This window comes from Dasypus novemcinctus (assembly GCF_030445035.2).
Source record: "Dasypus novemcinctus isolate mDasNov1 chromosome Y unlocalized genomic scaffold, mDasNov1.1.hap2 SUPER_Y_unloc_1, whole genome shotgun sequence".
NCBI classification, from domain to species: Eukaryota; Metazoa; Chordata; class Mammalia; order Cingulata; family Dasypodidae; genus Dasypus; species Dasypus novemcinctus.
Window position 1 is genome coordinate 4,515,155 of NW_027261977.1, and position 72,089 is coordinate 4,587,243.

Sequence of the window (72,089 nt, forward strand, 5' to 3'; positions counted from 1 at the left end):
TTATATTTCCCACTTGAGGCCAAGTCCAAGTTCCCTTAAGCTTTGGCATCACCACCATCAGTTTCCCTGGACTGATTGGTATGTATAGAGTTTGCATTGCTAAATTGCCTCCTGGGACTGGACTCATTGCCATGGTCACCAAGAGCAGGACTGCAGCCTCTTACCTTCCACACCCACGAGTCAGGACAGACAGTTTAGGTTAAAGTTATCTCTGAAGAGACAAAGAGCCTCCCACCCATAGCCCACATCAAACGTGGCAGGGCCGAGGATTAGCAGTCTCAAGGTAAAGGGCTGGTACAAAATTAGGCCCCTTCCCATTGGTGCCCACTGGAAAACAAAAACAAAAACTCCCATTTTAACTGGCAGTTTGTGACCTCTCAGGCCCAAGCAATTACCTGGGACCCAGGCCTCCATGCCAGGCATGCACAGTGACCTTGGATTATAAATCCTTTAAATTGATCCCTGGTCAACTCCGATCTTGCACTTCAGGAGATACATTTTAAATGGGTGCAGGGGAGAGATCTATTTTCCAACCAGCTAAGAAAATAATTGCAATTCTAAGCCTGAGAAATATACCACTCTTTTTATTCCAATTTAATCACTTTAGTTTTCGAAGGATATTAAAATCAAACTGTCATGGGGTAGTGTAATTTTTAATCTCTTTTGTTGTGAGCATTATAGTTTACTAAAAAGCTAACTAAATGGGAAAGGAGTTTACAATTATGGATTAAAATAACAATTCATAAATTCTAAAATATTTTAGTGAAAACATAACCTGTTTTAGAGAGATTGCTCTGCATTACTCCTAGGTCATTAATAATAAAGCTGCTTTTTATCAGAAAAGCTCTCCATTTGGAGGAACTCCATCTAAAATCCAATACCAATAATATCAAGGAAACAAAGCACTTAAGCAAAAATAGACTGAAGAGTTTTGTTGATGCAACATAAAGTAAGCACGCAAAATTTCAATAATCTAACTTTCCCTAAAAATAAAATATCTACTTCATTTTTGGACTGTTTTACTTCACAAAACTACACAAACTGTTCAGATGCTTTATTCCTTATATTAAGTATGTTTGTCTTCAAATGCTCCTATAGCATCAGTATTGTTTTTTAAAAAAGGTTTAAACATGGTAAAATCAAAACTATATTAAGTACTATTTTAATTTCCTGATATAATTACCCACTGCAAATTAATTTACTGGATAATCTCACCAGTTTAGTTTATTTACAGCATGTGTTCTTGTGCTGCTTATTTTTAAACTTTCCATTAAAGATGTTGTTCTGAATAACAAAGTAAATGGAAAAGGGAGAAATGTGAAAGGATTTGCAATTGTCATAACTATGTATTTTTCCTGCTTTGTTATTCTTAAGGCACTTGTCAGAAATTATTTTTAAGCAAGTTGTGCCTTGTGTTTGAGTGTGCTCCATTTGCTGTGCAGTGCTTTTTAGCATGCTCACAACATAAAACTCAAGTTGGTCAAAACAAGAGTGCCTGGCATATACATTCCAAACACAGAACTTCAGCTTTTGGGGTTAGGGAACAACTTCCCATCAGATAAAGTTGTGCATCTCAATCTGAGAGATCAATTAGCCATTGAAGACAGCCCAGAAGTCTGACAACTGAATTTGTCAGGCAAGATTTGTCTTGACAGGGCAAGTTTAAGGATTGGCAGGCAAGATTTGGAGTCTTCTTTTAAAAACTATCCCCCCCACCCCCAGTTATTTCCACTCAATTCATCTACTAGGCCTGGTCATTACTTGAGCATGATATGCAGGTCTCAGGGCTTATTTTGACATGTAGGTGTGAGCTAAGGAAGTCTCCTTGTCCTTTTCTGTCGCAGTGTGGGCTCACCCAGAGGGCCGCTGCAGGGGCGGTGAGGGCTCGGGCGGAGGGCTGCAACACACGGAGGGGCCTTCCAAGAAGGCGCTCCGGGGCCAGCAAGGTGCGGAGGACATGCGGTAGGAAGAAGACTACCGAGGAGACCAGGATCTGTGTGCAAGTCTGATTTATTCAGGAAGTACAGCGGTTAATATAGGGCAAAGATGGGGGTGGGGCAGGGGGCATGGCCTGGGGCGGCAGACGGCTGATAGGTTCATGCAGGGGTGCATCACTGGTTGCGGGCAGAAGACGGGGTAGCCAGGGTTCTCGGCGGCAGCGAGGCGGGGCTGTCATGGCACGGCGGTGGCCCTCGGGGGAGAGGCGGGGTTAGGCCACCGAGGGGGAAGCGGGTGCAGCTGGGCAGAGGGGCGGGCAGTACGCCCGAACCCCAAGCGGAGGGCCTTAAAGCCCGTTCCGCCACCCGGGTCCGACTCGCACCGGCGCCTGGAGACGAGCCGACCCTTGCTGTCGCCGCACTCCCACACAGTGCCACCCTACACTTTTCAATCCTTAGAGCCCAGCCCTCTGAGTTCTTGAAGATATGCTTTGTATTGCTTTCTTTGGTCTTCAGCAGTGAAGCACTAGGGTGTGGGGAGAATATGTAATAATTGACTGACTTTACACCCAGCGACCCCATATTTTTCTTTTACATATTTCATTCTTTTAAAAAATAAACATATTTTGCAGTTAAAAAATAACAAATGGGCTATATCAAAATTAAATATTCCTTTTCTTCATTAGACATCAGTAAGGTGGAAAGCGGTAATCCAAAATGTGGAAGAGTGTATAAAATCTCCTACCAAAAAAATGAGAACATGATAGGTGACCAAAATAAAAATTATTCAAAAGCTTGAATACATAATTCACAAAAGAGGATATACATGAGGCTAATAAACATACAAAAGTATGCTCTACATATCCAGGCATCGGAGAAATGCAAACAAGTTCACAATGAGACATTGTTAACCACTTACAAAACTGGCTAATGTTTACATGACATATAGCATCAATTGTTCCTTAAGATGTAAAGCAACAACAAATAAATACCTTGACAAGCAAAGTGTTTGGATGCATTATTGCAAGCACCTTGGAAATTTGGGGGTAATTCCAACAAAGACTGAACTTATTCTCAGTTTGCAAAAACCTGGCAATCCCCCCACATCAAGTTTATATTCCACAAGTTTACATATGCATTACCAAAAGATACATACTCATACTCATTTATATTTGCACAATTTAAAAGAAACAAACAAAAAACCAAACTATGCAAGCATCACCAAACCTAACATTGACAAATGCATTTTGAAATGTTCACACAATGAAATAAAATACAGGAAGTAGCATAAGTTAAATAGTTATGATAAAAGAGATAAATAGCACCAACATAACACTCTGTGATAGAAGGAGAGAAAAAAAGAAGTAACAGTGAAAATAATATGTTCTGATGGGCATGGGGAAAATGGTTATCATTTGATATAGTATTAACTAGAGTGGGGCATGAGAGGATCTCTGTGATTCTAGTACAATTCTTGATCTGGGTGCCAGTACACAAGTGTTCTTGATTTGCAAAAAATCATGATGTTGTAAAATTTGGGAGAGGTTCAATTATTTGAGTATAGAGAGGCCAGGACTCAGGAATGATTTTGAGAAGGAAAAATGGTTTATTGATGGCTGGCCAGACTCGGGAGTTTTCTGTTTCAATCCTGAGCCCCGAACAAGATTTTTTAGTCCCTTTTATACAGAGAGGAAAGGCCAAATGGTCCTTTTGTTTCAGTTCTCAATAGGCTTGAATTAGCATATATTTCCACATCTTAGGTAAACTTTTAGCATGGAGATCAGGCATTCGATAAGTCTTTAGCATATTTTGTTTGCATTTCCCCTGAATACCTAAAGTTTATAGACCTTGCATTGTTAAACTGTTTCCTGCTCACCAAGGGCAGGACTGCAGCCTTTTATCATCCCACACCCACAAGTCACAGATAGTTTAGGTTATCTCTGAAGAGACAAAGAGCCTCCCACCCATAGCCCACATCATTTCCCCCCTTTGCCAAAGATTAGATGCTTAGCTTTGGCATAATTATTGTTGGAGCTATGAGGTGGATGGCTGTTTGTTGTTTTGATGGATTATTTATCAATCTTTAGTGTAGCATCCAGGGCTGTTTTTAAAAGTTTAGATGTTTTCATTCTGGACAGCAGAATCCTGGGGTGGGGCCTCCTGCAGTCATCCTGTGGCCACCGGCACTCACGTGGATTTCCAGTCAGGTTCCAGATGCATCTATTAATTTTATTTTACCCTTGAAGAGTTTACACCTTTAATTTAAAAGGGGTGCTGAAGGGAGATGATCTCTTTTCTGTAACTGCTTCCTGCTGGCCATGAGTTGTAGTCATTGCCTAGTAAGGTGTAAAACTCTTAATTTATTTTAACTGGAGGAATATGGATCTGGCATTCTGTACGAAGTTGAAGTTTTCATATGGTTAATAAGATGTTCACTCTGAAAGAAACAAACTTAATTAAAAATTTGGAATACCCATTTTTAAAAGAGGACATTGGATTACAGAGGTAGACAAGGTTAGGTGCCTATAAAGATGGCACACCTTCTTAAAAGCTGGTGGGAACAGCATATATATTCTTTTTTAAGTTATTCATCTTTGAGAGAAATTGCAATAGACACTTAGCTTTGTCTGAAGACACTCCAAGCTGTTCAATGATTGGCACTCATTCGCTCTGTCAGATGCTCCTGGTCAACTGGCACTCCTTGGGCAACTGGCTTCATTCAGGATTAGAACACTAAGTTGGAAATTCTCTTAGTTTTCACCTGTGGGAGTGATCAGAACTACAGAATAAAAGTTTTTTCACACCTTGATTTTAATTGTACAATTTCTAGCAATTTTGACTTGTTCAATAGGTGACTCACCATCAGCAAGCAAGTCTCACCTTTGCTACACAGCAGAGCACAGTAGAATATAGTAAAGTTGACTGAGACTGGCTGAGACTGCCACCTTATTCTATAGACATGTTTATTAACTGTTTAGAAAATGATTTTACCAGGAATTTAACATGTCTAATATACTTCTGCACTTGATCCAAAATAGAAAAGATAACATTATAATTATTAGGTATATATTTAGTACAGGATAAAAGTACAGCACTTAATATTAACTAATGTATTACTTAATGCATAAGGATTCAGAGTTGCAATTATTAGTTTTAAGTTTCAGGTTTGTAATACTTTACATGTTATCTCTCCATGAGAGCAGGCCATAATGCCAATTGTGTTTAACTTTCACTACAGTATCCTGGTATCATGGCTCCACTCTGCATGTTCTTCAATGCAGTGAGCAAGTCACAGCATCCTTGATCTTAGAGAGATTTTCCAGTATTCTACTAGCCTGGTGCATAGTGCTTTCTGGCACTATGGAACAGTGCCAGTCTGGAGGCAATATCCATTGTACACTTGGCTGTAATGAGTCATTATTGGCTGCTGCAGGAGCTTGAAACTGCAACGTAGTTTCCATTGACTTCAGGAGCAGAACCAGAGGCTGATATAGCACATATTTTAATTGAGGGGTCAGTGACCAGCCTAGCCAATAACTCACATGGAGAGGCCACCTGTAATGTATTCAAGGCCTGGTTTGAATGCACAAGAGTTTGACAATGCTAAAGTTTATTCCTTGTTTTTATATATATTTTAAACAATTTAATGCAACACATATATCAAATGACTGTTTACTTACACAATTTTACTATGAAGATAACAGTAGGTACTTTACTTTAGTAATAGAGGAAAATATTATTTTTCTTTGTTAAAATGAAAACAGAAGATTTCCAATAGAATCAAGATAACTTTTTATTACCATTTACTTAAATATGTACTTTGCAGCGGGCTTCAGACAGGTTTTATTATCATGAAGTTATTTCTGCTACTGATACCAATCTAAGTTTTTAGTTAACAATGACTTCTAGAACTAGAACTATTTAAACATTTTCAGTTTGGCAGATGTTTTATAAACTCCTTATAATTGACTATAACCACATTGACTAGCCACCTCATGTTTAAATAAACTTATTAAATTACAATTACCAACCAAAGAAATTTTCTCTATTTATTTAAGAGAGCATATCTACAATCTTTTTCCTTTAGCCTAATTTCACCAATGTGAACTTACAATTTTCATTACTCAAAAGATTTCATACATATAATATTAATTTAGTTTATAAATTAACTATGGGAGATTACACTCAAGTAAAATAAAATTGAAACCATTATAGTTTGTGCAAGGAATGTTCTCTTTTTTCCTTACAGGAAGCTAAAAACTTCTTTTCTTTGTTTAAGTTATGAAAATGAATAATTTAAAAGCATACTGACTACCAGTTTTTAAAACACATTACACAATTACTTAGTTTGTTTAATCATAACCCAGGAAAGATATCCCCATAGTTTTTAATGGACTTTTCTTTACTTACTGAAATTTGTTAATAGAGCCACTAATTACCTTTATTTTGTTGGAAAGAAATCTTCTGGAAGTAAATAAGGCTCACCAGATTGTGGAGAAGAAAATAATTTATTCTCAATCTTGCAAGCAGCGGTGCAGACCCAGATATGGCTGGTGGCCCGAACAAAGAAAAATGACACAACTTATACCCCTAAGCCTAGCACACAAGCTCTTCCTCTGTTTTTCCATAGATTGGATACTTCAGAAGTTACAGCTTATCTGAAATCTAACTTTCCCATGCAAAAATTTGTGATTTAACTGCTTCCTCTATCACATTCCAACCATTTTAGTTTTTACCTGCTCCCCTTCATCAAATAAGGAATAGAATTTAGTGCTGAAATGGTACCAACTTAGCTCCTTCTTGGGCATCCTTCCACTGCCCATAGGACTGGCCTAAGCTGGTCTCCTCCACTACAGTCCAACCTGGGAGTGGGAGACTGAGGCAGCAGGTTACACCAATCAACATTTTCTTTTCCTTTTATGTGAAAACTAACCTAATCTTTGTGTTTTTTTGTTTGTTTGTTTGTTTTTTGTTTTACATTTTATGGCTGACAAAAGATTTAAACTGGGAAATTACCAGGCAAACTGATTCTTAATTCCCTAGCCTAGTAGGAAGGTTTAATCTCCCACACCTAGTCTTGCCTTTAAGTTCTTGCAAAGAGAAGGCCCTTTCCCAATTGTTTCTATAATCAGATTTTTATGTGACCTTTTCATCCTGCTTAGTTTAATTTCGGCTTTAAGAATATTTATTTACATATATAACTGCATATTTAATTTTTAACAATTTGAATAGAGCTCTTGAAAATTTTCATTTGTTAATTTGATATTATTCTGATGTATGAAGACATACACTGAGCAAATGGGCAGACACAAAGAATTAGACACAGAAACACAACTCATTGATGTTACTTATAATTTGCATTATTTTATATACTTTAGCTTAATTTGGGGTCCAGAAATATATATTACTTATATAACTGCATATTTAGCCTCAACAATTTGAGCAAATAGGCAGACATGAATAGTTTGACACAAAAACATACCTTTAGTTAAACTTCTAATTTTTACAAAACAAGTGTGACCGCAAAACATTTCAAAGACTCCTGAAACTTTTCTTAATTTGCACTATGACTGTGCAGTTTTACACTATGATCATGCAGTTTTACACAAGACTTTTCTTTCTTAATTAATGGATTGTAACCAAAATGTTCTCAATGCTTTAGCACCATTTTTTTCCAGAACTTTATATTTTGCTTTGAAATTAGCAGAATTTTGGATAAGCAACAAGTTAAACCTTATATATATTTACTGAGGCTATTTGAAGCCTCAGGGAGACAGACTGGTTTCTCTCATAAATTGCCACTCTTAGGAACACTGACCTTCAAGGCAGGAGACTTCTCCCCCTCCACCCCCCTTTTTGATTTTGGAGATAATAAAACTCCACTGGTTGTTTAACCTTATTCCATCAGGCAGCAATTTATTTAGTTTACACTTGAATTCATGAGAGAAAGGGTTAGTAATACCAGGACAGGAGACAGTGATGTCCCTGCTCTTTTCTGGCCTGTAGGGGCAGAAGCTATTATGAAATAACCATAGGAAAAGGGAAGGGGTGAGGTTAGGCTTGAAGAAACCATAAACAAAGGAAAGGTTGGTTTAGAATTTACACTTAAATAATAGTTTCAGTCTAAATTCACTCAGCTATAATTTCAGATATTATCTTTCCACTATTGTATAATATAAATGCATTTATAAATTATTTTAACTTAGTTACAGTTTATTAATTTTTAAAACCTGTTAATTTTATAACACCTTTATACACTTTTTATTCAATTTACAACATACTAAATGAACTTAACTATTACTTAAATTTTTCTTGTAAGGTAAAAGAATAAATCTCTTGCAGTTAGTTTGAAATAAAAAGCTACTTTTCAGGATTTGATTTCTAGAACATAATGTTCTTTTAAAAGAGGTAAGACTCTTCTTCAGACACTGAGGAATGATGACTTTAAAGCACAAGAAGCTATTTTGATGAAACGGATTTTCTTTGTATACTGATCTTACTCAATTTTAATCATAAAAATTTTCCTTCCACAAACCTACACTTTCAGTATTCCCTCAGGTTTTGTCCCACACTCTACTCTTTCCAATAATCAGTCATTTTATCTTAGGACAAAATCATCTTCTGTTTCCTTAATAAAAACACATTTCATATATCCCTCATACTAAGTTACCAGGCAAACTTCTTACAATATATAATTGCCATTAACACTAAACAAGCTTGTTAAAATAATGAACTTTTCTTCACTTTAAATACTTAGTAGCATGTAATACCAGAAACAGTTATTTTTGGAAGCAAGTTGGCAGGGGAGGCTGGCTACTGAGGAAAAGCTTTCTTGTTATAAAATTACCTTTTATTATTATTATTATCTATTCAGTTTTTGTTTAATAATACTTTCTGCAATTAGCCATTTAAATACCTTAATTTAAACAATGCTTTGTTAAACTTTTATAATTATTTATACCCTTAAGACAAATTTTACTTTCACAGAACACATTCTCTTACTTAAAGTTACTACAATACCTTCTAAGAACCTGGGCAGAATGCAAACATATTTTGGCTTTGACACCCTAGGGAGGGAACTTTACTGCCATTTATTTTGATTCTGCTTTTCACCCCCTTCACTCCCCCCCCCTTCCAGGCAGTTGGGGTGCACAACAACCCAACAGGAATGTGGCTTATGAATAGAAGGTGTGGACTCATTGGAAAGGGGCAAGCTGCTCCCCCCTTTCCAGCTTTCAGCCAAAATGGGCAGACAGAATCTATTCAAATTCGGCAACTCTCCCAGAGACCCAGCCACCCTGACTGGGGCAGCCCCAACAAACTCAGGTGAAGTGGTGCAGACACAGATGGCCTTCCAAGCCCTGGCAAAGGGACAGCAGAGCATGCACAAACATCTAGACTCCACAAACATCCAGACTCCTCAGTTTTGCCCCATAATCATTTCATCCCCTTGCCAATGGCAAGGGAGGGCTCCAGCTCAGCTCTAATTCTACTTTACATAAGGACACAACTCCAACACTAGCATTGAGCTGGTACAGACAGAAGCACAAAGGTCACTAATCTGACCCACAATGTTATATATATATTTCCACCATGGCTGCCGCCACAGCCATCACAAACCTCAGAACATTTAACATTTGGTATAAAGTGAATTCATTCACAATTTAGCACCATAATAAAAGATTTCAGCTAGACTTTTTCCACTGTTTAACTTTACACCCAGACCAAGCTCCACTAGAAAAGCTGATCCATTTTCCTGTAACCAAGTTTTTTTTTTTTTAATCTAGACCAATCTCCAGGATGTTAGGACTTGAACCTATAAACAGTCCTTTTTATTAAAATCAAGCCTCCACTCCTTTAGTGGATATAAGACTAGTACCAGATTCTAACATGCAGTTAGACAAACCCAAAACACCAGGGCTTTTTTCCCGGTTTTCCTCCAGGACATTAGGACTCGAACCTATAAACAACCCTTCCTATTAAAATCAAGACTCCACTCCTTCAGTGGATGTGAGACCAGTACCAGATTCTAACATGCAGTTAGACAAACCTAAAGCACCAGGGGCTTTTCCCTGGTTTTTCTCCTTTTTCCATGCCTAGAGAGAACAGCTTCCCCCCAATTTTCTGGGGCTACTAGGGTTCTCTCAGGAGGTGATCAGCCTCCCCTTCCTAGCAATTAAAGCTATGGCTTTCCAGACTGTACTCACCCAGGGAGTCTTACCTTTTTCCATGTTCAGAGTTCTTTTTTGTTCCCAGAATCTTTCTCTTCAGACCTTCCATTGCCCTCGATTTTTGTCGGGAAGATTCTGGTGGAGCCCACATCTTTTCTGGATTAAATTTATTCCAGGGGCACCCAGATTTGGGGTTCACCTGAGTCCTCCCAGCTTCTTCGGGGATTTGGAAGGGGCAGCAAAATGCTACCATCTCTGACTTTCATTTGTTTTCCCTTCGTGGTCACCAAAAATGTTGTAGAATTTGAGAGAGGTTCAATTATTTGAGTATAGAGAGGCCAGGACTTAGGAATGATTTTGAGAAGGAAAAATGGTTTATTGACAGCTGGCCTCGGGAGCTTTCTGTTTCAATCCTGAGCCCTGAACAAGATTTTTGAGTCCCTTTTATACAGAGAGGAAAGGCCAAATGGTCCTATTGTTTCAGTTCTCAATAGGCTTGAATTAGCATATATTTCCACATTTTAGGTAAGCTTTTAGCATGGAGATCAGGCATTCGATAAGCCTTTAGCATATTTGGTTTGCATTTCCCCTGAATACCTAAAGTTTGTAGGCCTTGCATTGTTAAATTGTTTCCTGCTCACCAAGGGCAGGACTGCAGCCTTTTATCACCCCACACCCACAAGTCACAGATAGTTTAGGTTATCTCTGAAGAGACAAAGAGCCTCCCACCCATAGCCCACATCAATGAAGCTATCATTTTAATGAGAACATATTTTAGAATTTTAATAAACTCAATACAAGTGACATGAAGAATTTTACTACTATGTCAGTAATATCCAAAAGAAAAGCCCAGTTATAATGGTGAGAGGATTAATCATGAACTATCTGATCTCTTCCCTGCCAATTTAGCAGGAAAATTGTTGACAGCATCTGAGAAGACCTCCCAAAACACAATAATGGGATGGGTGGGTGGAGGTGAGCAAAACGTGGCCCAAATAAGATCTTCACCCTCTTTCCTCAATCCCAGCTTTTTGTTTACTCTTCTCACAGGACAGGATGCTGGGAAATGGCTTTTAAAAAAGAAAATTAGCTTGAAACCAAAGCTAATTTAGACTTGGTCAGTTTGGGGGCACTTCTGAAAAGAAAAAGCTTATGAGAAGGAGAAGGTGGCATAAAAATGGAACTTAGTCTCGAAAGAGTTTCAGTATAAAATTTTTCAGAAAGTCTCTCACATTATCATTTCAGTGGAAGCTAGCCTTGCCACCTGAGCCAACCAAATGTGCTGAATGTCATCTTTTCCTTAAAGAATGTGCACAAAAAAGCAGGCCCTTCTTGGTTGGATAGCAGATACAACCTTTCCAGAATCATAGAAAAGAATAAATAAAGTTTCCCAGCTTAAATATGGCAGAGCCAGGGCATAAAAATGATTTCTAATTTTGGAGATTTGATAACAAATAAATTGTTTCTTAATATAACCATTTCATGACATAATCATGCTCCCAGGTCATCCTCATAGAGATCTACTGAATTGAGTGGATGGATGCAGGCTCTGAATTGATATGGTCTAAGTTTTGGCAAGGTAGTCTGACATTACATTAAAAGATTATTTTAATAGTTTGGGTTTTTTACTTATTCACCAGAAAATATATTTACCTAATTCAATCTCCACGCCTTCTCTACAATTGTGGGAATTGGGGAAGTCTGAACAATTTTTTAAAAACATTTTAGTAGAGATGTGAACTTTCAGAACACTCATGCACATGTGTGGAATTGCTATACAATATCCTTCCACCAATGCATTACATTGTTGCAGAACACTTGTTACAGATTATGAGATAATATCATCAGGCTATTACCACTAACTATGGTCTAGAGCATGCTTTTGGCATATTTTCCTGCACATCCCTATTATTATCAGTACATCTTTACATTGATGCAAGAATATTACAGTATTGCTGTTAACTACAGTCCATAGGTTACATTCTCATGCTTCTCCACATTCTTACCACCTTGCAATTGGGAGGTACATCTGTTCTAGTTCATAGAAGGACATTCTTATATTTGTACTGTTAACCACAATTCTCATCCCCCTCTGGGTTCACTATGTTACTGATTCCCTAGATTATTCTCTAGCTTTCTTTCAATTGACATTTACATCCCTAGACTCCTTTTCAGCCACAATCCCACTTATGAACTAGCTGCATTAGTTCCACTCGCTATAATGTGTTACCCTTAACTTTACCCATTTCCACACTTTTATATTCAATTAAAACTTCTACATGTTTTAAGTATCAGTACCCCTTCTCAGCCCTCTTCTTGCAAAGTTTTTTTTTGTCTATTTGTTTTTTTAATGTTACATTGAAAAAAATGAAGTCCCCATATACCCTCCACCCACCTCATCCCACTTCTCCCCCCATAACAACAACCTCCTCCATTATCCTGAGGCATTCATTGCATTTGGTGAATACATCTCTGAGCACCGCTGCACCTCATGGTCAGTGGTTCACACCACAGACCACACTCTCCCACAGTCCACCCAGTGGGCCATGGGAGGATGTACAATGCAAAATTTAATTAACAGATTAGTATGAAACATAACATCTGGAATGCAAATTATACATTTTATTTAATTTCTCTTATTATTTTGAGTTACTGAATTTTTATCACTACTAGATATTTGAGTCAAATTGGGGTTCAAGATTCAATAGTTTAACTTTCACAATATTGATTCTACAAAGAAGTTTACAGAGGAAAACATTTTCTTAGAAGTCAGAAACCTAATTCTAGATTGTCATGTATCTTCTATTGGCATGACTTATTTATGAAGTTGCATGGACTGTGAGAAAGTAAGCTAACTGCATAGAGGGAATAGTCCATATGATACCTCATTTAAAAAAAAAAATTGAAAGTTTGAGAGTCCCCAAGAGCACCATCAATGTTTCATGACTTGCTAGAAGGACTCCATGAACTCACTGAGAGCTGTTATATTCAGTTATAAGTTATATTCTATTAACTGGGATAAGATACAGATTAAAGTCAGTCAAGGGAAGCGACACATAGGGCAGAGTTCAGGAAAAGAACCAAATACGGAGCTTCCTGTTATCCTCTCTGCAAGGAGACAAGAGAGTGTTATTTCCATGCATTCATGTGTGACAACACATATTGCAGACAAATGGAAGTTCATGTGAGCCTTGGGGTCCATAGTTTATGGGGTTCCATCATATAAGCATGGCTGATCTCAACCTACATCCACCAGCCCCTTCAGAGGCTGACTAATACTATATAACCCAATGCCACTAACCTAAGTCACATTTTTATCCCCTCTCTGTATCAAGGTCCACAGGTCAACAAGGACACTTTTATCTGCCAAGATCCTAGGGCCTAGATAATACCTTGCAGAAGTCAAGAGCAAAACTCAGGCTTCTCTTTGGGTAAGGTTTAATTGTTTACTAACAGATGGCATGATATACAAAATCCTTTTTTGGTTAATTTCTTTTTTCATTGATATCCATTAGATAATATTAAGCACTGTGAACCTTACAACGTTTATATAAAGAATTAAAGGGTAACTATATATCAGTTCAACCATAAATAAAATATTTTTTCCTTATGTTTTGATGATGTGCAGAAATTTCAACAGGGCATAGTTGAAAATTGTTGGCAATATGGTGCTTATACATTTTAGATGTACCCCAAATTAGGGACAGACATACTAGTACATTTAGATCATATTTTGTTTATATTCACTTAGATTTAAAATGAGAAACATGTTGAATAGGAGGTAACATTCAAGAGAAGAAATTTCCCAGGAGAAGGTAGAAGGAAATAATGTCACAAAGATATTTTCAAATTAAACAAAAAGGAATTTAGAATACGTTCAGGAATAAAAGAACTAATATAATAAATATTGAGTTTTAAGAAATTTTCATTATGTTCTGAGACTCAGAATCTTACTTCACAATTTGGTCTGCAATGTTGAAAGGTACAAACGTTCATTTTGACTCCAGTTTTTATATCTCTTCCAAACATAATTGTACACAAACAACAAATAGAAACACATGCACAAAGTCACAAATACAGTACACAAGCTTGCCCTCTTTTTAAGTTGAAGAGCAACAACATAGTGGGCTTATAACTCATTTAGTTTATTTAATCAGTTAAACCATCTCAGACTGAAACGGTGTTTAAAGTCTAAGTCTAATGTTTAATGTTTAAACCTCTAAAAATTTTGTCTTATTATTAAGTGTGAGAATGTGACGATCTCTTTACATTTGGGAAGATTATCTTGTCATTACATGAGCTGAAAGTTTTTCACGATTAATCCTTAGGGAAATTAGCTTTCCTTCACTTTGTCTCCCCCTAACTACATTTCCATGGATATTTACATCTTGCCTATAGTAATAGATTTGTTTGCAGAATTGTTTAAATTAATATTTCCATGTATTGTCAACAACCAAACACAAATTTATTTTGAGAATTGCAACTAAACAGTTATAAAACTATAAGTTAGAATGTTTTAATTAGATGTTTACCTGATTGTGTTGCAAATTTTTCTCAGAATCAAGTTAGTTTCCAAAAGATTTTTAGCAGAGACTACACTAAACCTAATTCATAATTATGAATTCATCTCTGTTAACTCCATTACTGCTTTGGAAGTTGTGAAAGTAATACATTAGTGGCAATATATAAATACATTATTTGGGAAGAATTCTATGCAGTTTTTTAAGAGAGAAATTGTGGGTTTACAGACCAATTATACATAAAATACAGGATTCTCATACACCAGCCCACCACCAACACTAGCATTGGTATAGAACATTTGTTAGAATTGATGATAATATTCTTTAGTAATCATACTCTGTTTTTAAAAGATTTATTTATTTATGTAATTGCCCCCCCCCCCCCGAGCTGGGCCCTGGTTGTCTGTTCTCTGTGTCTATTTGCTACGTCATCTTCTTTGTCCGCTTCTATTGTTGTCAGCGGCACAGGAATCTGTGTTTCTTTTTGTTGCGTCATCTTGTGTCAGCTCTCCATGTGGGTGGCGCCATTCCTGGGCAGGCTGCACTTTGTTTCATGCTGGGCAGCTCTCCTTATGGGGTGCACTCTTTGCATGTGGGGCTCCGCTATGCGGGGACACCCCTGCGTGGCAGGGCACTCCCTGCGTGCATCAGCACTGCACATGGGCCAGCTCCATATGGGTCAAGGAGGCCCCGGGTTTGAACCGCAGACCTCCCATGTGGTAGACGGATGCCCTAACCACTGGGCCAAGTCCGCTTAATTACCTCTGTTACAATTGATAAAACCTTATTAAAATAGTACTATTAGCTATGATCTATAGTTTATATTCAATAAATGTTTTTCCACATTCCACTTAATTTTAACATATTGTATTAGCATAATATCTTTGTTATAATTCATGAAAGAACAGTCTTTCAAACTTCTACTATTTACTATAATCCATCTCTACAAAAGGGTTCACTGTTACAAAGTCTTATGGTTTATCTTCAAATTATGATTCTAGAAATATATGTGACCTAAAGTTTTCCCTTTTTAAACTACATTCACCTATATAATTTGGTGGTTAATTACATTCAAGATAATGGGCTACCATTACCACCATCCATTTCCAAATTCTTTTAATAATCCTAAATACAATTTTCTTACAGATTAAGCATCAAGTCCCCATTCTCTAACCAAAATCTAACCCCTTATAGCCTATATTCTACATTCTAACTCTATGAGTTTGCTTATTATAATTGATTCATAACAAGAGAGATAATACAATATTTGTCCTTTTCTTTCTGGCTTTTTTTCAGTCAGCGTAATGTCCTCAAGGTTAATTCATGTTTAGCATGCTTTAGGATGTCATTCCTTGACTTGGCTGAATAATAATCCATTGTATATACATATTCCATATTTTGTTTATCCATTCATCTGTTGATGGACATGGAGTTTGTTTCCAACTTTTGGTAATTCTGCAATTATGAATAACCTCTCTATGAACATCAGTATGCAAATATCTGTTTGAGTTCCTAATTTCAATTCTTCTGAGTATATTCCTAGTAGTACAATTATCAGATCATGTGGTAATTCTCTATTTACCATCCTGAGGAATTATCAAACCCTGTTCCACAGCAGCCACACCATTTTATATTGCCACCAACAATGAATGAGTGTTCCTATTTCTCCACAACTTCTCTAAAACTTGTAGTTTCCCTTTTTATTCTACTAATTGCCATTCTAGTAGGTGTGAAATGATATCTCATTGTCACTTTTAATTTCATTTCCCTAGTAGCTAGTGATGTTGTGCATTTTTTCATGTGCTTTTTAGGGAAATATATATCCTCTTTGGAAAGATGTCTGTTGAATTCTCTACCCTTTTTCTCTTTTTATTGTAGAGTTGTAGGATTTCTTTATGTATTCTGGATATTAAAACATTAATGGATAAGTGGTTTCCAAATATTCTCTCCCATTGAGTTTGTTTTTTCAATTTCATGACAAAGTCTTTTGATGCACAAAATTTTTAATTAAATTTCAGGAGGTTCCCCACTTTCTTTTTTTAATTTCTTTTCTTGCTTATGGTTTGGCTTTAAAGTTCAAGAAACCATTGCTCAATGCAAGATCCCAAAGATGCTCTACTGTATTTTCTTCTAGGAGATTTATTTTATAGTCCTGGATTTTACATTTATTTGTTTATATATTACTTTTTTATGTGGTATGAGATAGGGGTCCTCTTTCATATGTGATGGATCTTATGTGCTTTCAGAATTCTGTTTGAGCTTTTGCAATCTGATAAGTATGTGTCTCAGAATAGGTCTGCTAGGATTCATTGGGTTTTGAGTATATTGTGCTTTCTGGGCATGTATATCCATGTCCCTAATAAATTTCAGTGATTGTTAGGATACAATTACTGAATAATTTTCAATGGTTATTTCCTGATACACTCCTGCTGCCCCACTTTCCCTTCTCTTCTCCCTCTGGATTGCCCATAATAGATGTTTGTGGTTTCATTTTGTCAGTCAATTTCCTGAGTCCCTGCTGAAATTTTTCCAATATTTGTCTGTCTTTTCTATCAACACAATTCCAGGTGTCCCACTTTCGAAGTCACTATTTCTTTCCTTTTCCTGTTCAAATCTGCTGTTACATGCTTCTAGTGTATTTTTAATTTCTTGCATTATGTCTTTCATCACTGTGAGCTCTGTTATCTTTTTACATATGTTTACAAGTTCTTCTGTATGTTCCCCAAGGATTTTCTTGTTATCCTTTATCTCTTCCTTTATTTTACTGAGTTAATTAAGGACGTTTCTTTGAACATCCTTGATTAGTTGTTTCTACATTGTGTATTTCCTCCTGCTTTTTTTGAGAGAATTTATCAACAAGAATGATGTCCTTCAAGAAATACTAAAGTGGGGGAGCAGTTGTGGCTCAAACAGTTGAGTTCCTGCCTCCCACATCCTGGGTTAAGTTCCCAGGTCCTCCAAAAGAAAAAAAAAAACAGACAATGGGCAGACAATGAGCAAGAACAACAAGCAAAACTAATGAATAAACAGATGAGAGAGTCATCTTGGGGGGAGGGGAGAAGAAATACTAAAGGCACTTCTACAGGTTGAAAGGAAGAAAAAAGAGATAGAGGGTTGCAGTAGAGTGTAGAAAGGAAGATGATTGGTTAGAGTAACTAAAAGGATAAAAAAATAAAGTAAAATATGACACATATAAGGCTAAAGAAAAAAATGACTAAATTAAGTACTACGTTTACAATAAAAACATTGTTAATGGATTAAGCTCTCCAATCAAATGAGACACAATTGCAGAATGGATAAGGAAATATGATCCATGTATATTCCATTGAGAATAAACTCAAGTTAGACCCAGGGACACAAACAGGTTGCAGGTCAGTGGCTGGGAAATTAATTTACATGCAAACAGTAATCAAAATGGGCAGGTTGAGCTATGTAAGTACCAGACAAAATAGACTTTAAATGCAAAACTGTTGTAAGAGACAAAGAAAGACTCGAACTCAATGGGAGGCACTGCAGAATTTAAGAAAGAGACAGGAATAAAGATAAGATGGGAACAGGGGACTCAGCATAACAAGGACTAAGAGCTTTGACCCAAGCTTCTACATTGTATTTATTGAATATCTCAGGGGTGGGAGGATAGTTTCTTTTAGTATTCTTTTGGTAAAACATCATAGGTACAGTAATCCATTTAATCTATTATTTATGATTGGAAATAAAGTAAGTACATAGTATAGTAATCTCAAATTTACATTATCAAATTGTGGACTGTAAGCCTTAGTAGGACTGAGATTTCCCATGGTTGCAATGATTCTCAGACATTCCATTACTTGGATCTCATTCTCTTAAAGAATTCCTGGTACTTGGACAAGGTGTCCTTCAGTGCATTTTTCATGGATTCATTCTGTAGACTGAAGATGAAGGGATTCAGGAGAGGTGTGATGACACTGGAGAGGATAAAGAGGATCTTGTTCAGATGGAGGCTGCTCTTCTGTGAGGGACACATAAATGAAGATGGGATTCCATAGCCCATGGAGACCATGGTGAAATGAGAGGTCTGTGTGGCAAAGGCTTTGCATTGTCCTTGTCCTGAGGGAATCTTCAGAATGGTAGAGATGACATGAACTTTAGGAGACCACTGTGAGTGAGAGGGAGCTGATGAGCAGGACAAGGGAACTGAGGAAATCCATTAGCTCAATGGCACATATGTCAGCACAGGCCAAATGGAGGAGGGGAGCACTGTGGTCACAGAAAAAGTGATCAACCACATTGGGGCCACAATATGGCAGTGTTGCTTTAAGGATGGTGGGTGGGAAGATGAGGAAAAAACCACCAACCCAGGAAAAGATGACAAGATGGACAAAGAGTGAGCTGGTTGTAATCATAGGGTACTGAAGGGGACTGCAGATTGCCACATAGCAGTCATAGGACATGACAGCAAAAAGGATAAACTCACCGCATCCAGACAGGAAGTAGAAATAGGACTGGATGAAGCATTCACTAAATGAGATTCTATTCCTTTCTGAAAGGAATCCTGCCAGTATCTTGGGAACAGCACAGGTTGTGGTTAATATTTCACTGAAAGAGACATTGTTGAGGAAGAAATACATGAGTGAGTGGAGACTGTGATCCATAAAGATCAGTGTAATGAGGAGAGATTTTCCAAGGACAGTCACCAAATAAGCCAATAAAAAAAATCAAGAATAAGATGCCCCTTAGTGCTCTGGTGGTATGTATCCCAAAAAGAATAGCTTCTGTCACCATGGTCTAATTCCCTCTCTCCATGCTAGGTAGGGAATCCCTTTTCTTAAGAGAACCAAGAAAGAGAAAGAAGCATGACATGTCATTCATTTTAGCAGAATTTTCTAAGATAGAGGGAGTTGGGCAATTTTATTCCTTCTATCTCTAAGAAGTGACATGAATGAAAAATATAGTTATGTTTAATTTTCTTATCTCTTCCGGGTAAGAATATATGAAAATCAATGTTCTCAATAATGATATGTAAAAATCAATATACCTAACAGTTATTTTAAACCCCCACATCCTCATTTTTATCCCAAATGTAAAAAGTCAGTAAGTACAATGCACTTATTTTCAAGCACTCACACGCAGATATAGATACACTCACATGTAAATGTAAGACTTATTTTTTAAAGAATTTTTTAAAAAATTCTCTCCCCTTTCCCCCAGTTGTCTGCTTTCTGTGTCCATTCACTGTGTGTTCTTCTGTGATCTCTTCTATCCTTATCAGCAGCACAGGAATCTGTGTTTCTTTTTGTTGCATCATCTTGTTGTGTCAGCTCTCTGTGTGTGCGGCACCATCCCTGGGCAGGTTGCACTTTCATGCTGGGTGGCTCTCCTTATGGGCCCACTCTTTGTGCATGGGGCTTCCCTATGCAGGGTACACCCCTGCATGGCAGGGCACTTCTCGCGCACATCAGCACTGCACATGGGCCAGCACCACACAGGTCAAGGAGGCCCGGGGTTTGAATCATGGACCTCCCATGTGTTAGGCAGATACCCTATCCATTGGGCCAAGTACCCTACCCCTGTAAGACTTTTTGTTAAGTTGGAATGAAAGCAAAAAATATATTATTACTTAATTTTGTAGTTGATAATGCTTTCAAATGAACTGACTTGCACTAAATATTTCAGATATTATCCAGTTAAAACAAGGTGTCATTAAATCTACAAGGCACAGATTACTTGTGTGCTGCAGCTATTCCTCTATGTTTAATTATTTAGAGTGATCACTACATTGCAAAAAATGCTGGTTGCTGGAACATAGAAATCAAATTAATTCAGTTTTCATCATTCAGATACTGTAAGTGGACCCCAATATAAAATTTAATCTTGGGTAGTAGACTTGGCTCAGTGGTTAGGGCGTCTGTCTACCACATGGGAGGTCCCTGGTTCAAACCCTGGATCTCCTTGACCCGTGTGGAGCTGGCCCATGTGCAGTACTGATGTGCGCAAGGAGTGCTGTGACACGCTGGGGCGTCCCTGCGTAGGGGAGCCCTACGCGCAAGAGGTGTGCCCTGTAAGGAGAGCCACCCAGCATGAAAGAAAGTGCAGCCTGCCCAGGAATGATGCCGCACACACAGAGAGCTGACACAAGATGACGCAACAAAAAGAAACACAGATTCCCGTGCTGCTGACAACAACAGAAGTGGACAAAGAAGAACACACAGCAAATGGACACAGAGAACAGACAACTGGGGCAGGGGGTAGGGGGCGGGAAGGGGAGAGAAATAAATAAATAAACCTTTAAAACAAAGAATTTAATCTTCACTGTTTTAATTTTTATTGTAGTCAATGGAGGTTACTTTTTTAATCATAGAACTTTTAAATGACAAGTTAACAAATAGCAAAAAGGAACAGATATGAAGTGTATTAATCTTTAAATAATTAGAGGACTTCCAGAACAAATTATAAGAACCTAGCATTTTATTGATGCTTTGGAAGGTCTCTATAAATGTGTCCATGTGTATCAGGCATTAATCTCTAGCCTTAGCCAGAAATGTCTATGACGGCACTTCTCTACATACAGGTTAATGCAAAAATTGTTCTCACTTTATGTAATTAAAATAATTTGGTAGCATACACAGAGAAAATTCCAAATTTGAAGTTGACAATAACAGATTTGTCATTTTAAATGAAAATTTTAATAGAACGTGATTTTAACAGGCAGGAAAACATCAAAAGTGACCTCAAACCAAAAACAATAGAGGAAAATCAATAAGAAAGTTTCTGAAAAATAAGTAAACAAAAGTAAGAGCAAATAATTTTTGGAATAATGAATCACACAATTAAAAGCCAATATAGCAACACTATTTGCAAAAGTACTAACAGCTAGCTATACTTTTCAGAATGAAATATAAACAAAATTTTACTGTAGCAATTTGCATGAAACATGTAAATATCATCTATCAAAAAGTAAAAAAAGCATTGTATATGTCAGTGGACTTTAAAAAACATATAAGAAAAAAGTAAATGTTGCAATCTGGATAATAGGCACATTAGATATTGAGGCAAGAAAGAAGATAAAGAGGTTAAATGTATATTATGGTATAATAAATATCAGAAGGCAGAGATAAAGTGTATATTATTGAATATTAAATTTCAAAAGACAAAGAGGTCAAGCATATATTATTGAATAATAAATTTTCAGTAAACATACATGTATCTGTGAATTTATGAGGTAAGTGGGAGTATGTCACGCTTGTTGAGGAAGATAATAAAATGCAGGGAATAATAGAAAATAGTGAAATGAAATAATTTGACATACTCCATTTTTATTGATCAATAGAGCAGGAAGTGGACGATATTAAGAATGAAATTAATATAAATGAACTGAAGCATTTCTGATTAAATTATGGAAATATATGGAATGCTAAAGGTGAACATATAGAGAGAAGCAGTGTGGCTCAACTGATAGAGCATTGGTCTACTATATGGAGGGTCCAGGGTTCGGTCCCCAGGGCCTCCTGCCCTGTGTGGTGAGCTGGCCCATGCACAGAGCTGCCACAAGCAAGGAGTGCCATGCTACACAGGGCCACCCCTGCATAGGGGCACCCCACACCCAAAGTGTGTGCCCCACAAGGAGAGCTGCCCCATGTGAAAAAAGTGCAGCCCACCCAGGAGTGGTGCGGCACACATGGAGAGCTGACACATCAATGATGCAACAAAAATAGACTCAGTTTCCCAATGCTGCCTGATAATGCAAGTGGAAGCAGAAGAACACATAGCAAATGGACACAGAGGGCAGAAATGGTGGGGGGGGGGGAAGGGGAGGGAAATAAATAAAATAAATCTTTAAAAAAAACAAACAGTGAACATACATACAGAAAGATTCTATTCCTGGATTTGAAATCAATATCTCAAAATTCACATTGATGCAAAATATATTGGTATATAAAATTCAATTACAATCAAGTATCAGTACAATTTTTATTTTTGAAATAGGTCAAAATATAGAAAACAAAATACTATAAAATAATACTGTTTTAAAATCTATCAGCTTTGATAACATACTATTCAACTACAGCAACTTAGGACAAATTTCCAAAAAATTATAAGGACACTTTTAATATTTTATTTTTATAGAAACTGAAAGAAATAAAAATTTAACTTATAGAAAATGAGGTTCCAGTGGAGCCTACCCTCCGTAAAGAAGCTGGATTAGGAGTCTGTGACATGGAGGTAATGTAAGAATATGTAAAATGGAAAGAAAAGATCAGGTCCTCAAATGGTAATATGCTCTCAAAAGTGTCATAACTATAATACTTCATTGTGTTACTCAGGAGTTTAGCAAGGGGGATGAAGAGAGATGAGATAGAGATAGGTAGAGCTGGTGGGGAGAGAGAGTCAGGGAGAGAGAGAGAAAGAGGGAGAGAGAGAGTGATCATTTAGGAAAGAGAATAAAAGCTGTAGTCATAATGTCTGAATGATGGTTAAAGAAAGAAGTGGTAAGAACTAGTGATTACTATAGAAACCAAAGTGTTAATGTTATAAAGCAAAATTTTCTGTCTGTTATTAAATCACTCATATAATTCCTTAAGACTTATTTACATTAAATATTTAAATAAATCTATTAGATTTGACAAGACTCTCCCTAGTATCTATTCTTCAAGTAATTCTCAGACATTTAATATGGATCAAGGCCATCTTTCATTCAGGCCTAACATCTAGGAGTAATTTGGTAAATATGCCCTGTAGGTTTTCAGTCTCATTTTCTAGGACATTTAATTTTTTCCTTAACAATCCCAAACCTTGCTTGACAACTTGTCACCCATGCCCAGTGTAAGGTCCTTTACTGAGGAAAAACGAAGAGGACGTCATGACTTTGATCCATTTTTCTTTCCTTGGAATCCGGCTTCAGAGCTAGAAGATGGGGTTTGTGCTGGAACTGTGGAGCCCAGATCCCTTTTTAGGTTGGACTACCATCAAACTACCACAGGGAATTTCCACAGCACAAACCTAGAAGAAAGTCTCACTGAGACTAGCAAGACTTTAAAATCAGGCTAGACCATCACAGGAGCAACTTTACTCCTGGAATAAATGCAAATTTATTTCTTCTCACTCTTAAAATTTTCTTTGTAAGCTCATTAATAACTCTATTTTCTAGAGATAAAAATATGTGTTTAAAAAAACCACCCAATTTCCCAGGAGACTTTTTAAAAACACTTGACCAAGGAATTTCAAATAATGTAAAGATTTTTCTGACCTGTCTATACAGCCACAAAGAATATTCATGAACATTCAAATCTGTATTTATGTATTTGTATGTATGATCTATAATCACACAGGACTTCAGAGCTTCAGCTTGTTGCCCTTCCATGTTGGAGAGACTTGAACTCAGTTGCTGCTCATTTTCAGAGGGTGACTTTAATGAATGTAAAGGAGTAGTTCATACAAAGAAATGCATAAATATGAAGTCAGAAAATGCCAAATAGGTATAAAAATAGCAGAACTACATAAAATAAAACTTCAAGAACAAATTACTCATGATATTTAATTTTTAATTGTTTTGATTCCATACCAGTTAGCATTAAATTTTATATGTATACACATTTTATTTAGTAGTAATAATCGTGTACATTTGTATTCCCTGCTTTAAACCTTGATATTATGTCACATTTTCCATATGCATAACTATCTTATTGTAATTTACTCATTCATCTACTGACAACCACATAGAAGATGACAGAGATATTTTTAATCTTCAAGAACTTGTGTTATTATGCAAATCACTAAATAAAATATTGTCACATAAAGGAATACAAGACATCACTAGTAGATGTATAACCTAGTAGAAGTAGGGTCAAGTAATAAATATGGTGTTAGTGGCAATTCACGAGGATGTTGAAATATGTTTGCATTTTATCATGTGAAGATGGTGGGAGGGAAAGTTGTTTTGGCTGGAAAAAATAAGTAATTAAAATCCTGAGGTGATCAAAATATACTTAGAAAAAGAAACATATGTAAATAATGAAATGAGACAAAAATTAGTAAAAATTAATTATTTAGAGCTCTTTAAGGATAAACATGATATACACTTAAATATAATCAATATTGTGAATAAAAAATTAGTTTTATGTTCAATTGAAATCTGAGAAATTATAACTACTGTGCCTTAAAAGAGAATGCCTGTACAAATTTGTTGAACATGTGGCCTGGCTTGAGAAATGGACTTCTGACTTATTCCTCATTTATTCCCCTTATTATTCCACCACCAAATCCTCATTAGAAGTTTTCAAATACTATGCTAGAACCTTATTTCTCATAGGATGTTTCCAAATATACCAGTACCCACAAACTTCACTGTAAGTTCCAGATATTAGCAGTTTTGATGAGACTCAGTTTTCATCAAGTTTCCCAATATTATTCTATGGTCCACATAATTCATCAGAAGTTCCTCAATATTATTACCTACAGCCACCACTCCTCACAGGAAATTTACCAGTACTACACAGTGCTACCACTCCTCATAAGAAGATTGTTTTATTAATCCAGAGTCCCCGTTCCTTATCAGAACCATCCCATATTATATGTGACCCCAATCCTCATTTCCCAATGTAATACTAGGGGCTCAATTCCCCCAGGACGTTCTTAATATTTAACCAGCCCCATTCCTCATAAGAATCTTCCTAATAGTATATCAGTGCTCTGATTCCATTTTAGAAATTTCCCAGTATCATAGTACTGCTTCCAATCCCATTGCAACTTCATTAATATCATAACAGTGCCCCACATCCTATCAGTTCCCATGACTATCATCCCTCTCAGAATTGTTCCCATTCTTCACCAAAACTTCCTAACATGACTGTCGTGCTTCTATTACTCTATAGGACATTACTAACATTACTAATATTATGCCGAAAACCCCATTCCTCAACATATGCACCCCAATGCTGCCATTCCTCATAAAAAAATTCACAATGATATACTAGTTTCTCCATTCCTCTTTGAGATGTTGTGGGGATTAGTTCCACCACCTCGGCAGGGGCATGGTTAAATGATTTATTAAAGCTCATCTGTTCTTGCTTCAGAGCAAAAATAGCTCTGTCCTTGCTTTTCTCTGCACAAGCTATCTCCTTTCAGTTGAAGTTTGAAAATGGCTTCCTCTTGCCCTTTCTGCCACTGGATAGGATGTGAGTCTAGAGACAAGGTTTCTTGTTCCAAGACAAAACATCCTTGGGAAATTTAACTTTAACCACAGCCCTTGACCAAATCCAAAAATACGTGATATATAAGCAGGAGAGATAAATCAGATGGAGCCCTCCCTGCATATGAATTTTGGTACGAGTCTATCACTACCATGGCAAGATATTTTAATATTATATCAGTGTTTCTTTTCCTCTTTATAAATGTCTATATGTGATTACAGTTACTCCAAGTTTCATCAGCTGTTTCCCCATATTATTTCACTGCAGTCATTTTCATAAGATATTTCTGAATATGCTTTCAGTTCAGTTTCCCACTAAAGCTGTAGTGCTCCCATTCATCTTCAGAGTTCCTCATATCATACCTCTGCTCCCTGTCCTTGTCTACCATCCCCTCAACTTATACTATTATGTTTTCATCCATCCCCAGTAGTTCTGGATATAACTGCAGTGCTCTCATTCCTCACTGGAATTTTTACAATGTGATATTTCAGTATCAGAAATTTCTCTTTATAATACAGTTACATGGATTCCTCATTGGAGCTTCTTCTTATTTTATGTATATGGCCTCATTCTTCATCATGTTTTCCAGTATTTTACCATTACCTCCTTGATCAACTGAAGTGCTCCATATGATACCAGTACCCATATTCCTCTTCAGATATTTCTTAATATTATACCCCTTTCTCATCAAATCTTTCCTGTAATACTCTAATGCCTCCATTCCTCTTCAGAAGATTGCCAATGTTATACCAAGACTCCCATTCCTCATCAAACTTTCTGCATATTATACCAGTTCTTAGTCTGCATCAAAAGTGTCTTGTCTTCTGAACTCCCAATCCCAGGCAGAATTATACAGTCAGCACAACTTTACATCCATTTCTCATTAGAAGTTTTTTCATATTTACCATTTCCCAGATACTACTTAGATGTTTCTCCACATTAAGGCAGTCCACCATTTCCTTGATAGAAGATTCCAAATATTATACTGGTGTGCCCATTTCCTTAAGATTTTTGTCCATATGATACCAGTGTTCTTATTCATCTTCAGGAGCTTTCCAATGTATCATCTTTTCCCCATGACCATCAGAATTTTCTCATATTTTACCAGTATCCCCATTTCTTTGAGAAACTTCTTATTGAAAATTTCCCTGTACTATATGAATACCCCCATTCCTCATCAGGAGTTTCTCTATTTGTTAACAGTTCCATACTCCTCTTCAAAACTTGTCAAATATTGCAATATTTCCCCTTCCTCCATCAGAAGTTAACCCACATGCTATCAGTGCTGCCATTCCACTTCAAGTTTTCCTGGTATTATACCCATTCATCAATGTATTTATCCATATGATACCAGTGAATACATTCTCACTGAAATGTTTTGCAAGTGATATCAGAAATAACATTCCTAATGAAACTTTTCTGTTTTAAAAGGAAGCCTGTGTTCATCAGAATTTTCCCAATATTACTCCAGGTTGACCATTCCTCATATGAATTTTTCTCATCATATAATTGCCATATTTTCATCAGATGTTTTTAAATGTTGTGAGAATGTCTCCATCCTTAGTAAGTTTTTCATAGGGTTACAAGAATACAGTGATCTTATTTATTTTCAGAATATCCCTGATATTATAACAGTACAACCATTATTTTCAGATGTTTTGCCATATTATACCAGTGTCTCATATGGAAGTTCTTAATATTGTTTCAGTGTCCTGATTCATTATTAGGAGTTTCCCTGTGTTACAGCAGAATCTCAATTCTTCACTGGAAATTTACCATTTTATAAGTTTTTCTTCTTTATTAGGCATTTCAGAAATTTCTCCATATGTTACCAATATCACCATTCTTCAGAAGTTTCCTATGTTTTATTAGTGCCTGTATACCTCATAAAATTTTCCCAAAGTTACCATCCCCATTTGATTCCTTATATCCCATTTCCCATCAGATGTTTCCCATGAGAAGTTTCCCAATATTCATCATGAATTACCAAATATTAAAATGCCCCTCCTATCTTCATGGAATCTGTTCTATTATTATACCAGTGTCCCACAGTTTTCACAAGATGTTACCCAACATTATGCAAGAACTCCTATGTCTTATTAAATTTGTCCAAGATTGTATCAATTCTGGCCATTTATTTTGTGAGGATTCACTATATTATATCAGTACTCTAAACCCTCACTATAAATTTCCCAATATATTGATGCCTTCCTTCCTCATAATCAATATTATGCCATTACCTCCATTCCTTAGTAGTAGGTTCTCCTTTAGATACTAATGTTCCGTTCTTTTTCAAAAGCCCCAGTATTTGTATCAAGGCTTCAAATTCTTTTTTTCCTTTTCCTTTTGTGAATTTGAAGTAAACTTGTTTATTAAACAAATGAAGTTCCTATATTTTTATGCAATATGTGTGTAATCTAAAGCATCTTTAAAAGTAAAAAAAAATAATAATAAAACCATAAAAATACTGACTTAAAGATTCACCTATGTTTTTGCCTATATGAATAGCTTATTCCTGATTTTTCAGACTGTATTAGAGATTGAACCAGGAATCTCATACATGGAAAACAAACATGCAACCACTGAGCTACTGCTCTCCCAGTTTATTCCTTTTTATTGCCTAGTAGTAGTATGTTCCACTGTTGGTTTGTGCTTTCTGATATTAAAGGTCACAGGAGTTGTTTGCAGGTTTTGGTGATTATAGAGTACTATAGAGTGACTATAAATATATAAATACTAGTCTGTACCTGAGCATAAATTTTCCTTGCTCTCATATAAATACCTAGAAGTGGACTCCTGGGTTCATATGATGGATTGATGTTATTAGAAACTGACAAAATTTCCTATTTAACAGCCTTGTGGGAGAGTTCCAGTTGTTACACATCCCTGTCATATTTTGGTATTGTCAAATTTATTTTAGCCATGGTTTCTCATGTTAGTTTAAACTTGCATTTCTATAATGGCTAGTGCTGCTGGACACCTTTTCATGTGCTTATTTGCAATCTTTTATCCTTTTGAAGAAGTGTCTGTACATTTTTTATTTTATTCCTCTGGCATTTTAAGAGTTCTGAATATGTTCTGGATACAAGTTCTTCATTAAATATATAATTTGTAAATATTTTTCCCCAATTTAAACCTTGTTCTTTTCTTTCAGTTTTTATTTTAATGACCACCAATGTATTATTTTTTCCTTCTTGTTTTTTTGCTGTTGGTATAATTTCTAAGATCACTTTGCTTAACCCTATTCACAAAGAATTTCTTCTTTGTTTTGTTCTAAAAATTTTATAGTTTTACAATCATGATTAGAGATTTTTTTGTGTACCGGTATTGTTTTAGGTAGAAGTTCTATTTTGGCTTATGGATGCCCAAACATTCTCACATCAGTTTTTCAAAAGTATCGTTCTTTTTCAATTGACTAGCCTTTATATCATTGTCAAACATCAAGTGGCCATGAGTGTACGGATTTGTAGAACTCTCTGCATAAATCCATTGAACTTTTTATCTGTCACTGTACCATAAAAGCATACCTTAGAGTAAGTCCTAATATAGTGTGATTCATCCATATTTGTTATTCATTTTGAAAATCATTTTGGCTACCTTAGTTTCTTGACTTGGCTATGTAAACTTTAAAACCAATTGGCTTATATTACAAAAAGACTGTTGGTGTTTTAACTGGGATTCTGGTGAATGCATAGGTTAATGTAAAAATTCACCTTTGGTATATTATTTCTTGCACTCCACAAATATACATATCTGAACTTAGATATTTGATACGTTCTGTCAAAAATATTTTAGTTTTCAACCTACAGATTCTGTTCCTATTGCATTTACATATTTATCTTTGTATTTCATTTGCCTTTAATAAAGTGTTTAATTGTAATATTTTAAAAAAGTTTTACCCTCATTTTTCCCTTGCTAGAACATTGAAATAAGTCTGATGATTGAGTGGTTTCACTGAATCCTGAGCACTTGCAAAAGTTATTTGTTCCAGAAGGCTATTTTTTGTGTAGATTCTTTGAGAAATTTATATCGAAATCATGTCCTATGTGAATGGGGATGTTTCTAGTTATTTTTACTATCTGTCAGGGTTTTATTGTGTTTTATGATTTTGCTCAATGACTAGGTGTGTTTGGACATCCTTTTCCTTAATTCCAAGCAGGCCTCCCCATTGGTCCTGGATAACCCCATACAAAAGGTCTCACCACTGGCCCTAACCTTAGTGGGGTAACCAATAAAAGCTGGGGCCCCTCCCATTAGCATTAACAAGGGGAGAAGTAATTAATAGTTTAATAACGGTAACTCCACAAGTCAAATCACTCTACCTAGAGGAACCTGCAAATCTTGCTGTGTACTTCTGTCCTCTCTACCAATTCACAACAAGATCTGTTCTCCCCTTCCCCCCCTCCCCATATCCCAATGTATTCTTTTTACTGGTTTAATTAAAGAGAAAAATTAGGGAAACGGACTTGGCCCAGTCGATAGGGCATCCGTCTACCACATGGGAGGTCCGCGGTTCAAACCCCGGGCCTCCTTGACCCATGTGGAGCTGGCCCATGCGCAGTGCTGATGCGCGCAAGGAGTGCCCTGCCACGCAGGGGTGTCCCCCACATAGGGGAACCCCACGCACAAGGAGTGCACCCCATAAGAAGAGCCGCCCAGCATGAAAGAAAGTGCAGCCTGCCCAGGAATGGCACCACCCACTGTGCCGTTGACAACAGAAGCGGACAAAGAAACAAGACGCAGCAGCAAATATACACAGAGAACAGACAACCGGGGGAGGGGGACGAATTAAATAAATAAATAAATCTTAAAAAATAAAAAGAAAAAGAAAAAAGAAAAATTAAAGTTCAATCTTTAAACATTAAATATGATTTTAGTTGTAAAAATTTTTGTAGATGATCTTTATTATTTTGAGGAAGTTTTCTTGTATTCCTAGTTTGCTGAAAGTTACTACAGGGAATTCATGTCAAATATCAATTACTATAATCTTATTAGTTTTTCTTATTTAGACAGTCAATATTAGGAAAACATTGATTTTCAAATAATGGCCCAGGAAAACATTGTATTTGTTACTGGATTCAAGTTATATTTAAGAATTTTTGTATGTATGTTTGTGAAAGATATTTTGGTAGTTTACTTTTCTACCCCTAGGGTTTGTTATTGGGGAATATTATCCTCAGGAAATGATTCTGTATAAAAGATTGTAGAGCACTGATGTCATTTCTTCTTTAAGTCTTTATGTATTTGTTAGAATCATCCAATGAATCTATCTTGGCCAGGAAAAATCCTTTCCTGAGGAACAGTAGCTACAAATTCAACTTCTTTACAGTTAGGAGCATCTTCATGCTATTTACCAGAAATCTGTTGGCTTTTATAAAGGTTATTTATTTGGGGTAGACGCTTAGCGTTATCAGGACATAAAGCATAAGTTACTTCCCTAACCCAAGCGTATTTCCATGTGTTGGGGCAAGACAGCTGCCAATGGCTGCCAGGGCTCAGGCTTCCTGGGTTCCTCTCTTCCTGGGTCTTGCTTCTCTCCAGGCTCTGCTCCTCTGTTATCTCCACCAGGTCAGCTTAGACTATCAGGTGAAAAGTTTGTTTCTCTTTCCTCATGACCAAGCTCCTCTGTGTGCTTAATGCCCATGGCTCCAGTTCAAAAACTCCAGCATCAAAACTCTAACATCAAAACTCTAACACTCTTTTTTTTTTCATGTCTTTTATCAGTGCCCTACTGATGTGGCCCGGTCAAAGCCCTAATTATAATTTAATTAAGTAAATGTGAAACTTCAGACAGACCAGTTCACAAACATAATCCAATATGACAAACTGGGGCACTAAACTGCCATGATAGCCACTATTTTGAAGTCACATTTGGCTAGGACATCACTTGACAAAAACATATTGCAAAGTGTTTCTGAAAAGCTGCACATGGGATGTAAAGTGGAAATGATGACACCTCTGGTGACCAGGCCAGGACATGTGTGCATCACCACGCAAACCTATATTTCCAGTCTCTCAGCAGGTACCTGAAACCTGTGGTGCAGATAACTCTTCAGGGTGTCCTTCACATTTACAAAAGGCAACACGGTCTTATGCCTTTGGGTTTGGAAGTATTTTGCACAGAAGATGATCTGTGTTCCGACATCCACCTGAAGTTCTGTGAACATCAAAATAGATATATCTCTATCTTTATATTGTCCCGAATCTAGAGCACCTCATGGCTGAGCACATTGCCATAGTTACATACTCCAGTGGCAGCAGATCTTCTTGCCAACTACCAGAACCTCCTGCACATCAACAACTTGGCTGACCCAGTACCTCCTGTACATCAACTTGGCTGACCAGAGCTGCAACAACCTCTCCTAGTATCCCATGTTTCCATGAATAATAAATAATAATTACAGTTCAGAATTAGATAGGTCAAATTCAGGAAACTTCTGTGATCTTAGTAAACCACTTGGGGCACCAAACATGGAAAGGCTGGGAAAATTACTGACAGGTACAGGGAAATGCCAGAGCCAAAATTCAGGTATGGAAGTTACTATTCTTCTCCAGGGTATGTGCTGTTTTATCTTGTTTGGATTGCATCTGAGTATATGCTATGCCTTCAGAATGGTAGATTTGATAGTGCAGATAGAACATTCAACAGTATTGCAGAAACTTGGAAAAACTGTTTGGATGGTGCAACTGATTTTAAAGAGTTGACTCCAAAATTCTATGGTGATGATGTTGGCTTTTTAGTCAATCGTCTGAAACTGGATTTTGGAAAGAGACCAGGAGGGAAAATGGTGGATGATGTAGAAGTTTCCCATTGGGCATCAAGTCCTGAGGATTTTCTCCAGAAGAGTAAAGAGGCATTGGAGAGCAATTATGTGTCTGAGCATCTCCATGAGTGGATCAATCTCATATTTGGCTGCAAACAAAAAGGAGTGATGCTGTTGGGGCCCCTGATGTATTTCACCCCCTGACCTATGAAGGAGGTGTGGACTTGAACAGCATGAAGGGTCCTGATGAGGAAGTAGCCATGCTGGCCCAAGTCTTGGAATTTGGGTAAACACCAAAACAGCTATTCATGACACCACATCCTCAAAGGATCAACCCAAAGTTTAAAAGTGTCTCAGACCTCCAGTAATAATGTTTCTGGAGCAGATTCCCCAGTCTCCCAGGTGAAGAGTGTTTTAAAGACCTGACTGAAAACTCACCTGGAGTAATATTACCAAACTGCAGTTACATAAGCACTGTAAAATCCATAAAGAGGTGGTTACTGGAATCACAGTCTCTTGCAATGGGTCTTCAGTCTTTAAAACATCACAAGACTCTACTTTGAAAACGTCTTCCAAAGAATCAAAAGTGCTACAAAGAAGTATATCATTTCTGAATATGGCTTTATCATCATGTTTACTTTTTTCAGGAGATAACATGCCATAAGTCTTCATGAGATAATAATGTCTATTTTATTCCATAGCATTTGGAAGATGCCAAGACACATTAATGGGCCATGATGATGCTGTTAGTAAGATCTGTTGGCATGACAACAGGTTATTTTCTGCATCGTGGGATTCTATAGTGAAGGTGTGGTCTAGTGTTCCTGTGGACATGCCAGGCACCAAAAGACACCAGTTTGACTTGCTGACTGAGATGGAACATGATGTCAGTATATATAAAATCAGTTTAAATGCTGCCAGCACACTGCTGGTTTCGGGCACCAGAGAAGATACAGTTAATATGTGGGATCTCATGACTGCACTGGATATAATGCTATTCAGGGACTGTACTGAATACTGCTTTCAGCCCAGACAGCCACCACATCCTCGGCACAGGAGAGGATGACTGAACATCAGGAACATGCAGACAGAGATGCTCATCTCTTTTCTGACATCAGAGGAGCCACAGAGATGCTTTATCTGGGACTGAAATAAAGTGTTACCAGAAGTCAGTCTGGTGAACTGCTCATTTGGGACCTCCTTGGAGCAAAAATCAGTGAGAGAATACAGGGTCATAAAGGTGCTCTGTCATTCACAGGGATGAATGAACAGTGGGCAGCAGCATCCCAGGAGGGGAAGACAGGCAAATTATGTCCTGGAAATTGCAGTATTAAGTGCCTTTTTTTCCTCCTAGAAATTAAAATGAACTCTATTTTTCAAAATAGACTTTTAAATGAACTGGTGAATGTGTAATCACAATTAGAACTTTACCACTAGGAAAACAGGTGTTTCTGAACTTCCTAAATCATGGTGTCTTCATTGAAAGCTATTAGATGCCATTTGTAAGGCAATAAAGCTATTGCAGTGTTAGGGGAAAAAACAGAGGATCATTCCCTAGGATGATGGTCATCAAAAGACAGCTTTGGGTGACAGAGATACTGAATAACTTCAAATTTCTAAGAGCATGCGCAGTATTTTGAATAATTTTTCTTGTCTTTCTAATCGACTCCAACTGCTGCCCCCTGGGCTTTTGGGTGTGTGCCTGTTTTCAAGGACAGGTTACTTACTACAATCTGTAGTTTCAGAGAGCCTGGGGAAGGATTAGCAGTTCTTAAATCAGTGCTTTCCAGGTATATGAACAGTTTGCATTTCAGTATAGCTCTTAGCACTCATCTTTTCTATATTAAAATTATTTAATGTAGAAAAGTCTAAATATACTATGTACATTTAAATTAATTTTGGAGGAGTGGAAGTGGCTCAAGAGTTTGGGAACTTGCTTCCCACATGGGAGGTCTGGGTTGAGTTCCTGGTGCCTCCTAAAGAAGAAGAGCAGACAGATGAGGACACCTCAGGGCAGGGAGGGAAAATTTTTAAAAAGATAAAATACTTTAAGAAAAATTACAGTGTATAAAATACGTAAATGCTTAATCCTGTATACTATGCATTATTGATTTGTAACCCACAACTTCTTTATTTTTTAAATTAAATTTAATTTATTTTATTTTATTTTTTATTTCTCTCCCTCCCCCCCCCAGTTGTCTTCTTTCTGTGTCCATTTGCTTCATGTTCTTCTTTGTCCACTTCTGTTGTTGTTAGCGGCACGGGAATCTGTGTATCTTTTTTGTTGCATCATCTTGTTGTGTCAGCGGCGCCATTCCTGGGCAGGCTGAACTCTCTTTCAAGCTGGGCGGCTCTTTGCACAGGGTGCACTCCCTGCACATGGGGCTCCCCCATGCGGGGAAACCCCTGCGTGGCAACCCCTGCATGGCACAGCACTCCCTGCACCCATCAGCACTGCACATGGACTAGTCCCACACAGGTCGAGGAAAGCCGGGGTCTGAACCGTGGACCTCCCATGTGGTAGATGGATGCCCCAACCACTGGGCCAAGTACACTTCCCTCACAACTTCTTTAATAAAATTAAAAAAATAAAACAAAGAACAGGACCAAAGAAAATAAAACAAAATATCCAATGCCTCAAATATCAGACCTTTTATAGTAAATAAAACTTATTTGTGAATGTGTGGTCAAGGAGATATTGCTGGAGTTGACTAGATAATTTTTCAATTACTTTTAAAATGGGGGAAGAATGTTGTCAAACATATGAATTAAATGTACCCAAATGAAAATTTGCTTTCTAATAAATGGATTTCCTTCCTGTGTATGAAAAAAGATGAGTATACCTACTCTCTTCAAGATCCAACTCCATCATTGCTTCTCAGTTTTTAAGGAACGTTAAATCCCAGCATGGCCAAGGGAGAGATTCATAGTGTCTCCCCCCAAGAAGAGAGTGTGCATGCTAGGGTAATTACCCAATTTTGTCTAGGTCTTTTTTTTTTTTTTTTTTTTTGTGGAACCGGGGTGTATACATGGGGTTTGATATTCAGAAGTTCAAGGGAAAAGATATACAAGGATCCTATTAAATATGTAGATATTGGTGCCATAGTTTGAGGTTCTTGATGTGATAAGTGCCCTAACGTTTTCAACATTTGGTTGATTAAAGGCTTTGCTAAATGATTCCTCATGCTGAGTGATGTCAAGATACCACAATTTGGGAAACGGACTTGGCCCAGTGGTTAGGGTGACTGTCTACCACATGGGAGGTCTGCGGTTCAAACCCCGGAACCCCTTGACCCATGTGGAGCTGGCCCATGTGCAGTGCTGATGCGTGCCAGGAGTGCCGCTGCCACGCAGGGGTGTCCCCCACGTAGGGGAGCCCACATGCAAGGAGTGCGCCCATAGGGGAGGCTACCCAGCTCGAAAGAAAGTGCAGCCTGCCCAGGAATGGCACCGCCCACACTTCTCGGGCCGCTGACGACAACAGAAGCGGACAAAGAAACAAGACTCAGCAAACAGACATGGAGAACAGACAAACAGGGGGGGTTTAAATAAATAAATAAATCTTAAAAAAAAAAAAAAAGATACCACAATTTATCATGTGTAATGTGGGAGAAGGTATCCAAAGATTTTGGGAAATGGGATTGGTGGCATGTATTTATTTTATCCTCGTTCTCATATGCCTCTTTAGGATATCCCTGGGAATAGCTCCAAAAACACAATGCCAAGTTAAGGTAGAATGCACTAGTGACTAGGGTAGTAGGCTCCTTGACATGGTTTGTGGTGAGTGCCTCAGGTGTGAGACAACAGTAGGAGATACCAGATTTGAAATAGGCTGCTGAGGAAAAACTTGATTTGATTCACCAATGGAAGAAGTCACAGCCTTTCCCCCATTTTATAAGATAATTCTCAAATACAGAGCCCCCTGATTGAAGGAGAGACCTGCCAACTTGAGGGATTGCCCACATAAACTGCTCCAACTGCATTTCATGAATCTCCCACAAAACCTTTCTCAAATACATCAGAAGCCACTTACTAAGGTGACTGTACACTGGTGAAAGGGAAACATCCAAATGTTCTGGAATAATACTTTTTTTCTAAGTTTGTACTTAAATCTGGGGATACTAAATGTACCTATGGAAGTTAGGGAATTTAGACTAAATGGGGAACTTTTTATCTGCTTTTTCATTGAGGTGAAAATCACATAAAATACAATTAACCACAAAATGTAAATTTCAGTGGCAATTTGTATATGCACATTGTCCAATTGTCACACCTATCTAGTTCCAAAAACTGTTCATCACACCAAAACAATACCCTGAAACTATTCATCAGTCAATTCCCATTCACCACTACCCTTAGTCAATGGCAACGTCTAATCTACTACGTGTCTCCCTAGATCTACTATTGCAGATAGTTCATATAAGTGAAATTATAAAATGTCACTTTTTTCTGGCTGCGTTCACTTAGCATAAAGATTTTTAGAATTGTCCATGTTGTAGCATGTGTCAGTACCTCATTCATTTTTATGGCTGAATAGTATTCCATCATATGGCTATTCCATCTTTTTTTCATTATTCATCTATTGGTTGATGTTTGAGATATATGCATATCTTGTCTAATGTGAATAGTGTTGCTATGAATATCCAAGGACCAATATCTGAATACCTGTTTTCAATTCTTTGACATATATACCTGTGAGTGGAATGCTGGGCCACACAGTAATTTCATGTTTGATTTTTGAGGAATCCCTAGCCATTTTCTATAGTGACAGATCATTTAAATTCCCAGTTGACAAAGCATGAGGTTTCTAAATTCTCCACATCCTCAACACTTGTTAGTTTCTTTTTCTTTTTTAAATAATAGCCACACTACTGGTTGTGGATTGATATCTCATTATATTTTTTTATTTGGACTACTGTAATGATTGATAATGTCAAGCATATTTCCATGTGTTTATTGATCATGTGTAAACATTGGAGAAATGTTTAGTAAGCTCTTTGTCCATTTTTAAAAATATATTTTTATTACAGAAGTTGTGAACTTACAAAACAATCCTGCACATGTGTAGAATTCCCATATAATACAAATTCTCCAACGCAACACACTGTAGTGGAACATTTGTTATGGATTATGAGATAATAACATCAGACTATCACTAACTATGGTCCCTGATGTACATTTGACATTTTTTCCATATGGCTCTAAGATTAACATAGTATATCATTGCATTTTATGCATGAATATTATAGTATTGCTGCTAACTATAGTCCACAGGTTACACTAATTGTATTTCCCCATGCTTCTCTACATTCCCACCATTCTGCAATAGTGATGTACATCATTCTCTTCCACAGAAGGACATTCTTGCACTTGTACTAAACTGCAGTTCTCATCCACCTCTGGAACCATGGTGTTATTCAGTCCATAGATTATTCTCTTGCTTTCCTTCAGTTGGCATTTACATCCCTAGACTACCTTTTTCAGTCACAATCCCATTTTTAAATTGTGTTGTTTTTCTTTTTCTTTTTGATCATTTGTAGGAGTTCTTATATATTCTGGATCATAAAACCCTATCAGTGTTGCAAATATTTTCTCCCATTCTTCATCAGTAATAACATTTAATACCTAAAGGTTTTAATTTTCATGAAGACAAATTCATCATTTTTTTCTTTTGATATTCATGCTTTGTGTGTCATATCTAAGAATCCTTTATCAAATCAAACATCATGAAAAATTTCCCATTTTCTCCAAAGATTGTTATATTTTAACCTATATTTAGGTAATTGATATATTTTGAGTTGTTTGCAAGTAATGTGAATTAGAAATCTAACCTCATATTTTTGAATGTGAAAATTCAGTTTTCCCACCACTATTTGTTGCAGTGACTATCGTGTCACCATTGAATGGACTTAGCATCTTTGTAAAAATCAATTGGCCATCAATTTGTAGGTTTATTTCTGGACTATCCCATTTGTTTCTATACCAGTTCTTATGTCAGGACAACATTTATTTGATTATTGTAGCTTTTTGGTAATGGCCTGGGGGACAATGTAAACTACAATGTAAACTATAATCCATGTGCTTTAGCTGTGCTCCAAAATGTTTTCACCAAATGCAATGATTGTGCTTCACTGGTGAAAAAGATTGTTGATGTGGGAGGAGTGGGGGTAGGGTGGGGAGTGGGTTATATGGGAACGTCTTATATTTTTTAATGTAACATTTCATGTGATCTGTGTATTTTTTTAAAAAAGACAAAATTTGCTAAAAAAAACAAATGTTTTGAAATTGGAAGTGAGTCCTAATTTCTCTGTCCTACTTTTCCTGAACCATTGTTGCTTCAATTAGGTTAATCGCACTTAGTCAGGATGTATAATCATTTTATTATGCTTTTGAATGCCATTCCCTCCTATTTGTTGAGGATATTACATGTACATTCAGAAGGGATTTTGGTCTATGATTTTATTATCCTGTCCTTAGTTGGCTTTAGCATTAGAGTTGCTATGGCATCATACAAAGAGTGAGGAAGATTTCCCTTCTCAATTTTTTGGAAGATTTTGAGAAAGATTGGCATTAATTATTGAACTTTTTGGTAGAATTAATAAAAGAAACCATCTGATCCTGGATTTTCCTGGTTAGGAAGTATTTCCTTTATTGATTTACTGTCTTAACTTGGTATATGTCTGTTCACATTTTTTATTTCTTCTTGTTTAAATTTAAGTACTTTTTGTTTTAAGAATTTAATAGATGATTTAATAGATTGCTGTATATTTGTTAATAATATTCTTTTATAATCCTTTTTATTTTGATTAAGTCTGTAGTATTATCTCCACTTTCATTTCTGAAGTTAGTTATTTGCATCTTCTGTTTATTTGTCAGTATAACTAAAAGATGTCAATTTTATTAAGCTTTTCAAGGAACAAAATTTGTTTTTTCTCCTTTATCTATTCCCCTCTAAAGATACCTCCATTCCAATTTTTCTTATATCTTTCCCCCTATTAATTTGGATTTAGATTATTTTCATTATCTATTTCATCAAGTTATAAGTTTAGATTATTTGAGATTTGTCTTTTTTTCATGTACTCAATAGAATATATTTACCTCTGCACTGCATTCACTGAATTACTTAAGTTTTGATATGTTAGGTTTTGTTTTGCTTCTTAAGTACATTCTAATTTTCCTTGTGATTTCTTCTTTGACTCATTGACTGAGGATGTGTTGTTCAATTTCCCCATATTTTTGAATTATCCAAATTTCCTTCTTATTATTTTTGGATAGAGATAATACTTTGTATGATATCATTCTTTCTAAATTTATTGACATTCTAAATTTATGTTTTTGACATAACAAATGGTCTCTCCCAGAGAATGATATATGTGCCCTTGAGAAGATCATGGGGATGCAAATTAATGGTGTGAAAGCCAAGACTGCTCTTACTATATAAAAGACCACCATGCTGAAGGACTCTCCAAACAGGAGAGCTACAGGAGTGGATTAAGATCAAAGAAGAAATGGTAGGAAAAGGAGAAATGTGCCATTAGATCAGTGTGTAGGAGGGCATGGAGATAGGACACAATGCAGAGCCCATTAACCAGTTGTACGCAAAGGTGAGGGTACATTATGCTGGTGTAATGTAAAGGGTGTCAGGTCACCACATACCTAACATATGCCATCACACAGAGACAGAGGCTGACCATATTCACAAAAGAAATGAAGAACAGCTGGGTGAGACAGCATGAAAAATGAATGATCTGCATATCTTTCATGAGATTCATTACCATTTGAGGGAGTGAAGTTGAAGTATAACAGATATATACAAATTCCAAGTTTCTAAGGCAGAGATACATGGTGGAATGGATCTAAGAGCCACAAAACTGTCTGAGTCGTGGACCCGAAGGGTGTCGGGAATGAAAGACAAAGAGAGATTGGGATTAGGGTATCTGAGAGCATTGAATCCGCAAGCTCATCAGACAAGTTTATTGATCTCAGGGGCCTCTTTATATACCCCAAGCATTCAGGAGAACAAGCAACTATCCTAGTTAGCTATTCCCATGATCTCAACCTGTGTAATACACAATGGATCAAAATCTACTATTATAATTCAAAGTACAGAATTTCAATGTTCTATTATATTGCTAAGAAAGCATACCCATGAATCTTGTTGCCCAGTTCACCTCGTACTTGTTCCACCTGAATGTACACATCTCCTTGCTTGATTCATGACCTGCATGTATAGCTATGGAGACAGCATGTCTCAGTGGTCAAGGAAGTAACTTGCTTCCATGGAAACAACATACCTTTGTTTCCCACACACAGCCAGTTGCCAAGATGATGACCATGTTCCCTGATATGTTAACAAAATGTGCAAGGAGGAAAAGCTGTGTTAGGATACTTTGCTGCACTACTGAGATGGAAAGTCTCAGAAGGACATAGCCACTGAGGACAGTTCATTTTCTTCTCTTCCCAGCAGATCTTGAAGAACAAATATTAAATTTGGAGACTATTAGTTTCAAATATTTCATTCATATGTGTGTATATGCGTATCGTAAAGTATGATCTGCATTCCTTGTTTCTTGGATGTGTTCTAATTACATTTTTTGTTTTTGGTATTCATATCTTATGTTTATGAATATTCACATAAACATTATGTTTGTACCAATCTGAATTTTTAAAGAAGAATCATTTAATCTAATTAAAATGCAAATTGCATGTTTAATGGCTGTTTTCCATTGCACCAATTATATTTATTTTTCTACAGTAGTCATAAATATTTGACTTCATAAATTTAAATAATTTATTTTTTAGATTCATTCTTTTTAATCTAACCCATTTGGAATATTATCTTCCTGATCAAAATTCTATATCCATATTTTTGGGGGTCCCTAATTCAGCTTTCTTTTACTTGTTTGAATAAATTTTGGCCACTGATAATCACAAATCTACCTTTCTTCCATGGGTTGAATATTGCTTCTTTGGTCTCATCATGGTCACCTGATATAAGATCTGGCAGTGTGTTTGCCCAAGTGGAGCCCAGTGCTTGTGGATTAAAGCTGAGATCTCTTCCCCAAAGCCACTCATACACATGGCCTTCTCTGTAGGAGATACCATATGATTCACTAAGAAAAATCTACATGATTGACGATACATCATATTTCTGGGTACCAGGAAACAGTCTTAGCTAAAAAAAATATTATCTGTTACCCAAATGCTGATAACAACAAAAAATGGTTAATTCAAAGGCTCAAACTGATATTAATTTTCAGGAATAATATATCTCACTACTTATTAAATTAAAAATTTAGCAATATATTTACCCCTAATAAAATACATATGAAGTAGAAAAGTGAAAATGACATATACTCAACTAAATATATAAGAAAGTTATATTTGTTATTCAATATTATTCTGGATACATTGTTAAAATTAGATATGTGACAAAAATATGAGGTTTAAAAATTGAACAAAAGAGGAAAAATTGCCCTTTTCCCTCCATGATTATAATTGCATATGTGGAAAACTGAAGCAATCTATTACTGTAATAACATAATTCAATAATTGACTTATCAAAACTGTATGACCAAAGTGAACCAAATTATTGTAATTTATGTATAATTAAGGCTTTAATAACTATGCATTATATGGGAATAATTGATCCAAATAGGTAAATGAATAGTTAAAGCCATTGAAAAGAACTCAAGAAAATTTGTACAGTACTTTTCAGGAAAAAAGTACTCTGAGCGATTTACAGATAAAGCTTGGGAGCTTGAAAAAAAATAGAAGTTACATAAATGTTTTTAAAGAGCATGTCCCAAAATACCATAAAAGCAAGAAAATTTTCCCAAGATGACTCTGAAGCCTTAAGTACAGGGATAATATAGTTAACTAAATTTAATAAAATCTTGTGGGCAAAATATTACCCAAAATAAGTAAAAACATAACATTTTTATATATGATAAGAATGAACCATATATAAAATTTTTTAAATATGAGTTTATGAAATAAGAAGTAATGAAAATACTGAAAAATTATAATGGAAATTCCACATAAAATTAAGACAATGCCTCCCACACATTTTCCCCACTTATTTCTTTCTATAAAGAAGTTTAGGTTTATTAAACAATCATGTATAAAATACAGGATTTCTATACACCACCCCACTAACAGCAACTTGCATTAGTGTGGAACATTTGTAACAATTGATAGAAGCACTTTTTATAATTGTACTATTAACCAATATCCATTTTTTAACATAGTGTTCAGCGTTTGTGAAGAGTACCTACATGGATTTTTAAAATATATGTATTTATTCTGTTAATGTAAATCTAATCTAACATTTTTCCTTTTAATCATAATCATATAATTAGTGCTGTTAATTGCATTCATAATGCTGTGCTATCATCACCACCATCCGTTTCCAAAACACTTCCATCATTCCAAAATGGATCAATTTACATTTTAAGCCTTAACTTCTCATTTCCCTATCCCCACTACCATCAATGAAATCTTACAACATTTGTCCTTTTGTGTATGGCTTATTTCACTCAACAGGATGTCTTCCAGATCCATCCATGTTGTTGCATATATCAGGACTTTGTTTCTTTTGATGACTAAATAATATTTCATTGTATGATTATACAACATTTTATTTAGCCATTCATCAGTTGATGGATCCTGGAACTGCTTCCATCTTTTGTAATTTTAAATGATACCTCTGTGAACTTCAGTGTGCAAATATGTGTTTGAGTTTCTGCATTCAATTCTTTTGAGTAGAAATCTAGAATTAGGATTGCTGGATAGTTCTATACTTAGCTTTCTGAGGAACCACCAAGATATGCATCATTTTCCACAACCATGGGCAAAGAATGAGTATTCTTATTTCCCCACATCCTCTCCAACACTGCTAATTTTGCTCTTTTGTTTTTTATTAAAGAGCAACCATTCTAAAAGTCATGACATGGTTTTTTAATGTGATTTTATTTGTATTTCCCTGATGGGTACTGATGTTGAACATCATTTCATCTGTTTTCTGAAGACTCTAAAATTTACTTAGTTTTATTCCAAATTAGTTATATACACATCAAAATGATAGGGGATTTTATATCTTCACTCATAATATTATGGAAAGCTGGCCAGTTACGACTATGGAACAGACTGAGCTATTTGAAATTTCATTGCAACTCTGGAAATAAATTAGGATATTCCATTGATTATCTTTTTCTTCTGAAGAGAAATGTGCTGGTTAATTGGGTTCTATCCCCAGGGCATTTACTTACCCAACTTAAGGAGGAACACTTTAAAATAGGGAGGAATCATAAGCCAGCAATCCACAGCTCCTAGTCTATTCTGTCTGGAACAAGATTTTGTAGAAAATCATTTATTGCAGGCAAATGGATTTAAGATCTGACATTCCTTGATCTACACAAATTCTGCTACTTACTTTGGCTTTGCAACCCTAGACAGATGTCTTTCTTATCTTTAAAGTGGGGAAAACAGGTCTGGCTAGAAGACAAAACATATTCAACATCTCTGAGGTAAGAACACTCTTTTGCAGGCTATGTGGACACATTTTCAAAAGAATATTTAGTGAAAATTTTTGTTCTTATGCTGTGGTTCAGGGGATGTGCACTCCTAGACAAGATGAGCTACAGTGAGAAAGGTGGAGAGGTAAGGCTGGCACAGACAAGCACATTTTACTTTCTTCCCAATTTGGAATCAAATTTGGGAAAATTTATATACATACCCATGCATCTAGAATTTTTCATTCATTCAACAACACATTATAACTTTCCATGTGATCTCTATATCTTGTGTAAGGTGTATTTATATTTTGTCTTCTCTTTCCCTTTAATTCCTATTGGGACCATTTACGAAAGGCCATATTATAATAATTCATTGCTACACTGTTACAATAACATCATGACATATCTCTTTTCTCCTTTTTTTCTTTAAACCAATTAATGTTTCTTTCTTTCTAAAACCACTTAATATTTAGGAAATAGTGCCTTGATTATCCTATACACCTGTAGGTACCAAAGCAGCCTTGCTTTCAATGTAGACAGATAAAATCTAAAACTCTGAGTCTTCTACTTCTGCCATTCAACTCTTCTATTCCATTTACACATACCATGTTTGCAGACATTCACTAGAGTTTTCTACTTCTACCACTTTCGGGCTGCTGAGTTTACCTTTGTTCCCAATTATGAAATCCAGATTAAATGACCCTCTCTTTTGTTTTCATCTTCCAAAATCATACCCATTATTAAGTTAACTGTTTCCTTTGCCACATATTTACATAAAATCAACATTGATTCTCTCAGTATTTCTGAAGCATTTATTGCCTGTCCTAATATGGGATGAAATATCATCTTACATGGTTATTATAATTTTAAAATAAACACTATATTATAGTAGGAGAATAATATATTATTTTATTGAATATCGAACATGAAAGTGCAGGGTTTTTGAAGATAAAGGACTGGATCTTTAAATAATAGTTGGTATTGGGTTTCTGAATGATGAGGCTTTATTTTGATTGCTTAAATCTTCAAAGAGAGTTTAGAGATAGAAGAAAATATGGGGGAACACTCTAAGATAAAATTTAAAAAGTTGTCCCCGTAAAGTAGACAGAAATATTTTATGAATGATTTGATGCTAACCAGAATGTTCTAAGATATTGGTTGGCAAACTCTAGAGTGCCTCAGAATCACCTGGGGGCAATAAGTAAAACACAAGTGATGAAACATCTCCCAAAAGTTTCTGTTTCTGTAAGTCACAGTTGAGATCTGAGAATTTGCATTTCTTAAAAGTTTCCTGGACATGCTGATGCATTTGAGACTAGGACACATTTTGATAACCGTGATGCTAGGGAATTGGGAATAGAGTAGATACCAATAAAGAAAAAGCACTCATTTGTTGTAAAGACCCAAGGAGAGTTCACAGAGAAGGCCCATACTGATCCTGGATAATAGATGCTCATTTACAAACATCATTTTGTTTTTTGTTTGTTTGCTATTTGTCTGGCTTCATGAGAGAAAGGATCAGTGAGTTTATGGAGGCAATAGAATGGGAAGGTAGAAAGCATCAAATGCCCTTTCAACATGTATGAAGTGTATGGTGGGAGAAATTAAAATGGTACCCAGATAAAGGTAGTTTATATGAAAATAGTTTCTACAATAAGAACTGTGGTAGTTATTGCCCCAAATATTGATATTGAAAGTGTATATACTATTTATTTTCTAAATTCTCTGATTTCCATCTACTGCATTGTATTTTAGTTGATTTATGACCCTATCTAATGATTTCTAGTGGAATAAAGGCTGTCAGTATTTCTTCCACAGAATCTAAAATGTTATAAATAACCAACACCACCATTTTTGGTGAATCCATTTGTAATTAAAGAGGGTTAGTTTTTAAACTGCAGGAGAGAGAAAAAACGAGAGATGAAATTTTCAGATGAAAAAATTGTGTCACAAACAGGAAAAAATAGTTTAGCATGAGATCAGTGTGTGTTTCCAGCAGACATTAATGTACTACAAATTTATATAGAAGAGAGTCACTCTTCCTCCATGAAAGTGGGAAGGAATAGAAAAATGAGTGAGAAGAGAACAGATTGGTAGAGAACTATAGGGAGCATTTACTATTTCCAGCCACACTGATAATGGGGTAACTCACTGAGAATGGTGACAGCAGGGTGGTGAAGGCTAATGGCAGCTGGAGGAACACCAGGAGGGGATGGAAATCTGGCTAAGCAGGAAAGAACCCAAGAGTTTGCTACCTTAGATACATGAATTAAAACTTTTGATTCTAAGTTCCAGCCTCCTAAAAGCAATGGGAGCAATACTGGAGAATCCACTGAGAAGATAAAATCTTCTAATGCATAAGAAATGCATATAAATATTTTGTTACACAGTTCAAATAGCTCACTTTTACTTTGAAGGGACTACTAAAATTAAGGACAGTTTTTTTGGTCAAACAAAATATAACATAGCAAACTGACAAAGATTAACTGGTAGAATTCTGTTGTCTATGGCTCTACTGAATTGCTTAATATATTTATCTAAGCTGTTTGAAGCCTTTTCTTAATGGTTGAATCAAAGTATCAGTGATTATTCTGTGTTGGGTTTTAAAGGGCATACTTTTAAAGGATAAAACAATGACTTATACAAACAAACTCACACAAAAAATTTATTTGATTCATTAATGAATGAGTGTATTATCAAGATATTACAACTTGTTCAGAGGATAAATGAAATTATCACACATAAAAGGGCAGATAAAGAATGACAGAATTAATTTTCAAATAGATATAAAATACACCTGTCTACAGAGCAATAATCAATTGCATTAGATCAGAACAGAACTTATTTCCCTTTCACTGGAAAATGATGTTCATTCTTAACATTTTTTGCAATTTACAGTATTGTAAAATAGTTCAGAAAGTTTAAAACTTAAAATACTTCTGTGCACTAGACAGGAGTCTGTATTTTTTTGTGTAATTTCAAAGTTTTTCACAATTTCTCCTGTTACTGTCATAAAGAAGAAAAATGGGATAATTTCAATTTTTTCATGATATTTCCTGCTACTGTTATAAGGAGGAAAGATGGGATAGAAGAAATATCTGTATTCCATTTCTCCCCAAAAATGACAGACACTTTTATCTACATTATTAGTGTCAGAGTAATTATCCAAAGAACAAGTTCCCCGTGTAAACTGAGCAAACTGATGCTCAAAATTATTTTTCCATGGTCACAAAACTAGTAAATGGCTGAGCTGAAATGTGTGCTTTAACTAATTGCTCCAAAATTCACATCTTTTCTTACTACCTTCTGAAAGATAAAAAAGTGCAAATTTCTATTTATGTAAAATGTGCAATATGTCCTTAATCTAAATACAATTTTAAGGTGGAAGATTTGAGACTAATATCCCTTTATAGTCACACATCTAATGTAGAAAATTGGGGTTAAACTGCCACAGAAATAAATGTATGGTGCTGATCTTGTGTGTTCTCAATTTTTTTCATAAACAAATGGGTGAGTGTTAGGAAGTTTGCAATAATAATTCACTTCTGTCCATTTTCCAATTGCTCACTTTCTTTTTTAGAGTAATTGATTAAACATCCAAAGAAATGGACAACTTCACCTCAGTGACCACGTTCTTCCTCATGGGGTTTTCTGATTTTCGGGAGATCCAGATTTTACATGCTGTGCTGTTTTTGGTAGTTTACCTGGCAGCCCTACTAGGGAATCTTCTCATCATTCTTCTCATCACCAGGGATGCTCACCTGTGCACCCCCATGTACTACTTCCTGAGGAACTTGTCCTTTCTGGATCTGTTTCATTTCCATCACTGTCCCCAAATCCATTGCTAACTCTATGACTAATCACAATACCATTTCATTCCTTGGGTGTGTGTCACAAGTATTTTTCATATTCCTCTTGGCCACTACAGAAATAGTTCTCCTCACAGTGATGTCCTATGACCGTTACGTTGCCATCTGCCACCACTCCAATATGAAATCATCATGAACCATGGGGCCTGTGTGCAGATGGTGGCTTCTTCATGGATCAGTGGAGGCCTCAATGCAATTCTGCACACAGCTTCCACCTTCTCAGTACCCATGTGTGGGCCTCCTGATGTTCATCAGTTCTTCTGTGATGTCCCACAACTACTTTCCCTTGCCTGTTCTTATAACATGGGAGAACTATTAGTTATTGGGATCAGCTTTGTATTAGATATTGTCTGTTTTGTGTTTATTGGTATTTCTTACATTAACATTTTCTCCACTGTGCTGAGATTACCATCCAGAGCAGGCAGGTCCAAAGCTTTCTCCACATGTCTTCCTCACCTCTTTGTTGTGACTCTCTTTCTCTCTTCTGGTTTTTTTGACTATTCACACCCCCTTCCCAAATCTCCAACACCCTCAGACTTGCTAATTTCAATGTTTTATATAGTGGTGCCACCCACCATGAATCCCTTCATCTATACTCTCAAGAAATAAGGATATGTAGACAGCACTCAAGAAACTGCTAATGAACACACATTATCTATCAAATTAAAAAGTTAAAATCACTCATGTCATGAACTTTCACTCATGGACATAATTCTCTCAATCCAGTTGTATAGTCTGGAAATTATATTGACTATGTAAAATAAGATTATTATATAAAATACTTATGCACTCATTAAACTGAGGTTAAAAACCATACTCTAAGCCCAAATCAAAAGTATGGCACTAAGAGTAGGGTTTCACTTTATTTGGGCAGATATATAGTGGTCTTATATTTATCTTCCTAATGGGACAACACCATCTGTTGTAAATCCTAAAATGGAGAGGATGCTAGGATATCAGGGATAGACATAGATTCACTAGGTAATTTAAATGTGTGGTTACTCTTAGCAAAGGGGGCTTATCAATGCTATGCCCTTGGGTGATATGCATAATCAATTCTCAAATTAAAAGGTACAATATATTGGACAATGTATTTTCTTTCCAGACATATTCTGTATCATTTTTCCTATATTCCATAACTGAGAGGCTGAAAGAAAAAACTGCCAGCAAAGAATTTTTTATAAAGCAAAATTACTCACAAATGAGGGAGAGTTCAAAATATTCACAGATAAATAGAAATTGAGAGAATTTGTCAATGAGTCCTGCACCTTAAGAAATACTAAAGGGAGTTCTGCAGATTGAAAGGAACAAAACAGGAGAGAGAGGATTGAAGGAGAGTGCAGAAAGGAAGATAATTGGTAAGAGTATCTAAAAGAATAAAAAATAAAAATAAAATATGGTATATAAAATCCTAAGGAAAAAATGGCTACAGTAAGGACTGTGTTTTCTGTTATAATCTTGAAAGATAATAGAATAAATCTCTAATCAAAAGACACTGACTGGCAGAATGGATAAGGAAATATGATCCATCTATATGCTGTCTACAAGAAATTCATTTTAGAATCAGGGACATAAACAGGTTGCAAGTGAAAGGTTGGAAAATCATTTCATGTCAAAACAGTGACCAAAAAAGGGTAAAATGAGCTACACTAATCACACAAAATAGACTTTAACTGCTAAATTGTTGCAATAGACAAAGAAAGACACTATATATTAATAAAATGGTACTCAAGCAATCACAAATATTTATGTACTTAACCAGGGGCTCCAAAATACAAGCAGCAAATACTGGCAAAACAGAGAAATAGCTACCTCTACAACTATAGTGGAAGACTTCACTGCATCATTTTCACCACTAGACTGATGATAGCAACAGAAGCTCAATAAAGAAACAGAAACCTTGAATAATATGTTAGAGGAACTAGACCTAATGGACTTATACAGAGCATTACATCCAAAAACTCTAGAAAGAATTAAAACCAAAAGCAGGTTCCTTGAGAAGATTAACAATAACTGACACTTAGCTAGAATAATAAAGAAAAAGAGACCAGATGCAAATAAATAAAATCAGAAATGAGAGTGGAGATATCACCACTGATTCCACAGAAATAAAGTATGATAAGAGGATACTTTGAAAAATTGTATGCCAAAAAATGGATAATTTAGATGAATTTCTAGCTACACACAACAACTTAAATTGAAGAAAGAAGAAATAACTCAACAGACTATTCACAATTAGTGAGATTGAACTAATCATCAATACATCACTCTCGTCATTGACTAGAATATCTTGACAGAGGGTCAATAAGGAAAGAGAGAGCTTTCGAACAATGTAATAAATGAACTACGCCCAGCAGACCGATATTGAACAATGCACTCTAAAACAGCAGATTATATATTCTTCTCAAGTGCTCACGGATCTTTCTCCAAGATAGACCATATATTGGCCCTCAATAAAGAAATAAATAAAGAGATCTCAATAAAGTTAAAAGGAATGAAATTATACAATGTGCTTTCTCTGATCATAATGGAATGAAGCTAGAAAACAATAATGGAGGGAACAAGGGAAAACTCACAAAAATATGGAAATTAAATAACACACTCAAGCAATCAGTTGGTCAAAGAAGAAATTGCAAGAGATATTTTAAAAATCTCAAGATGAATGAAAACAAGAATACAACATATCAAAACTGATGGGATGCAATGAAGTTACATAAGCTGAGAGAGAGGTTACAGTCCTCAATGCTTACATTAATAAATAAAGATCTAGAATCAAAGGCATAAAAGTACACCTGCAGAAGCTTAGGAAAAGATTGGCAAACTAATCCCAAAGCAGGCAGAAGGAAAAAAATAACAAAAATTTGAACAGGAATAATTGAAATGAGAACAACATATAAAAGAGAAAGAATCAACAAACCAAAAACTCATTTTACAAGTAAACCAAGGATATCAACAAACTTGGCTAGACTGACAAAAAAAAGAGAGAGGAGAAACAAATTTAAAAAATCAGAAATGAAGGGTCTATTACTACTGCCCCTACAGTTATAAAAGTTATTATGTGAGGATACCCTGAACAACTTTATGCCCAAGTAGTAGACACACATAGGTTAAATGTACAAATACCTAGACACAAAAGAATAAACTTCACTAATCCTAGAAGAAATAGAAGACCTCAACAAACCAGTTACAAGTAAAGAGGTATGAAACAGTAATAAAAATCCTCCAAAATATTGAAAGCCATGGACCAGATGGTTTCAAAGGTAAATTAGACCAACTATTTCAAAAAAGTTGTATTAACATTCTTGCTCAAATTCTTCCAAAAAATTGAAAAGGGTGGTGGACATGACTGAACTCATTCTATGGAGCCATTATCACTCTAATACCAAGCCCAGATGAAGATATTATTAAAAAAGAAAATTACAGACCAATTTCTCTAATGAATATAGATGCAAAAATCCTCAACAAAATACTTGTTAATTGACTCCACCAGCATATTAAATAAAGGAAGAAAAATCACATGATTATTTGGATTGACACAGAAAAGTTGCTTGACCAAATTCAGCATCTTTTCTTGATTAAAAAAAACTCTGAAATATACAGTACAACTAATAACATACTCATTAGTGATAGGCAAATCTTTCCTGGTGAGATAGGGAAAAAGACAAGGATGTCCACTATCACTACTATTATTCAACATTGTGTTACATGTTCTACCTAGAGAAATTAAGCAATAAAAGAAATAAAAGTCATACAAAAAGTAAAAGAAGTAAAACTTTGTTCACTAATGGCATGATTCAATAACTAGAAAATCTGAAAAAATTCACCACGAAGCTAATAAACAAGCTCAGCAAATTTGCAGGATACAAGATTAATATGCAAAAATCAGTAATGTTACTATATACTTCTAAGTGAGCAATCTGAGAAGGAAGTCCAGATAAGACCTCCATTTGAAATGATGACCAACAAAATCAAATATTTATAAATAAACTTAACTAGAGACATTAAGGACTTGTAAATTATAAATCATGCTTAAAGAAACCAAAAAAGACCTAAATAAATGTAAGGACATTTAATGCTCATGAATTGAGAGAATAAATAGAATTTTTATCATTTTTATAATAATAAACTATTTTTAGAGAAGTTTTTGATTACAGAAATGTTACATAGAAAGCATAGGGAATTCCCATATAGTGGGCTCTAAGGGAATACGTAAAATATCATTAAGATGTCAGTTTTACTCAAATTGATTTACAGATTCAACATAATCCCAATAAAAATTCCAACAGCCTTGTTTGCAGAAATGGAAAGGCCAATTATCAAATTTATTTGGAAGAGTAAGTGCCCTCCAATAGCCAAAAATATTCTTATAAAAGAAGAATGAATTTGGAGGAATTTCACTTCCTGACTTTAAATCATAGTACTTAAATAGAATGGTAAAACATGGTACTGTCATAAAAATAGAAATATTTACCAATGGAATAAAATTGAGAGTTCACAAGATGACCCTCACATTTATTGTCAAGTGATTTTTGAAAAGGCTATGATCCATATCCAAAAGAAAGAAGGAGGACCCCTATTTTAAACCTTAAAAACTTATCATTCCATGGATCCCACCTGCTCAAGATGATGAGCACATTGGAAGCCCAGCTGGCCCTATTGCATGCAAAAGGGACTGGACCCCTTAGGACACACCGAACAGTATGTTCCAGCCCTCAGCAAGGACCTAGTGATGGTTTAGCTAATGTGTCAGCTAGGCTGGGTAATAATATCCAGGTCTTTGGTCAAGCAAGGACTAGGCTAATTGCAATATCAGGGTATTTAATGGAATTTAATCATTGGTGAGTTGACTGCATAGATCACTGGTTACATCTATAATCAATGAGGGGACTGCGGTCATCAATGAGTCACCTGATAACAGAAGGCCTTAAAAGGAGAAGTGATTTCAACATTCAGGAAGAGAATTCCCATCTCTACTTCAGATAGCCAGCATATATTAGGGAACTCAAGGAGAACCTTCTATGGAGTCCCTGGTTTGAAGCCTGCTCTGCGGAATTTGGACTTGCATATCCCCATGGGGGTTTATAAACTCTCATACGATTTATAGCTATCTTTTTATCGTTCTGTTTTCCTAGAGAACTCTGACTACTACAGACCCCCATGGTGAGCTTATCACCCCAGGACCTCTTCCCCAGTGCCAGTCCAGCCAGCCTCAGAAGGAACTTTTGATAAGGAGCCCCTATAACAAGGGACAACCTGATCAGGAGAAATTGTCCCCAAAACTGCAGCTAGGGAAAATCTTTTGGGGCAATCAGCCAATGGACCCTCCGCAAGAGAGGCTTGGGTTTGGCCATGAAACCAAGGGTGGTTCTCACATTCTCAAGATGGGTGTGTCCTCAAAAATGTGACTGGTGCTAAAGTCTGGCCAGGGGCAGGGGTGTTTTAGTAAGTGAAGGGTGAAGGAAAACAAACTCCCAGAGAGCACTGCTGTCCAGAGAGACAGAAGTGCCTGGAGCACCAAAGCAAAGGTTGATTTCCTCCCCTCTTGTCCTACTACAGTCACAAATTAGTAAAGAAATTTATGCCTAACATTAAAAGGGCACTCTACCTCTAACTGGGATGAGTCAGGCAGGCAAAGGATGATCAATAGCTAGGGACCTAGTGTCCAAAAGAGCTGGGTTCAGATCCGAAATCTTCCTGGTCAAGTCGTGTAGCCTCAGGAAAGTTATTTAACCTCTCTGAGCTCCAGATTTATCTTCAGTAAAACAAGGACAATAATTACAATTAACAATGAACAAATAGCAATCACTCTCACAAGGGCTACTCCATGTTAAGTACTCTGCATTATGACTGGCACAGAATAAGTATTGTTATGCTCAATGCAATGAAGCAGAAACTGAGGCTTGGAGACGTGAAGGAGCTTGAGGATGGCGGAGTTTTATCTGTCAGTTTCCAAAGCCCCTGCTTTAAACTACTAGATCTGCACTGCCCAAATACAGTAGTCATCAGTCACATGTGACTACTGAGCACTAGAAAGGTGGTAAGTCACAATTAAGATATGCTCTAAGTGTGAAAGACATATATTTTCATATAAGAAAAAAATATTTCACTAGTAATTTTCACATTAATTGTATGTTGAAACATTATGTTGGATATATATTGAGCTAAATAAAGTCTTTCATTAAAAAAATAGTTACCATTCCAAAACTGAGCACGGAACTAAGTATAAAAGCTAGAATCATAAAATTACTAGAAGAAAATTGTAGGGAAACATCTTCAACATCTTGTAGCAGGTTGTGATATCTTAAACCTTAAACCTGTCACACAAGCAATGAAAGAAAAAATAGACAAACTGGATATCCTCAAAACTAAATACTTTTTTGATTCAGAGGACCTTGTCAAGAAGGTAAAAAGGCAACCTAGTCAATGAGAGAAAATATTTGGAAACAATATCTGATAAGGGTTTGATTTCATGTTATATAAAGAGATCATACAATACAATGTTAAAAAGACAAGCAACTCCATTAAGAAATGGGCAAAAGTCTTGACTATACATTTTTCTTTCTTTTTTCCCTTTTTTCTCTTTAGGAAGCTTAGATTACATAAATGTTACATAAAAATATGGGGGGTTCCCATATGCTCCACTGCCTTCCCCTCTCACACTTTCTCACATATGTTTTCATCAATTGTATCATATGTACACTAATGACTATACGTTTTAAAAGGGAATGCACATGGCCAAAAAGCACATGAAAATATGTTCAACATCACAAGTTATTAGGGAAATGCAGATCAAAGCTGCAATGATATAATATTTCATACTCTATGCAAATGGCCATTTTTAAAAATAGAAAACTACAAGTGCCTCCCATGTATGAGGTCCTAGGTTCATTCCCCATTACAACCTTAAAAAAAGACCTACCATTTGGGTGATTCTAAATGTTGTTGTAAATGAACCCAGGACACTGTCTTGCCTGTGATTCTGACCCACTGAGAACATTGACAGCAGGGAGGGCCCCTGGCAACATGCATTAAAATAAAAGTAAAAAAAAAAAAAAGAGAAGATGTGGAGAAAGAGTTCACATAAACCACAGGGTTCTCTGTGTTATACAATCCCTCTTTGGTGGGAATGTAGAATGGTGCAGCCTCTGTGTATGATAGTTTGCCAGTTCTTCAGGTAGCAAAATATAGAACTGCCATATGATCTAGCAATTCTGCTACTAAGAACATACTGAAAAGATCTGAGAGCAAGGACACCAATTAGATTTGCATACACATGTACATATCATCATTATTCACAATTGCTACAGTGTGGAAACAACTTAAGTGTCCAACAACCATTGAAGGATAAATAAAATGCTGAATATACATTCAATGGAACACTATTCAACTTTAAGAATAAATGAAATTGAGATGCATATGAGAGCATGAATGAACCTTGAGGACATTATGTTGAGTGAAATATGCCAGCAACAAAATGGCAAATATTGTATTGTCTCACTAACATATCTAATATGATGAACAAACACATGGAGTTAAAATCTAGGGCATAGGTTACTAGGAGGTCAGAATGATTGTTGAGAAGGGGGAGCTGATGCTTAATACAGATACGAGTTTTAATAGGTTTGATTTTAAAAGTGTGGAAAAGGATAGGGTTGACATTAAAACATTGTAGTGAGTATAACTAACAGCACTGATTCATAAATGTGATTGTGACTGAATGGAATAGTCTAGGGAGGATAATGTCAATTGAAAGACAGCTAGAGGGTAAACTAAGGACTCTTAACATAGTAAACTTGGTGGTTGATAAGGATTGAGGTTCATAGTACAAATAAAATAATATTCTACTATGAGGTAAAACAAATATACTTCACTATTACAAAGTATTAAACATATGGCAATACTTTGGCAAATACAACTAATATAATTTATGGACTATAGTTAAGGTTAATATTGTAAGATATTTGTGTAAATGGAAAAAAGGTACGATATCAATGCCAAGGGTGAAAAATAGAGAGATATAAGGGCACATGGGTTTTTTTTTTTCTTTTGGAGTAATGAAAATGTTAGAAAATCGAATGAGGTGGATAGCACAACTCTGATGAAACTGAGAGATAATTAGTATACACATTGGATGGATTGTACAAGGCATCAAACTGTAGAACTGTGGTGGATGTGGACTGTGGTTAGCAGGGCAAATATGAGAATGTTTTCCCATGAACTATGGCAAATATACAATACATATACATGGTGTTAATAATTGGGTGTTGTTTTAGTTTGCCAAAGGGCTGCCAATGCAAAGTACCAGAAATGGGTTGGCTTTTTAAAAAGGGTATTTATTTGAGGTAAAAGCTTATAGTCAAAGACCACAAGAAGTCCAAGTCATAAAAGGTGCTTTCTCACCAAAATCAGCTGCCATGTGGTGATCAAGATGGCTGCCAATTTCTGCCAAGGTCTCCACCTTTCTACAGCTATAGAAAAACCGGGAACTGGGCTTACCTCTTACTACGCCTCCTCTCAGTCTCACTGGTTCTGCTTCTTTCCCAAGGTCTGCTGGAGGCTAGCAGGCATATGGCTCATCACCTCCCAGCCTCAGTTCTTTGAGCCTCTCAGGGGCTTCTCTCCTTTAAGGTTTGCTGTGGTTGAAGCTGTTGTCCTTTCTCTCACATGGCAGGATCAAATATAGTTGCTTCCTTCATCTGTGTTTGTGTCTGTGTCTCTGCTAACATCAGACCCAACAAGGGAGGGGAGACTCAAGCTGGCTCGGTCCTCAGTGGCAGAGTCTAATCTAAAGTCCTAAATTGATCTTATCGAGTAGTGTAATCAAAGAAAACCCAGAAAAAAAAAACACAATTTCAGAAAAATCACTGGTCTAGTGTCACTTATAATAGGCAGAAATAATTTATAACTATAATTCTAAATTACAAGGAAAAAATTTAAATGTTTTAATGTATTTTAAGAAAGTACAAATGCACTACACTTAATTAAAGTAAATCAAGTGTACCTCATGATGAGTTAAGCTTCAGTTACCTGGAATATTTACTTACAGGATATGTTCTCATCCCTTAGAATGCAAGAGAATTAGGAAGCCTGTGATAAAATAAAAGTTCCTTAATTTTCACTGAGAGAAAGAAAAATATGGAAGAAATGTAACTTTGAACTTTCTACCAACTTTACACAACATAAACCATGCTGAGATATAAAGCTTACATGTAACTTAGCAATTGTAATGCAGGCTGCTTAAGTTTGATGTGCTGACTTAAAGTTATCTGAGACTCAGGAATCTGGTGTTATTCAATATAAATATTCTAGAGTTTACTTTCAAAATTTAGATCATTTTGACAGTGTCCTACAAACCATATTAAAACAGACATTAAAAATCCTATTATCTTTGTATGCTAAGTTCTCAAATTCTTGAGAACATAGGCAGTGCCTAATAAAATAAAACAGACCTATATGTGAGGCCATTAATGTTAATCCATGTGAATATGAACCTTGTTCTTCAAAAATTGAAACTTATTGGTTACCATAGTTTCTAAGGGGAGGGGGACGGAAGAATGGAATAAATGGATCATGGGGCATTTTTAGGGCATTGGAATTGTTCTGTATTATCTTGCAATGATGGATACAGGTCATTAAAATTTCATCAAAACCTATAAAAGTGTACAGTACCACATGTAAATCATAATGAAAACCACTGGCCATGGTTAGTAACAATGCTTCAATATCTTTTCATCAAATGTAACAGATGCACCCTACTCATATAAGATGTTATTAATAGGGGAGAGTGTGAGAGAAGCGGGGTATATAGCAATCTCCTATATTTTCTATGTGACTTTTCTGTAACCTAAAGCTTCTTAGAAAGCAAAGAAGAAAATATGAGACACTGAGCAAACAGAGAAGAAATTGTCTCTGTACATATGGTGATTAAAGACAATGATTTTTTTATTTTTATATTTTGTTATTAATTATAGTTTTATTTGTAAATTATTTTTATTTACTTATCTTTGGCTTTGTTTTTGGGGAGGTTTCAGAATGCAAAAGATTTGCAGCAGGGGCAGGGGAGAATAACCAGTGAAGGGTGTTGGTGACGGGGGCATGTGTGGGGAGGGGTGTACCTGAAGGATGTCTCTATGCAATACGATTGTGTTCAAATGGTCATGGGGTATTGTCTTGGTAGGTGGCGACCCATGCAATAACTGAAAGAATATTGAATTTCCATCCTGGGAAGTTCTGCTACATTCTCTAATAGCTTGACAAGAATCTCTAGAGTATGTCAGCAGTGCATAGCAAAGGAAGACACACCAACACACCGGGACCTTGATATTGATAGTTGTACTATAAACCTTGTTCTTATAAAATTAAAACTTAGCCTAATATTGCCTGAGAATTACCTCCTGAAAGCCTCCTTGTTGCTCAGATCTGGACTTTAAGAAAAACTCGGTATATGAATGCAATAGCTTCCCACAGTATGGTTCATGACTCCTGGGGATCAACCTCCCTGACACTGAGGGATTATTACCAGGATCCAATGAGCAAAGCTTTTGGAAAAAGACCTAGACCAAAATGCAGAAATATTACATGCAAATGAGTTTTTATGGCTAAGAGATTTCAAAGTGTGGTGGCAGGTCATTCTAGAGGTTTCATGATGCACAGGAGGATATCATTGCCTCATTAAACAGTGCCTCAAGCATGGAGGCTCCTGAGGGCTCAATAACTGAGACACTAGGCAGGGTAGACAGCTTAGGAGTTTGGCACCCAGCCAATGAGTCCTACTTTGGAATTTATGCTCCAAGTGTAACAGAGTTGGACTCATTTGTGGTTTCCCTACGCATGGCTCTTCTTTTCTTTATATTTGAACCTATAGTTAGTGCTAGAGATGGTAGGTATATATCCAAAATATTTAAATCTTTGGGCTGTCCATGTGCCAGTTAGGCCCTGAATCTCAAAGGAGTTGGAACACCTACTCTCAACTTCATTGGATTCATGCTGGGCAACAAACGAGAAGATGATGATGGATAACACCCATCCCAAGGAACAGAGAAAGTCTGCAACTGCAAGGAAGATTGTTCCACCCATCTGCTCCCATGGGATCTAAGTGCTGTCTCAGAGGCAGAGTACCATCCCAGAATCCTCAAGAAAGGGGAATGAATGATGGTGTAGAGTAGACACTGTTATTCTACTATAGACTTATTGTTATTCTAGCAATGGAAGAAAATTTTTCATTGATGTGGAGGCAGTGGTCACTGAAAGAGGGAAAAACAGGTGTAATATGGGGACATTTTCAGGACATTGGATTTGTCCTGAATGACTTTGTAATGATGGATATAGGCTGTTATGTATTTTATCATAACTTACAAAATTTTTGCTTGGGACAGAGTGTAAACTATGATGTAAACTATAATCCATGCTTAGTGGCCATGCTTCTATATTCATCATTTGTGACAAATGTACCACACTAATGAAGGATATTGTTAAGGTAGGCAAGTGTGGAAGGGGTAGGGATTAAGGCATTTTGGAATCCCCTATATTTTTTCTGTAACATTTATGTAATTTAAAGTATTTAAATAATAAATTAAAAAATATTTAAGAAATAAAGGTGGCAAAAAATCCATGTTTAGGGAAATTATAAATGAGTCTAACTCTGTTACTTTGGGGAGGATATATTCTAAAGCAAGTCCCACTGACAGGGTGACAAATTCCTGAGCCTGTCTGCCTTGCCTAGAGTGTCTGGATATCCCTAGGGCCCTAAAGAGTCCCACAATGTTAGGCATTATTTACTGTGGCAGTCAATGAGATCCTGCTGACATGTGACTAAATATAACTTCTGGAATGACCTCCTGAGTCACTTTGAAATCTCTTAGCCATAAAAACTCATTTGTATTTAGTCTTCCCCCCTTTTGTCCAAGGTCTTTTTCCAGGTGTATTGCTAGTTGGCACTTGATAATAATTCCTCAGTGCCAGGGAGGCTTATACCTGGGAGTTATGTCCCATGTCAGGGTTGGGGGAAGGTAGTACACCTATATGCTGAGTTTGGCTTAGAGAGAGGCCACATTTAAGCAACAAGAGGGCCCTCAGGAGATAACTCTTAGGCGATATATAATAGTAGGTTAAGTTTTACTTTCAAAAGAGGAGATTCATAAGCACAGTCAGCACTATCACAAGGACCTGTCACAATGGTCCTTCCTTCATTAGGCATTCCTGTTCTACTCAGGGGATTCTTGCTGTCCCATTAGAGAATGTCTTCCATCTTTATCTGAACTTCTAATTAGCAATATACTCATTAACTATATGTCCCAGAGACTTAAATTTTCAGTCTGTTCATATGCCAGTTGAGCCATAAATCTCAGCAGAGTTCCAACTTACTCTCCAGTTCACTGGACTTGCTTAGGACAACTAACAAAAGGATAATGATGGAGAACACCAATCCCTAGAAACAGAGTATCTAGAATTGCAAACAAGACAGTTCCATCCATCTGCCTCATGGGATCTAAGACCCCTCTCAAACAAAAACAGCGTGGGCATTACCATCCCAAAATCTTCAACATTGAGGAAAGAAAAAATTTAAGGAGGGAATGTAACTATGAACTAAAGTAAACTTATTCTCAGTCTAGGAATAGAAGAACTTATAACATTTATATAAAGGCAGTGACCACCAGAAGTTCTTATAGGAGGGAAAGGGAAGAATAGGTGCAACATGGAACATTTGGGGGACTTTGGAGTTGACCTGCATGACATTGCAATGATGGATTCAGGCCATTATACATTTTATCAAAACCTGTAAAATTGTGTGGTACAATGTGTAATGTAAAAATGTACACTAGAGACCATAGTTAGCAGCAATGTTTCAATTTGTATCTATCAATGTAGCAAATGTACCACAAAAAGTAAAGATGTTGTTAATGGGGAAAAGTTATGGAGGGGCAGGTGGTGGGGTATATGGTGGGGAATATGGGAATATTATGAAGTAATATTTAAGTGATTAAAGTTTCTTTCAAAATAAAATTTACAAAACTACTATCTAAATTTTGTGTAAATTTATAAAGATATTACACATTTGAACAATTTGGGGCAAGAAACATGCTTGCAAAAGAGAATGGAATTACTCTATTATTTATTTATTTTTCTTTAAATTTATTTTTAAAATAAAATGTATTTAAAGATACATAAATGATAAAAAATGTTAGATTAAAAAATATCAGGCTTCCACATACCCCACTTCCCATCTCCTCAGTCCTCCCACATCAACAACCTCTTTCATCATTGTGGCATATTTATTACATTTGGTGAATACCTTTTGGAGCACTGATGCACCACATGGATAGTGGTTTACATGGTAGTTTACACTCTCCCCCAGTCCATTCAGTGGGTTATGGCAGGATATATAATGCCCAGCATCTGTCCCTGCAATACCATAGCTCCTCTGGCTAGGAACTCAGCAGTCTCTCAATTGTCATTTGTAACTGTAACTTCTATTAAAATACCCAACATGTATCTGAACATTTTTGTGTACCCTCTATACATGCCTTGGAGAAGTCCCTCCCAACCATGTGTCAAACATCAATAATACTCCAGACCAGTGTTCCTCCCCTGACACAGTTGAACCTCCCTGTAGTCCAAAACTTCTTCAATAATGAAGCCTACTATATTGCTAAATTCAATTAACAGGAAAATGAAATAGTAGTCATAGGTTTTAAGATTAGGAATAGAATACATACTAACTTATAAAAATGAAAATAAAGTAAAAATAAATTGGGGTATTAAAAATGGAAAAATATCATAAAATTTTGTTTTTGATTTTTGCCTTTAATCACTGTGATAGGGGTTGCCCTGTAAGTACAGTGGTAAGGCAATTTCTTTCATTTCTTCCTCAGTGTCTACATCCTTTCTTTATTTTTTTCTAATTTTTAATTTTGCCTTCAAAAAAGCTTTAGATCACAGTAATTCACATATACAATATATGGGACTCCCATATATCCAACATCAAACCCTTTTGCCTCTTCCCTAACAATGATCTTTTTTACATGTTCATGTTATATTTGCTGCAGCTGATGTACAGATATTCAAATACAGCTATCAACATTGTTCCATTTTGGTTTACATTATGGTTTATATTTTAGACTGTACAGTTTTCTAAATTTTTAGTTACTTTGTTTTACATTATGGTTTACATTTTAGCCTAAGACTTTTATACATTTTTGATGTAATTTAACACGTCCTATTTCCATCATTGCTCAGTCTTATGGAACACTTCCACTGTCCTCCAGTTACCCTGCTTCCATCTATTCTATTCCTCTCTCCCCCTCTGCTCAGGGCCCACCATGACAATCTTCACTACTTGAAGGACCAGATTCAATGATGCTTGCAACAATGCTGAGCACTTCACATACTAGACTGCCTCAACCCATTGGGAAACACCAATTCTCTCTCAAGAGAGACACAATTCCCTCTGTTTGAGAGCATCAGGTCTCTCTAGGATGTGAGCACACCTTCACATTCATTGTAAGGGTTTCCACCCAATGATATAACACACTATGACAAGATGAGCACTCACACACTCCCTAGAAGCCTGCCCCTGTGCCAGATGTCCCCCTTAAGCACCTTAAACAGGTAATCCTTCCTTATCATATTTTCTAAAGAGTTTTCTCAACATTATAGTTTCAACCACATACCCAACAATCTCCCATGTTCAACTGTTTCTCCCATCCCTCCCCCCAACTCCTTAGACCATCTGACCCATACTGCCAACCCTAACCCCCCTCAAGCCTGCAAAGCCCCACCCAAGGTATCCCTATGTCCCCATCTTATCCCTTTCCTGTACAAATACTTACCTCTAGCTTATAGATTTCACCCATGTGTCAGCATGCAACCTTCCTCTCCTCCCAAATTTCCTATAGCCTATCATCCAGTCTCTAGCTCTCTGAGACAGCTTGGTTTGCTTATTTTATATGAGAGAAGTCATGTAGTATTTGTCCTTCAATGCTTGGCTTGCTTCACTCAACATAAGATCCTCAAGATTCACCCATGTTATCCCATGTGTTAGTACTGTATTCCTTCTTATAGCTGAGTAGTATTCCACTGTAGATTTATCCCATATTGTATTTACCCATTCATCTTTTGATAGGCATTTTGGTTGATTCCAACTTTTGGCAATAGTGAATAATGTTGCTATGAACACTGGTGTGCAAAAATTGATTCATGTCTTTGTTTTCAGTTCTTCTGGTTATATACCCTGCATTGGAATTGCTGGATCATAAGGCAAAGCTATAGCTAGCCTTTTGAGAAACCGCCATACTGACCTACAGAATGGTTGGATCCCTCAGCATTCCCACCAGCAGTGGATGAGCATTCCCATTCCTCCTCATTCTCTTCAGCACTTGTAGTCTTCTGTTTTTTGATAGCTGCCAGTCTTATGGGAATAAGATGGTATCTCATTGTAGTTTTGATTTGCATTTCTGTAATAGCTAGTGATTTTGAGCATGTTTCCATGTGCTTTTTAGCCATTTGTATTTCTTCTTTGAAGAAGCATCTGTTCAAATCTCTTGCCCATTTTTAAAATGGGTTGTCTTTTTATTTTTCAGATAGAGGAGTTCTTTATAAATGCAGGGTTTTAGTCTCCTATCAGATGTTTGGCTACCAAGTATTTTCTCCCATTGGGTAGGCTGACTATTCATTTCCTTGACTAGCTCCTTGGAGGTACAAAAGTCTTCAAATTTGAGGAAGTCTCATTTATCTAGTTGTTCTTTTGCTGCTGGTGCTTTGGGTGTGAAGCTAATCAAGGCATTTCCTATTGCAAGCTCCTGTGGATGCTTCCCTACATTGTTTTCCAAGGTCTTTATGTCTTGGCTCTTATATTAGGTCTTTGATCCATCTTGAGTTGATTTTTGTAGAAGATGTCAGTTGGTAATCCTCTTTCATTCTTTTACATATGGATATCCAATTCTCCAGGCACCTTTTGTTGAAGAGGTCCTTCTCTCCCAGTTGAATGGGCTTGGTGGCCTTGTTGAATATTAGATGAGTGTGTATGTGAGGATCTATACCAGAACTCTCAGTTCAGTTCCATTGGTCAGTATGCCTATCCTAGTACCAATATCATGCTTTTTTGATGACTGTACCTTTGTAATATGTTTTAAAGTCAGGTAGTATGATTCATCTGATTTCATCTTTTTTTATATGTCTTTGTCTATTTGGGAGCTCTTTCCATTACAAATAAATTTCATAGTCAGTTTTGCCAATTTATTAACAAACTGTGTTGATTCTCATTGGGATTGCATTAAATCTGCAGATGAGTTTGGGAAGAATAGACATCTTAATGATATTTAGTCTTCCCAGCCATGCACAGGGAATATTCTTCCATTTATTTAAGTCTTATTTGATTTCCTTTAACAGTGTTTGTAGTTTTCTGTGTATAAGTCTTTTACATCTTTAAATTTGTTTCTAGGAATTTTACTTTTTTACATACTCTTGTAAATGATATTCTTTCTTTCTTTTTTTTTTTAAGATATATTTCTCTCCCCTTCCCCACCCACCCAGCCCCAGTTGTCTGTTCTCTGTGTCTATTTGCTGTGTGTTCTTTGTTCACTTCTGTTTTTGTCAGTGGCGTGGGAATCTGTGTTTCTTTTTGTTGCATCATCTTGGGTCAATTCTCCATGTGTGTGGCACCATTCCTGGGCAGGCTGCACTTTCCTTTGTGCTGGGTGGCTCTCCTTACAGGGTGCACTCCTTGCGCATGGGTTCCCCTACATGGGGAACACCCCTGCATGGCAGGGCACTCCTTGTGCACATCAGCACTGCACATAGGCCAGCTCCACATGCCACATGCTTCAAGGAGGCCTGGGGTTTGAACCACGGACCTCCCATGTGGTAGATGGATGCCCTAACCACTGGGTCAAGTCTGCTTCCCAGTATTTTTTTCTTGATTTCCCCTCAGAATGCTCAGTATTGGTGTACAGAATTGCTAATGATTTATATGCATTGGTCTTATAACCTGTGACTTTACTGAAGAACTCATTCATACTTTAAGACTCATTCATAAGTTCTAGAAGCTTTGTTGTAGATTTCTCAGGGTTTTCTACATATAGGATTATGTCATCTTCAAGTAGTGAAATTTTGACTTCTTCCTTTCCAATTTGGATGCCTTTTATATCTGCTTCTTGCCTCAGTGCTCAAGCAACTACTTCTAACACAATATTAAATAGGAGGGCTGATAGTGGGCATCCTTTTCTTGTTCCTGAACTTAGAGAGAAAGATTTTAGGATTTCATCATTGTAAATGTTCTTAGCTGTGGGTTTTTCATATATACCCTTGATCATGTTCAGAAAGTTTCTTTCTATTCCTAATTTTTGCAATGTTTTTTTAATCATAAAAAGGTGCTGCATTTTGTCAAATGCTTTTTCTGCATCTATAGATATTATCCTGTGATTTTCTTTCATCTGTTTATGTGGTGTATTACATTGATTGATTTTCTTAATTCCTCCCAGTGTGCAGTTAGGTCTTTAATTTAAGCTCTTTCTTCTTTTTTGATGTATGATTTTATGGCTTTGAATTTCCCTCTCTGTACAGCTTTTGCTGCATCCCTTAAGTTTTGATATGTTGTGTTGTCATTTCCATTAGTTTCAAGGTAGTTACTGCTTTCTTTTGAGATTTCCTCCTTGACCCACTGTTTGTCTAAGAGTGTGTTGCTCAACTTTCATATCTTTGGGGCTAATCTGGTTCTCCTGCCCTTGCAGATTTCTAGCTTCATTCAACTGTGGCCAGAGAAATTATTTTCCATGATTTCAATCTTGCTGAATTCATCGAGACTTTCTCTATGGCTTAGCATATGGTCTATCTTGGAGAACAGTCCCTGCGCATTTGAGAAGATTGTATATCCTGCTATATTTGGGTGTAGTGTTCTGTTTATGTCTATTAGATCAAGATCCTCTAATATATTACTCAAACTTTTTGTTTCTTTATTGATTCTCTTTTGAGATGTTTTGAGTAACAGTGATAGCAGTGTATTAAAGTCTGACACTATAATTGTAGATGAATCTATTTCTCCACTTAGTTTTTCCAGTGTTCACCTCATGCATTTTGAGGTGCCCTGGTTAGGTCCATAAATGTTTATGATTGTTATTTCTTCTTGAAAGATTGTCCCTTTTAGTAATATGTAGAGTCCATCTTTGTCCCTCACAATTGTTTTGCATTTTAAAGTCTATTTTGTCTGATATTAGTATAGCTACTTCTGCCGTTTTTTGGTTATTGTTTGCTTGTAAGATTGTTTTCCAGCTTTCACTTTCAACCTCCTTGAATTCCTGGGTCTACTAAGATGGGTTTCTTGAAGACAGCATATAGATGGGTCATATTTTTCTTATCCATTTTGCCAACCTGTGTCTCTTGAAAGGTGCATTCAATCCATTGACATTCAGTGTTATTGCTCTCAAGCAATTACTTACATTAGTCATATTTTCTTTGGGTTTTTGTATTTCATAGATTGTTTTTATTTCTCTTTTCATTATTTTAGTTGTTCTTACACTCTCCTCCAACTGTCTCTCCTTTTTTTTTTCTTCCCTCCTGTAGAATTCCATTTAATATTTCTTGAAGGACAAGCCCTTTAATGGCATACTCTCAGTTTACATTTATCTGTGAATATTTTGAACACTCCATCATTTTAAATGACTGCCTTGCTGAAGAGTACTCTTGGCTGGAAATTTTTTTTCTTTTACTACCTTGAGAATGTCATACCAGTGCCTTCTTGCCCGCATGGTTTTAGATGAAAAATCAGCACTTAATCTTATTGAGCTTCCCTTAATATATGTGATGGTTCTCTTTCCTTTTGCTGCATTCAGTATTTTCTTTTGGTCTTGAGCACTGAGTAACTTGACAAGTATACATCTTGAGGTAGGTCTGTTGTGATTTATAGTGTTTGGGGTGTACTGCACTTCCTGGACATGTACATTCATCTCCGTCAATGGGTATGGGAGCCATTATTTCCTCCATTACCTCTGTCCCCTTTCCCTTATCTTCTCCTTCTGGAATGCCTATAATGCATAGGTTTGTGCATTTTGTGTTGTCATTCAAATCCCTAAGTCCCTGCTGGATTTTTTCTATCTTTTTATCTATCAATTCTGCTCTGTTTGATTTCAGATGTACTGTTTACCACATCACTAATTCTTTTCTCTGCCTCTTCAAAACTGCTATTATTTGCTGAGAGTGTATTTTTGAATTTTTAGATTTTGCCATTCATCACCATCATATCCATTATCTTTTTGTATATGTTTACATTTTCTTCTGTATGCTGTCCAAGTGTTTTCTTAATATCCTTAATCTCTTCCTTCACTTCATTAAGTTTGCCCATGATATTTGTTTGGAGGGCTTTAATTAGTTGTTTGATGTTCTTCTCTTCCTGGCTTTAGGTTTGGTCATTGGATTGGGCCATGTCTTCCTTATTATATGGTTTGAGTTTTTTTGTCGCTGTCTGGTCATCATGTTTTTTTAATTTTTGAAACAAAGTCTCAGTGGTCTTGCAGGAAGAGACGTGCTGTTTCCACGGCTATGCTTTTAACAGAGGAATGCAGCAATTAAGCCTTTCCGGTTAACAGGACAAAGCTGTCCAGGGCAGGGAGAAATATGAGCAAACACACTTTGCAGTTTGAAAGGAATACTAAATCTTTGTACTATAAGTTCTTTAATTTATGAGTATTGTTAATGTGTAGCTTCACTGCTTGTTATCATGATAGCTTGAGTATATATAATGCCACTTGTAGATAATAAAGTTGTCTGAAGAGTCTCTACTCGGAGACCCCATGATCCCAGTTCTCTTTGTTTCATTCTCTCTTTCTCTCTGTTTCATTCCCGATACCCTTTGGGCCCAAATCTCCAACACTTGATAGGTTTGTTCAGTTGATTAGCTTCTCTGTCTAGCCCCAGATTTTATTTAGGTGCTGTTTGTGTGTTTTCTTTCTGACACTTTTTTCTTCTTGTAGTATTTCACTGTTGTCTACATTCCCATGAAGGAAAAAGAATAGAGCCAGGGTAAGCAAAAGAAAAGAAAAAGTATAATAGTAGTATTGATAGTAAATCTTAGCAGTTGACCCATATAAGACCTAGAGAATGTATATTAAACTCATGTAAGCAATGTAGAGTTATAAGAATATAAAAATTGGGTACCTAGAATGAAATGGAAACTGAATATGGAGAAGAATATGGTATGAATTAAAAGACCTGCATGATCAAGAGAGAGGGAAAGAAAAAGGAAAGGACAATAACATAAAGAGCTAATAAAAGAAAACAGAAGTGTTAGAAATAAGAAGAAAAATTGGGGGCTAAGCAAAGAGGTGGAATGTAATAGCAACAACAGAAAGTGATAGAAAAATGTAGGAATAAAAAGAGAGCATTGGTAGCCAAAATGAGTACACAAAGAAAAGAGGAAATCAAGGAGGAGGCACAGCAAACAAGAAACAAGCCAGCAGGGAGGGAGGGAGGAGGGGAGTAAAATGACAAAGGAAAGACAAGAAAACAAAACTAAACAAAGAAATCCAAACAAGCCCTCAAGCAAGGAGTCTATTAAACATTAAAAAATAACCCCTGTGGGTCTTCTCAGGCTGTTGGTGTTCACCAATCACCCTGAAGCTTTCTCACTGCAGACCTTGAAGTGGTTTTTATTGAGTAAACCAAGCCAAATTTTGTAACAGAAGTAATCTCTCTTTTTTTTTGCAAAAATAAGAGACCCAAGGGAAGCTAATACAAGGTTAATGTTTATGTTTTCCCTGTCTCAAAGTATCACCAGATGTTTTTTTTTTTTTATTAATGATATTCACATTTATTGTGCTGTCATCACCAATATCCATTACCCAAAGCTTTTAATCATCTCTAATAGAAAACCCTCACCCACTAAAAAATAATTCCCTTTCTCCTTCTCATCCTCTGGGCCCTGTAACTTGTAATGTTTAATTGTTTTAACTTTTTTTTTTTTTAATTTTTTTATTTTTTATTGACTTTGTAATAATATTACATTAAAAATATATATGTGAGGTCCCATTCAACCCCACCCCCCCACCCCCCCTCTCCCCCCCCCCCCAACAACACTCGTTCCCATCATCATGACACATCCATTGGATTTGGTAAGTACATCTTTGGGCACCTCTGCACCTCATATACATTGGTTCACATCATGGCCCATACTCTCCTCTATTCCATCATGTAGGCCCTGTGAGGATTTACAATGTCCGGTGATTACCTCTGAAGCACCATCCAGGGCAGCTCCATGTCCCGAAGACTCCTCCACCTCTCATCTCTTCCTGCCTTTCCCCATACCCTTTGTCCATTATGTCCACTTTTCCCAATCCAATGCCACCTCTTCTATGTGGACACTGGATTGGTTGTGTCCATTGCACCTTTATGTCAAGAGGAGGCTCAGATTCCACCTGGATGCTGGATGCAATCCTCCCATTTTCAGTTGTAATCACTCTAGGCTCCATGGTGTGGTGGTTGTCCTTCTTCACCTCCATCTTAGCTGAGTGTGGTAAGTCCAATAAATCAGATTGTAGGTGCTGGAGTCTGTTGAGGCTCAGGGTCTGGCTATCACATTGTCAGTCCAGAGATTCAAATCCCCTAAATATATCTTAAACCCCAACATTAACTGCACCTCCAGCACATTAGCATGAAAGTCTTATGAAGGGAGATCCCATCTGAGTCCAGATTCATCACACATAAACACCATTTCCAAAGAGGGGCCATCTGCCCTGGTAGTTAACCCCATCGGCCATGACCATAACTCCCATGGGTCTCTTTAGCCCTCAAAGGAACCAATATCTGGGGGTTGTATCTGCTTTATCTGTCTCTCTGACTCTGCTCAGTTGTGCATGAGGGCAAACCTTCTGCCAGCCTCCAGACTCTTTTTTAGAAACTCGTAGCCATATAAACTCATTTCTCCTTTCCATTTCCCCCTTACTTTAGGTCAAACAGCATTTTAAAGTCATGGTATTTTATGTAGACATGGATATTCTGCTGATCCGCATTGAACCTTCCGTATAAGGTCATTTTCCAGTTGCATCATCAGTTGGTAGTTGATAGTGGTCCCTCGTTGCCAGGGAGGCTCATCCCCGGGTGTCATGTCCCACGCTGGGGGGAAGGCATTGCATTTACATGCTGAGTTTGGCTTCGAGACTCACCAGATGTTTAATATCCCAGTGGGTCACTACACTAAGAGGAGCCAGGACCTGAACCAGAGACCTTGCACATCAAGGCTGAAACTCCTCCACTGAGCCAAACCCTCCTTCTGGGTGGACCTACTCCTCAAAAAGAGTCCCCTTCCAGGGGCAGGATTGACTCTTTGCAATTGAACAAACTGATTAGGAATCTGCCCATGTCCCTTTCTCCCCTCCTCACTTCCCTCTCTCCCAGGGCAGCAGGAAGCCCACATGAGAGTTTCCCTTTGAGACTCAAATGGGACCCTGGTGAACCAACTCACCACAGAAAATAGTGACTTTCAGTCAGTTTGAGAGAGAGCAGTCACCCTTGCTGGGAACCCTAAATATGCTCTTGGAGGCCTACCAAGCACTTCCTACTGTCCCCTTACCCCAAGTGGGTTGCACAGAGCTAGTTAATTGCCTGACTCCACCTTCTCCCAGTTCAGTTTTTTCTATCCCAGGGAGTTTAGGTATATCAGGTTGCCTCAGAAGATTTGCTTCTCACCTCTTCCTAGCTTCCCCTCAAGCCAGCTGGCATGCTCCTCAAAGCTCAAAAATGGGGGTCCAGACAATTGAATCCACACTTGTTGAGCTCCTCTGCACCCTTCATCAGAACCCTCCCACTCTCAGAGTTTGTTTGAGACCCACAGGGTTTTGGGATTTAGGGAATGCCAAGTTCTCAGAACATGGGTTCAGGGAACATGTAGCTCAGAGAATGTGGGTTCGGTGATCACGGCTTCAGGGAACATGGGTTCAGGAAATATGGGGCTTGGGGAATGCGGGTTCGGGGACTGTGGGGTTCAAGGAATGTGGGTTCAGGGATTGTGGATTTGGGGAATACTGCCATGTGACTAACGGGGTTTGGGGAACACTGTGGCTACCTGCCCTAAGGGAGGGGCTTAGCCTTCCCACAGCTCTACAAGCTCCAGAAACCTGGGGTTTTACCTTGAGCAACCATTCTCCTTGCCTCATTCTCTCAGATCAATGTCCAGAAGCCTCCTGCTCTGTGTGTTTCAAAACAGCTCACTCAGGCAGAACTTTGTCCCCACTCAACCGCTCTCTGGTAGGAGAGATGATGTGAGTGCATTTACTCTTATACCATCTTGCCCCACCTCCTCCAGAATTATTCTCTTTTCACACTATACAACAGAAAACCATAATTAACCTTTAACTGAAATGTTGGGGGAAACAAAATAAATCACAATAATGACAATTGGTTGTATAATAAAACTGCAATATCAAAAAAAGTTCTGAAAATTAAATACAAGTGGGACCTTGGGTTTAGATCATTAGTCTTTTTGTGTCAAAAGAACATTCTCTGACAGTTTTTGTAAAAAGTTTATGTCACAATTCTACTTTCACAGGTTAGTAATCCTTTTAGTAAAGTTCAAAATCAGAAGGCTTCATTGTAATATTTGGTACTATGGTTTCAATTTTATTGTGGATGTGAAATAATGTAGGTTTAACAATTTAACTAATGTCATACTTGCTTTATATATTATTACATCATATAGATGATTAATGCACCTCAGAAACTGAAGTGCGTAGCATATTTTCATTTCAAAAGCATCTACAAATGAAAAATTACATCAATTTAAATGAAATCAAATTATGTAATTAGCCCTGTGAAACTTATACCAGACTTCTGCCAGAATTAGAAACAATAAATCTGTTTCAATCCAATATTTGTAGTAAGTTGTTACAACATTAGGAAACTTATTGTGAGAAGAGTATGCATGAATTGATTTTACACAAATAATCCCAATTCTCAACTCAGCCCAGCCCAAATAACAATTCCTATAATGTAAAACTCCTTGATGGCTATGCATCCCATATTTTTTAGTCTGTATTTGTGATCTGATTTTGAGAATTAATAAAAAAATTTAAATACTAGTAATGTGAAGTAAAGATATGATTCAATATAGATCAAAGATATGTACTTACACATTTTAGAGTTAAGGAATATAGTGATACATTTTAG

At 36.6% G+C, this 72,089-nt stretch overlaps 2 pseudogenes; both read left to right on the top strand.

The window, feature by feature from the left end:
* The first annotated feature begins 31,619 nt into the window (after positions 1–31,619).
* On the top strand, positions 31,620–33,891 carry LOC139438588 (protein FAN-like; annotated as a pseudogene).
* Positions 33,892–47,678: 13,787 nt separating this feature from the next.
* Positions 47,679–48,551, top strand: LOC139438580 (olfactory receptor 14A16-like; annotated as a pseudogene).
* The last annotated feature ends 23,538 nt before the right edge of the window (positions 48,552–72,089 follow it).